The sequence below is a fragment of the Saccostrea cucullata genome, unplaced genomic scaffold (genome assembly GCF_032062105.1).
Source record: "Saccostrea cucullata isolate Sc308-1 unplaced genomic scaffold, CSIRO_AGI_Scuc_v1 ctg449, whole genome shotgun sequence".
Taxonomy (NCBI): Eukaryota; Metazoa; Mollusca; class Bivalvia; order Ostreida; family Ostreidae; genus Saccostrea; species Saccostrea cuccullata.
The window spans coordinates 104,405-176,493 of record NW_026921590.1 but is presented as its reverse complement, the minus strand read 5'-3'; the positions used below and the strand labels follow the sequence as shown (position 1 = coordinate 176,493).

The following is a 72,089-nucleotide window of genomic DNA, read 5'->3' as shown; positions in this document are numbered from 1 at the left end:
TCACATTGATTAAATTTCTCTCTAACAATGATATCCTAAGCATGAATTCCTTCACACAAACATGACAAACCTCATCTCGTTCCTCCAGGAAGTGACCGAGTAGGTCAATCTTTTCCACGTCCTCGGCGATCCTACTGACAGACTCCTCAACCTGCTCCTCCTCAGACGTGATGGTCCCAAATATACTGTCCTCAGACAGAACCCCGCTGTAACTGTCCTCAATGTCCTCAGAGTGGTGGTCCTCAGAAACGCCTGCTCTAGCCTGATCATTAGAATTGTCAATATGACAATTATCGTACATTTCTCCATTTTGTTCACAACTACAACATTGTGAACCACTATCATGATAATCTGATTGAATCATGCCTGTATCATGATCATGGTGATTGTCTCCAAATTCTTGGTCTTGTTTTCTTTTTTCACAATGGTTGCTATGGTAATTGCAGCAGCCATGATGAAAATGACTATAACCCGTATTTTCCTTAAATCTGGCAGGGGATATTCTGCTCCATGATTGTGACTCATTGTTTACTTCAGTCAATCCTCCAGAACAAACTGTTTGTGATTCATTGTCATGGCAACATGCACCACTGTCCTCATGGCAACATGCACCATCCTCGTGGTAGTCTTGGCAACATAAAGGTAGATGTTTGTTGTCAAGACCAGGATTTTCCTCCAAAACAAAACTTCCACTATCACTGCTGTCATAGTCACAGTGGTCAGTTTCCTGATCCTTGCTACTCTTTGTGGCACCTATCAGTATAATTACAGAAAATGTTTATATAAGATGTAGAGGTTTTAAAACATACGAAAATGTTTCTTTTTCAACATGTGTTCGAAGGTAAAGTTGTGTAGTACATGTACATCATTTTACATTTTTACATCACAGTGACTCAGTGTGTATCTCAGTATGGTGAACAAGGAATCTAATCTTACCCCATGTCTGATAAAAGAATTTGAATATGAAAAAAAAAAAATCTTATCTCAAAACATTAGATTTAAAACTAAAAAAAATTCCTCTGTCTTCACAATGACTAGGCATATTACTGGTATATGATGTCATACCTATTTCTTTTGGCTCTGATTGACATCTCAGTCTGCTAAACAAGCTAGATTTCAGTTTATCAGACAGAAATGGAATGGCATAATGCAGCCCTGAAATAAAATCACATGTCTGGCTGGTACCCTGTTCCTGAATGGTACCCGCCTCTGAACTCTGCGGTTCGTTAGATTCTGCTGACCTAAGATTAGGTCTCTGTGTTTTTGAATCTCTGCGGTTCTTTGGCTGTATGGCTGAAGATTTTATTTTGTTTTCATTTAAATTGTTACTATATTTAGCACTACACAAGTCATGAAGTAAGGAAGATAACTCTGGATACTCTGTTTGGGTTGTCTCCCCTTCATCTTCATCTTCCCCGTTTTCTTTGTCATATTCGCATGCTTCTGATGATGAACATGGAACTGTAAGAGTTCTGCCAGACTTTACATTGGAATTAAAGCTACATTTTGATTGGTTAGATCCACTCCTTGGTTTTCGCTTAAGTTCTGCTTTTATGTGTTTTCCATCAAACTGACATTCACATGAATCAGAATCAGATACGAGTTTTTTAGCATCTTTTTTCTTCACTTTTTGAGCATTTTCAAAAATTCTGTGAGGACTTTGTTCGTGTTTTGAATGGTTTTCTTCTTTATTTTCATCCATATCTGTCAACAGTAAGGATAAATTTATCCATTCATGAAACAAATCATTAAAATAAAATACAAATCCTGAGTCACATTTAGCAAAAAAGTAGGCCTGGCCCTATCAAAAAATACGAAAGCATACCAATCTTTCAGTGATATAGCATTCTTTCGACAAAAACCCTCCCTTTACCAAAACATTAATGTTTTAACATTCAAAATACTTGTTAGGCCCCCCTACTTACGGTTTTATGTTCCACACTGACCACAGTTCTTCTTCGTCTTCTTGTTGACGATCCTACAGAATGTCGAACCCGACTTATATCTACATTGTAACTCTCTCCTGTTATATAGAGCTCTGTACAGATCTGTAGAGTTATGGCTTTATATATATTTGTCTTTGAAGATATATATATATATATATATATATATAAAACCATGAAGCTACAGATCTGCAGTTACTTCCGTTACTGTTAGTTGTAATTTTAATGAATTATAGAGATAACGAGTTAATTATCTCATTATAACGAAATAATAAGTTGCCCGTTTAGCAGACCATAGGAATTAAAAGGGTGGTTTTTAATGCCATTGAATTTTAGTTAGTTACAATATGGTTTAATTAAATATGATTAATCCTAAAGTATTTTGCTGTCCAATTTACACATTTATACGCGAACGTCTCCAAGGACCCAATATTACAAAAAATAAAATAAAAATAGAAAATGCATTGCCACATAAGTGCTTGCTTCAAAGTTTGGCAATTTATAAATAACAATTTTCTCCGATGAAAGACAATACATTTGTATTTTTTGATATGTTTTGGATGATTTATTAGCTTTTAGCTTTCATAATCAATGTAACATCGTTTTGAAAGTGGGGAGGGGGGGGGGGGGGGGGCCAGAGATTTTTTTACTTGCTTGAAAAAGTTGACAAGCCAAAAAAAAAAAAAAAAAAAAAAAGGAAAAAAAAGGAAAATTGCCCAAACTCAAAAATCCTATTTCGGGGAGGGGGGGGGGGGTGTTAGAGGCCTACTTTTCCAATGCCAATTTAAGTTCTTTCAGCAGCAATTTTATGGTATTCAGCACTACATTTCCCTCATATCAATTTCCTGTAGTAGATGGGGGGGGGGGGGGCAACCAGCCTTTCACTGAACATTTCTATAATAGTTAAAGTAATGTTGGGAAAAAATGGGGGCAGGTCCCCCTGCCCCCCCCCCCCCCCCCTGTTGCTAGGTGCCTGATAAGTAGAAGGACGGTCAGAAAGCTAGAGGCAAAACTATATACCCCCGAATATGATTATGGGGGCATTAAAATATCCCTCACTACTCAATGGTGAAGTAATTGCCTATTGTAAGATTTAAAAGTCCATTGAAACAATGCACTGTTTTGGTATCCAATGTTTTTTTTCGATTTCTACAAACTCTTTATTATGTTACATAGGTTTAGGAGTCTGCTTTGTGCGACACCGGTAACCTTGTCATGGGCATCGGAAGCAAATTCAAAGGGCGGAGGGGGCTAATCGAACGTGTGTGTGTGTGTGTGAGGGTGTGTGTGTGTGTGTGTGGAGGAGGGGGGGGGGGCTAAGGCAACAAAAAAGTTAAATTCCACTTTTCAATGCCTATATAATGCCTATTTTTGCTATAACCCTCCCCCTTGTTCCGACGCCTATGCTTGTAACAATTATCCATATCCACATTTTGGAAAGCTTTTTGATTAGATGACCGTATTGCTTAATCAAATGTTCGAAACTTTCCCCCGAAGCATGATCAGGGCCTGTTATGGGGTGAACAGTTGCTCAGATTACGAGAATGGCCTAACGGTCAATCATTTAACACTGTCCATTCAAAAACGTGGAAATCTATGGCTAGTAGAGTAGAACTATGCAACAAATAAAGGTTACATGTAGGTTTTTATGAAATGAGACATACCAGGTAAAACAATGAAGGAGTCATATCATATAAATAATTTTATGAATAACATTTAAAATGCAACAACGATGCTTGAACAGGAATAGAATTAATTTCAGTAAACTCAATGCATACACTGGAAAGGGATAGTGAATGTTAAACCTACATGTATATTAACATACTTGGTGAAGTAAATATTTTTATAGACCTCGTACCTGTATATGGATAATTTAGAGCACAAGCGGCACATTTACTTTTCTTAAGGGTCAAACAAATAGTATTCAATTAAATATAAAAACTATTATAAATTGATCGACGCAGTGATATAATCGAGTAGTCGGAGAAATTATTTTCTTGTTATGAAGTTATCGCCCTTGTAATCTTAAATTACATTTATTTTTTGTATAAATTAAGAATTATGCTAAATACATTTTAAAGTAAAAAGATCAAGAATAAACAATTTATAATTTCTTTTAATATAACGATAAGAATTTTCTCTTTGTAGTGGATAAGAACTATTTACATTGTAAGAGAGGGGAGAGAGCAAGTGGGAGATGGAGTGAGAGACTGGGGAAAGAGGGAGTGTGGGTGGGGAGAGTGAGATTGACATTAGATTTGACTCTGAAGTTCGCATTTCCACAAAAAATCGAGGACATATAATCTTTCATCGCTCACCTGAGAAGCTTTGACCATTCTTTTCTTTACCAGATTTCCCCCTTGTTATATATAATGCATCCCTCATGTTTGTGACGTCATTACGTACATATGGCGTCGTTACTTATGAAAATATTCAGTGCTTTGAAGTCAGCACATACTCCCCTGTTTAAGAACTTAATTAAGGTAGGTCGCGGGTTTGCTTTTGTCATCAATTTTGGTACACAATTTCGACGATTCGAGCGCCTATTTTGTGCACATTTGATTATGACGTCAGTTACGTCACAAAGACAACGTTGCGTTGTTTCCCGCTTAATTCTCTGCGAATGACTTCAAGTCTTTACGTATCAAGTAGATTAAAACAAAGTGCATGCTATTGTACGTAAACCTCATACATGTTTTATAATTAAATTTCAGTCTGAACTCTGATGTGATTATATGTAATGCCCTAGGAAAAATACAATACCGAATGAAAGGAATAATTTATAATGTATTACTAAACTGCTAAAAGTCAATCAGAATAAGTCAGCGTGAAAGTTATGGTATGCAGAAAGAAAGTTTTCATAAATAAAATTGTTTAACCGGAAAACTTGAGGGGTTGTATTTACGCACGTTATTTGCAACTCGGGGGAACATGCGTATTGCATCATGACTTCCAATCAAAGCCGGGGCGAAAATATGCGTATAATTTTCAGGATGGAATCAATCCTCAACACTAAAAACGCATTAAATTTAATACATGATGTATTTCCCTCTTTTTTTCATTTTCTTATCATCATTATTATTAAGTATTGTTTTGTTATTATGTATTTAAATCTCATGTAGTCGCCTTGTTCTACTAGCTAATAAATTGTGAAATGCATTCAAAATCCAAATTTATACAAACACCTGGCCCCGGGATCATGAAACAAACTTAGACTTACGTCAAAATTCCAATCTTCTGTAAAATATTTATTATTTATTGAATAATTCTCTAATTTTGCAAATAACAACTCTTTTGTTAGACAATATTGGGAAACAGTTTGATTTTGGCTTGTTTGACTTCCACAACATTTATTTTTAGTACAACAGAAAAATGTCTTATGCTTAAGATGCTTCATGATCCCTGGGCCTGAACTGTAAGACCTATATAACACTGTAAACAATTTACAAATATCTTTTTTTCTATAATTAAAAGTTTTAAAACAAAAGCTCTAGTCTTAGTGTAAAAGCTCAATGCAAGTATATGTATTTCACATTTTGTGTATGGAAATTTGATTAAGAGAATTCGAAATTAACAAATGTTTAAGAGGTAGGCCCATATACTAGCTTGCGTCTAATGTAGAAAGAAAAATGCAAGTAACATCCCCCCCCCCTCCGGCCAATTTCCCCAGTATCTGGAAGTGTTTTCTTTACCGTTTTTTTTTAATAAAGCGATCAAATTTATGTGTTATGCCTGAAATCCTTTTCACCATGAATTTCCCAAAAATACAGGGACTAATATTTTATCACTCGCGGTGTTGTCGCTGCATGTTCATTCTCATGCACGAGGAATGTTTATATCGTTCATTCTGACTCTGTGATCAGAATATGAATTTCACTAGTGAAAATAAGTTGCTGGTCATCCTAATATATTTTCGCGATAAGTTAAATGATAAATAAAATTAAATTTCGCGTCTATGACCTTTTTTAGATCTTGCATATTCTAAATGTCAAAATATTTATATTCGTAAGGTAAACGTTACTTCTTTCAACAAATGACGTTGTAGACATAAATAACGCCATTAATGCAACATTTCAGCAATATAAAAGGAAACTTTGAAATTATTTAGCGAAAAATCTAGCGAGAAGACATATTGATTTTTTTATATCATAGTTTTGATTTTACCTCATCTTGACATTTTGAAATTCCTGACTAATTCGTCTACGTCTTTAAAAAGTTATCCAACCTTTTTAAAAGAAACTATTTTCACAAAATTGGCTTAAAAACGTCATTTTCCATATATTTCAACAGTAAAGCGTAAAAAATGTACTAATAATAATACCGCGTTTATAGTTATATAGCATTAAAACTATGTAGGCAAATTTTATAAAAATTGCAGATAATACGCTGTAAATTCTGAGGAACATTATATCAAATTTTCAGGATATGTTTTCTCGTAAGAATTTTTATGCAGTAAACCCGCGACCTACCTTAAATATATCTCCATCAAAGTTTGATTGGGGGGGGGGGGGGGGGCAAATATTGGTTATTACCGAATAAAGTTCTTTTTCAAAGTGTCAAAGTTTTCGATAAAGTTTTTCAAAGTGTCAAAGTTTTCGCCAAATGTTATCAAAGAGTCAAAAATTTTTAATAAACTTTTTTAAATTGTTAAAGTTTTCAATGAAGTTTTTCAAAGTGCCAAATTTTTTGATAAAGCTTTTCAAAGAGTCAAAGTCTTCGATAAAGTTTTTAAAAGTGTCAAAGTTTTCCCCAAAGTTTTTCAAAGTGTCAAAGTTTTCACAACACGACACGAACGGATAAAAGTCACTGAGATCATGTGTATTCAGGATCAATATCTACCTATTATTTCTGTGCGCTCCATGCCCATTGGAATGACCACTGGAAAAATATAATTGATGGTTTTTATGCTCATTAAGTCTTTACAACTTACGGATCTGTTAAACAACACACACACTTCATGCTCACGTCATAGAGATATGGCATTAACTATTTCCCCGCAAGCACTTTATGCACAGTACAATTTTTTGCTAAAATTTAGCGTAAATAATATTATGATGTAATATTGAATAAGGAAATAACTTTTCCTATTTTTTTTTGATATTTTAGCAATTATAAAATAGATTGATTGATTGTATATTGTTTAACGTCCCTCTCGAGAATTTTTCACTCATATGGAGACGTCACCGTGTGTCGGTGAAGGGCTTCAAAATTTGACCTTTACTCGGCACTCAATTGAGCAGTGAGGGATCTTTATCGTGCCAACGCCTGCCGCTGACACGGGGTTTCGGTTTTTAAGGTCTCATCCGAAGGACCCGCAACTTTCACTTCAAAGTGCCGAGCGCATGGCGAAGGAACAGTTGCTACCCATTTTAACGACTAGGTCAGTCGCGGCCGAGATAAGAACTCACGACCTCCCGATCACGGAGCGAGCGCTCTACCGACTGAGCTACCGTGAACGGTAATTATAAAATAGAAGAAAATTGGATTCAAATTAAAGATAAAATGAACTTTTTCAAGTGAGTGAAAATGCGTGATTGCGGGGAAACGGTAAATGCGTGATTTTGCGTTAGAAATAGGAAATGGTAAATGCGTTAAAATGAGTGACTACAGGGAAGGGGGTTAAGTCAAATCTTGTCACCAATAAGCATTAGAGCTAACTACACAATATTATTGAAAGTAACACGACATATACCATAAATTATGTTTTTCAATATCATACTTTATTTATATCATTAGACAACAAGATATAAATAAAATAACCTGATGACACAGTATTTATCACAATATCATTGACATTCTCAAACAAAACCAAAACTAGTGCTAATTGTAACGGGGACCGTTACAGATGTTCCCCAAACGCTCCCCAACTCCCTTGTGGTGCCATATTCCCTGTAAGAATCATTAAATAAGACAGACTCTATGCATTTGAGACTTTAACAACGTTTAATTACCCAGAAGTGTACCAAGTTCATTCAAATGTTATCATTGCACGCATGCACATGTGAATGCATGTGCGTAATGACCATATCATCTTGTCTTCACAATCTATATATTTTAATATACTTAATATTAAAGTATTTAATCCAAAAGTATTAAAAATACGCTCATTCAAGTGTATTTCTGATTTTACTTATTTCACGTGCACGCACGTGCATACATGAGGATGGTGGCCATACCTTCTTCTAGAAGTCCATAACATCTATGTTCTATATCCCACCCCGTTTGGTTGAAAACCAAGGGAGTTATAGCTGTTTAAAGTTTCAGCCAATCAGATTGCAGCGCACGTACAGGCACGTGTATGCATGTGCATGGTGACATACCTTATTGTAGACGTCTATTACATCTATCTATGTTCCAAATCCCATCCCGTTTGGTTGAAAAGCAAGGGAGTTATAGCTATTTAAAGTTTAAGCCAATCAGATTGCAGCGCACGTGCATGCACGTGTTTTCATGATAATTGCTGTATATCATGTTGTAAGATATCCTAATGCGTGGCTATCTTCAAAATTTCAAAGGATTTTGTCAAAAAATAAGAAAGATATTGAGACTTTAGTTTCAGCCAATCAGAGCGAAGCGCACGTGCATGCGCGTGAGATCTTGCTATTTTGACAATGTCATATTGTCTATGCTACTAATATATCCTTATATTATGAGTTTCAAAGCATTTCATCAAAAATGTAAAAAGTTACGCGTATATCAATTAAATCGGTCATTTCACGTGTTGCACGTGCACGCTCTTGCAAGCACGTGCGCGCAAAATGACGATTGTTCCGCAAATCTACATAACATGCCTACTGACCCTAAAAAGGTTTTACCTTAGTCGGATGTGTAGTTTACAAGATCACTCGCGTACAAAATTTTCCCAGGAAGAAAAATAATAATAAGAACTAGATACGATCTCGTTGCGAGCAACGAGTGGGTCTTCCGTCCAATTCTTGATGAGAGGAGATAAGATTTTGATTGCGATTTTCATTCTAAAATAATGATTTACCACAATCTGTAAAAAGACATTGAACATTAAAGACTTAAAAAATCGACTTTTTGCTCCTAACAGCCCCTAATTTTAGGAATCGGCCCTTTTTATTCATATGATCTTAAAGCTCTTAAGATTTTGAACATTTTTTTTTCAACAACTATTCAGAAATTCCTTTTCGTTTTTGAGCTATTAGCAAAAGAAATATTTAGGGGCCAACCCTTCAACTCCTTAATGGGGACGTTCAGCAAAAAATGAAAGGTTGCATATTGTTCAGAATATTAATTTGAACATCTTTTGTTCAATATTGTTTCAAAATATTTCTCCCTTTCGAGATATAAAGCATCAAAGATTTTGCATTCTGGCCCCTTGTGGCCCCTAATTATGTATCATACGACATAAAAACCATAATATATAGTTGTAGATGATTGAGATAAACATCTTTGCTTCAGTAATGTATTACAAAATATTAACTGATAAAGAGTTATCGATTGAAGACTTTTGGCCCCTCTTGGCCCCTAATTCGAGTGCCCAGTCCCTTTTTCTTGATATCATCTTAAAGATCTTAAGATTTTTAACATTTTGTGTTCAACAACTGTTCAGAAATTCTTTTTCGTTTTTGAGCTAATAGCAAAAGAAATATTTAGGGGCCAACCCTTCAACTCCTTAATGGGGACGTCGAGCAAGAAATAAAAGGTTGCATATTGTTCAGAACATTATTTTGAACATCTTTTGTTCAATATTGCTTTTCAAAATATTTCTCCCTTTCGAGATATAAAGCATCAAAGATTTTGCATTCTGGCCTCTTGTGGCCCCTAATTATGTACCATACGACATAAAAATCATAATATGTAGTTGTAGATGGTTGAGATAAACATCTTTGCTTCAGTAATGTATTACAAAATATTAACTAATAAAGAGTTATCGATTGAAGACTTTTGGCCCCTCTTAGCCCCTAATTCGAGTGCCCAGCCCCTTTTTCGGGATCTCTTCTTAAAGATCTTAAGATTTTTAACATTTTGTGTTCAACAACAGTTCAGATATTCTTTTTTGTTTTTGAGCTATTAGCAAAAGAAATATTTAGGGGCCAACCCTTTAACTCCCTAACGGGGACGTTTAGCGAAAAATAAAAGGTTGCATATTGTTTAGAACATTATTTTGAACATCTTTTATTCAATATTGCTTATCAAAATATTTCTCCCTTTCGAGTTATAAAGCATCAAAGATTTAGCATTCTGGCCCCTTTTGGCCCCTAATTATGTACCATACGACACGAAAATCATAATATATAATTGTAGATTGTTAAGCTTTACATTTTTTGTTCAGTAATATATAACAAAATATTGATTGTTAAAGAGTTATCGATTAAAAACTGCTTGGCCCCTTTTTGCCCTTAATGTGATGAGTCAGCGCTTTTTTCTTGGTATGATTTGAAAGATCTCGATGTTCTGCACAAATGATGTTCAGTATGTTTTAACAAGATATTTATACTTTAAAAGATATGATGCGAAATATCTCAAAAAATCGGTCATAATTCGTGTCCTAAATTTTGACCCCTACCGAGCTTCCATACTAGGCACTTCAAGAAGATTTGAAAATATAGGTACAAAACTACAACATGTCGACTATATTTGCTGAAAATTTCATTACTCTAACTTTTGCCGTTTTCGAGTTTTTGTCCGGATGGTCACTAAAAAGTCAATTAAAGGGCGATAATTCACGACCGGAAGTGAATTTCAAAAAATTAAAAAAAACCTATTAACTTCAGATCATGATACATCATCCATAAAAATTTCATATAAATCCGTCTAAGCATCTTTGAGAAATCGTCTGCACAAAATATCGACAGAAAAAATAATAATAACTAGAGCAAAGCTCGTTGCAAAGCAACGAGTAGGTCTTCCGTCCTGTTTGACCGGAAGTCGATTTTATTTATAACAAAAATGCGAAATAACGCCCAAAAATAGATTGAATCCTCTTAAAGTATGTTAGTTAATGCAAAAATAAGCCATTTTTTGCTACTTCCGGTCTGACCGGAAGTGACCACGATGGACAGAAAATTAATTTTTATGCCTCTAGAGACATTTGTTACCCCAAAACTTGTCATAAACGGTAAAAATACGTATTTTCAGACTACTTCCGGTTTGGCCGGAAGTGACGTCGCCAGACGAATTTTCACGACGCCAATAGATTGAACTTGATCTTTTAAACAACTTTGCTTCTTTGACGTATTACAAATTCTTTATAAATTTTGAGATATAAAGAAAAAAGTTTCGGCCCCTCTAGGCCCCTTATTTTAGGGGCCAGTCCTTTTTTTGAGATATCATTTGAAAGATCTTAAAATACTGCACTTCTTTTGCTCTATATGTCTTAACAAAATATTTCTAGGTAAAAAGATATCTTCGAAAAAGTGTTACAAATTTTGAAATTTGTGATACGTCAATTTTCGGGCCATAGCGAGCGCCGACGTGCGGCCCTTCTGATTAAAATGAAATACGTTATACATATCTACAGACTTTGGTCTATCATACCTGAAAGTTTCATGTTTCTATCTTGAGACATTATTGAGAAAGTCTGCGGACAAACTGACCCTTCAAAAATCATAAAATCGACAATATCTCCAAACCGGAAGTGACTTCATCAAATCGGAAAAAAAATGCATAAGGTTCAAGTGATGTAACATAAGTCCTGAAAGTTTCATGGAAATCCATCGAGCCGTTTTTGAGAAATCGCGTGCACAAAATCGGTAAGAAAAAAAAGAATAATAAAAGTGGAAAAGAAACCTAAGAATAACAAGAAGGTCTTCCGCTGAAGACGAAAGACCTTAATAAAAGTGAAAAAGAATCAATAGAATAATAGAAGGGTCTTCCGTTGGAGACGAAAGACCCTAATAATAATAATAAGAAACACAGTAAAAACAATATGTTCCCCAACTTCGTTTGGGGAACATAATTAGCGCTAAGCCTAACAATTACGATAGGTTTCAATCCAGGAAATTATACGTATTCAGAGTTGTGGATTGGTGGAAATAAAATGGACAGGAAACCAATGACATATACGACGATTTTCGATTGGTACAAAGAAGTAATATCTCTAATAGATTCTTTAGCGAATATCAGAGTTTTCAGACTCGTATCTCAGATATTTCAAAATCCAAAAGCTGTTGATAGTTGATCTTGCTTCAGCCATATCAGATAAAACAGCAGTATTTGTACATCATCTAAAATTTGTTGTGCCTTTATTTGGAAAATAAAATCCCGCTAGTATTCTATTTAATAAGATTGACCCTATTTAAAAGATGAAACACTCTATCGCCTTTGTTCTGAGACTGTTCAATTCGATTCAAGTCATTCTACTTATTTACTGAAGGAGATAAAATAGTATGATTATCTGTGATCATTATAGACTACGAACAATATTCTTACCTGTAATTGCCATATTCTTTTGTCTGTGAATGACCACAGTAGTTGAACAAGATGTAAGGGTTAATAATAACACGCATACTTTGTACAACCAGTACGAAATAAGTCCAAGAATTGATTCTTCTTTACCTTCAAACATAAAACAACTTTTTGTGGATGGGGGTGACTCGGGGGCTTTGGTTTTTATTGTTATATGTAACAATCCTGCCTCGTTAAAGTGCATAGGAATGGTTATTGCATTTACATCTTACGTATCAGGATTTTTTATCCGACTACAAGTTTTCAAAATATTTGCGACTATCGTCTCCATCAATAAGACGAATTCCTTTTCACACATATCGAAGCGGTTTGATGAGTAAGACACATTTTCATTTGTTTACTTTATATATTTCCCGGGCGACAATTGATGGTTACATCAATGTTTTCTTGTTATTGTTATATGTAACAATCCTGCCTCGTTAAAGTGCATAGGAATGGTTATTGCATTTACATCTTACGGATCAGGAATCGTAACGCCGATCAAATCCATTTTTGAAGCCTTTCAACTTCCACAACACTCTTTTACCCAGTTTGAAGCTCAAGTTGAGGACGAGAAAACACTTACTTCTATTCTTGCTGCAATTGAAACTGGAGTTTCAAACGTGAATCAAAAGTTTGAACAAGCAAATTCAAGGAATTTTGGTCCCCTTTCTTTCGGTGTCATTGTGGGTGAGATGTCATTTTTTATGATGTATTGTGTGTAATACGAACACCCTATCATATGTCATTTATTTAGAAATCATATCTGAACCCAAGGTCAAGGTTAAAGGGTTAAAGTTCTTGGTATCCAATGTAAAATCTTCTCATAAGGATTACATATTTGAAGTATGAAAGTCCTAGCCCTTACCATTTAAAAGTTATAGTCAAGGTTTAATTTTTTTATTAGTACAAAAAATGTCCAAGGTCAAGGTCAAAAGGTCAAGGTTGTTGGTATCAAATGAAAGGTCTTGCCACAAATAATACATATATGAAATATGAAAGTCTCAGTATCTACTGTTCCAAAGTTGTGGCCAAGGTAAAAGTTTTTGAAAAGTAGTTCAAACTCCAAAGTCAAAGTCAAAGGATCAAAGTTTTTGGTATTTAATGAAAGGTCTTCTCACAAGGATTACATATTTGAAGTATGAAAGCCCTAGCCCCTACCATTCAAAAGTTTTGGTCAAGGTTAAAGTTTTTATAAGTACATAAATCTCCAAGGTCAGGTCAAGGTCAGAAGGTCAAAATTGTTGGTATCCAATGAAGTTCTTGCCACAAAGAATACATGTGTGAAACATGAAAGTCCTACTATCCACTGTTCAAAAGTTGTAAGCAAGGTAATAGTTTTTAAAAAGTAGGTCAAACTCCAAGGTCAAGGTCAAAGGATCAAAGTTCTTGGTATCTAATGAAAGGTCTTCTCCAAAGGATTACATATATGAAGTATGAAATCCTTAGCCCCTTACCATTCAAAAGGTTTAGTCAAAGTTAAAGTTTTTTCATAAGTACATAAATCTCCAAGGTCAAGGTCAAAAGGTCAAAGTTGTTGGTATCCAATGAAAGGTCTTGCTACAAACGAGACATACATGAAAAATAAAAGTCCTAGTACCTACCATTTAAAAGTTATGGCCAAAGTAAAAGTTTGGAATTTTTGGGTAAAAGTGGGTCAAACTCCAAGGTCAAGGTCAAAAGGTCAAATTTGGTGGTATCCAAAGAAAGGTTTTCTCACAAGGAATACACATGTGAAATATGAAAGTCATAGCTCCACTAAATCAAAAGTTATGGGCAAGGTTAAAGTTTTTGTGACGGACAGACTGACAGACAGACGAATGTTATTTAATGTCCCCTCGCTTTCGCGAAAGCGGGGGACAAAAAGTGGACTCTGATATAGCATCAATAAAAACAAGTCTTGAAGGTCAGGTTGAAAAAATCTCTGAAAGACTTACCAGCGTTGAGCAAAGATTTAGTACTGCTGATAATTAAGTGATGTTATGAAAATAGGTTAATAATCAGTACGTTCATATTAATTATAAAATTGTTAACATAAACACTATTTTCCAGGCCATCTAATTCTGAATACTAGTATTTTATAAAGAGTTCCGTAATGTTTATTTTTTTTTAAATTTAATGTTCTTTATTTTTATCTATCGTACTTAATAGGACTCCTATAGTTTGAGGTTAAAGTGATTTGTATATTCTTTAATAAGTCTTCTGAACTGTCTTCAAAGAACAGGGCCAGCAATTCATTCTTTCACACAAGTATTTGAAAATAGATAGCTGCATAGGAAGCAGAGGTAGATTTATATTGAAGGTAGGGCATCTTAAATGGAAATTTCAAACATATGTAATATGCATGTATGTTATTAACGTATACTTTATGAAGATAATTAGGGAATAAAGATAAAATTGTATGTTCTGTTAACAACTTTAGTATCCTCTGTTAATATGAAATGCAGGGAGACGTTGAGGTATTGTTGGATGAGAACACTTACATTAAATTTTTGAATATATCTATGTGCAGTAAGGATGCCGTTTCCAAATGTAAGATCATCAGTAGAATGAAGATATTTTCTGTAATTATTATATTTACTGAAGTAAAGAACATGAATTTCGCATTTTATGGTAACAGGTTTTGCAATAAGTGAAGAAATGTATGATGATTATGACCTGAACCGGAAAAATAATAAAAAAAAGATATATGAAACGAAAACCTTTTGCGCATGTCTTGTCTTTTTTAATCAAGTAGGCAATGCTCACTATGTCATCAACATAAAAAAAACTATTAAGATATGTTTTTCTTATTCTTAAATTTCATTCAATTTCATTCAATTAAAAATTAAAGTGTAGATAACATAATTAGTTGAATGTTGGAAATAATTGACACATTGAATCAGTATATAAAGCTTGTTGTTAATGTTTTGTTAATGTAAAGCCTTTGTTTTTGACAAAAGGCAATAATAAAATATTTTCAAGTAAATTTAAACTTGGTGAATGCTTAGTCAAATAAGATTACTTGAGAAATGTATAATGTACTATAAATGTATTGTACATGCATAGTCTCTAAAAAGTGTCATAAAAGTATTATTTCAGATGCCATGGTAAAGACACACTCCATGATTATGCTCAAATTTCAATAATGAGTTTCATTTTGGTATTGCTAAGTTAAATATCAGCATGCTGTGAATTTAATTGTTTTAACCACTTTTAGGCATTTTTGGGGAATAGGGTGGGGTCGAGGGTGAAAGCCATAATTCAATCCTTTGAAAAATGGTGAAAATCATGTATTGCTAAGCTCCTGTTTATCAGTATAGTGGTACAGTAGATGATCTTACTTAATACTGAGGTCACATGGTCAAAGATCAAGATTTATATTTTTCTAGATATGTAGATATTAATAATTCAAAATCTAGAAAACCCCTTGCTTGACAGACATCAACGTCAATAAGCTTGTTTTTCTGGAAAAGTTGATGTCCCCTGTATATGTTTAGGTCAGAGGATCAAAAGGCCTTTGTTATGACGCTGTTATAAGGTTAAAAGTAAAACACATTGGACATTAGACATATGAGGAAAAGATCAGCAGCTCTGTATCTTGAGAACCATTTTCTTGACTGACACCTTGGCATAGGCAAACTCAATGTAAATGAACATTTCTTTTTGTTATGAACAAATGAGGACTTTCTAATTTTTTTCATTCATTGGAGATTTTAAAAAATTGAATATCATCCAATATATAAGTAGAAACAACAACAAATAATACTTGGCTATGTTACGGACTGATATGGAAAATGTGACCTTAGCACTGTTTTAATATATATTACTTCGTTTCAAAATTGTAACATAGCTACTGAATACCCGTAGAAAATGTTAAATTGTTATCCGGGACTAGGCCATTCACAGTACTTATTATATCACATGTATCAGCTGTTTGTCACGTGCCATGTATAAAAATAGAACTGTTAAGCCGAATGAAGGAAATGATGATAGTGCAAGGGCATACGCGTCTTTTTCAAGAAAAAAAAATTGATACACCTTTAAAGATGTTAATTTCCTCTACTCGAAAAGTGCTGGGAGCTAGTCTGTGTCGTTTGGGAAGTACTGAAAACTTTGCAAAATATGCGTATAATAGCTAAAAAGCCCACTTCGCTTAAATTCTGGTATGAATAAAAATAATGCAGACCAGGATAAGCTCCCAACATGTTTCAAAATATACACTATTTAAGCAATAAATATTCGATATTTCAGCTCAAACAAAATAGTCTATGCCCTTGCACTTTTGATGTAAATCACGAATACGCTTATCGCTCTAGCGATATTCTCTACATTCCTCGTCCCTGTGCAGCTTCAATCTACTAAATAAATTTATATTCTATACAAATTGTATTTAATAAATTATTTTGTTTTAGTTTTAATGATTATTATTTTAATAATTGCTATGATATCATATTTATTCAAGCAATTTTGTAATTATTAAACCAGTGAATCTTGTACTCTTGATCACCTGTACTGCGTCATTTTAATGCTGATGACGTCATACTTGAGAAGAAGCTTTCTTCTATTACCCAATTGTATTGCTATCAAATATTGCAATATTACAAGTTTTTATAAATGATTGATAAAATAAATAAATCTAAGATGTTATTTAGGCATCACAATATCGTTAATTAATTTTGTGGATTGTTAGATTATCCATGACGTCACAATTAAACTTCTATATAGTGTACAACGAATTTGAACTCTGACCTTCCTTAACATAGCTGAGTATTCATGATTTAAAGGCTCCCTAATATTTTTATATTCAGTTCCCAAATTAAAATGACCTTGAAATGTTGTATGCTTGAGAAAAATCTAATTGTTCAAGTATAGACCATAGTTTCAAAATTAGGATAAGATTTTTAAAAATTCAGATCTTCGAAAATTATATTCAGGAACATCTGCTATGCCAGTATACAGAAAATGATCTTTATAATATAGGAATAGATTATACAACTAAAGCACTGTTGACCTTGATTTTTGAATTTATCTAACATAACAACACTAATAATTTACTTTGATTTTTTGTGTATTCCTGCAAGTGATGACTTTAATTTTTCTATCGTCAACTTCCCTTACTTATGCAGCAATATACTTTCATCACCTGCATACGGAGTGTGTATATCAAACTTGATTCGATATGCAAGAGCATGCTCTATGTATGAACAATATCTAAAAGGAGGTAATGTTTTGACAAGCAAGTTGATGAAACAGAAAAATCAGCAGTCTAGTTTAAAGTCATCATTTCGTAAGTTCTGGTCGATACAATGACCCTGTCAGCAAATCCAATTTATCATTAAAAACAAGTAATGACTGACGTTTTTATTTCCCGATAATGACAAGAAGCACACGGCGGGTGTGACCGGTCGGCAAAGGATGCTCACTCCTCCATGGCACCTGATCCCACCTCTGATGTTTCGGATTTCCGTGTTTGCTCTGCTCTTATTTTATATTGTTTCATGGGATTTGAGATTGAATACTGTTCGTTATCTCCACATCCTTCATTGAATACTGTTCGTTATCTCCATATCCTTCTTCCAGACAAATGTATACGTATGTACGTTTAAATGTACTCGTAAGAGGTAAGGGAATTGAATTCATATACGGGTAGTTAAATAAAGTTGCTTTTCTTGCTTCTATGCTATGTTTTTGGATTTGTGAAAAATTTCAAAGTTTATAGTTATCAGAAACATATCATATATATGTGTATCCAGTATGTGTACAGAATGTGTATGTGTACAGAATGGCTCTGTTTTCTTCCTCTTTAGCCTCCAATAATTTCTAGAGAAACATTTTTACAAGCACTGGTTAGGCAAACTTCTAAAATGAAAAGAACGTGTCCGCCAACAGGATACCCTTCACGGTGGTGCAAATATCTGTTAATTTCAACAATACCCCTTCTAATGTTATTGTGATTTAAATTGAAGGCACGTGGTATAGGTTGACCCATTCAAAGGTAATAGGGTAGAAACGGTTTTGTACATAAAATTGGCAGTAAACAGAAAATTCCTATAGTCTGTATGTCCTGTAAAAATGTGTTTCCAGACCTTTCTAAAGACATTTATGATTTTAAACAGTAAAGGGATGGATAAAGGGGGGGGGTTAAAATAACAATATATATCTTATCATACTTTACGTCGAAAATTATTGCTCATCATCTACACTGACAAACTTTTGTTTGTTCTATATGGCTATTGTTATAAATGCACACAGAGGATCTTACAACGAGCAACTGACCAATCGTTGAATGAAAAGCAACGTTTACGCCAAATACATGTTTACATTTTACTTCGAACATGTGGTTCAGGCCAATCTAGGATCATATCAAATGGAGTAAAAAATAAAATAAAATGTTCTTGTGAACAAAATACAAAGATTAGAAACTATGAAACTATGAAAAATTGGTTGTTAACTAGAAAAAAATATGCTTAATAAAATGTTGTCCTTGTCAAGTTCAGAACACTAGCGCTTCAAGGGTAAAAAAAAACGAGCAGCATCTCTTATGCATTTAAATAAATAGAACTTTGTTTACATAACTATACTCGTGATCACACGTTTTGACTAGGGAATCCACTTGACAATTGTATTTACCGATAGAACAATAATTGAACAAAGAAATTAATACAGACGCAAATCATTTTGCAGTATGACTTAGAGAAACCCTGACCTCCACCGTTTATTTAACAAATGAGTTGTTTGTCATTGTGAGCATGTAAATTTTATATACAATGCTTTTCATTTACCATGCGATTTTCCTGTATTCCTGTTGTATTCGTAATAACCCATAATGCAATGCTCGTTCAGCTGATTGGTCAGTTAAAATCATACTTGTGCCTCATTTGCTAATCTGACGCCAAAAATATAGTCCCGCTTCTCATGTAAAAATATTTGTCCAAAATGAAATTTAAATTCATGACTGCAGAAAATTCTTATATAGATAATAATTACTTAAGTTTTAATGAATGTAAGAGAGATCAAATGAAGTGCATTTCTACAGATATTATAGCGTGGTACAAACTGAAACGCAACATAACTATTCTGTTTATACATGTCTCCACGTGCTAGTCACTTCCTAGCCACATTTCCATGAATAATTTGTCCTATCTTGCTGTACTCTCGCTATCTCTCGCCAGAGTCAATGCCAGAGCTACTCTGAACTCAATGGGTTTTATAATTTGAAGAACACCGAAAAATAAAAGGTTCCGAACACATAGGTAGGGATGAATTATGTAATGATGGAATGTAGCTACAAGCAGAGGACACATCTCCACAACAAACATTCCTTTCCTGGTGCAAAAAAAAAATAAAATAAAAATCTGGACTATCTCCAAATAGACTTGAAGTAGTACCCAAAGCAAGAACCCGTAAAAAGAAAAGTTTTGTTACTTTTCATACTAAATTGAAATAATCCATACTAGACCACATGTTCTAAGATTTAAAAAAATGTCGTGTTTATAATTATGAAATATTATAGGGTTATTGGACTTATACTGATGAATATTGGCACAAGATGACATGCGAGCTTGCATTATTATATAGCTATAATATTTTCTCATAATTTATAATAATTATTCCCACCAAAAACATTTTTAGCATCGGTATTCAAATGAACGCCTGTCCTGTATATGTTCTATATCGCATCATATCGATGACCCTACTTATATTTGTTTTCAGGTCTCGTGAAACTCTAAATGATAGAAATGCTTTAAAACCCATTGACAAAATGGAAATATATTACATTAAGGTGAATAAAAGGAAAGATTTGGCATTAAAATCGTATTGTTCTTTGCTGGTTTCACAGTAATGCAATGAGGAAGTTGTGAATCACAGTTTGATGTGCGTGCGCAGAGGTCGTAGCCATAAAGACGAACAGATATGGAACGGGAAGGTAAGAAACAGTCTAATGGAATTCCTCCATTTTTAATCTTGGTAAAATGCAATTCTTATATAATTCAACCTTTTCATTTTTAGTATGGGAGTTTAAAGGTCAAAAAAGTAGGAACAATTCAAGACTAAATACGGCACAAGATCGTAAGTCAAGTTTCATACATAGTTTTCTTAATGTCTGATTTACTTATACAAGAAATTTACCTTGGATTATAAAAGGAAACATTTTACCGATAAAATATTCAGTGCACAAAAAGATCGAACAGATTGTCTATATTAAAGCTACTTTATTCTCCCTTTCTTTCAAAGAAAGAATGTACGGTTATAAATGATAAAAATGAAATTGGTAAGGTTGGTGAAAGGGTGGAATTGAAATTGGGTCCTTGTTGCTAATAACCTAAACGACGTTTTATCTTTTTATCAACAATTGCTATAACCTATACACAAGGATTTGTTAAAGTGTAAAAAGTAAGTCGCCGGATGTTAAAAAATCAGCGCTTCTACTAAACCAAACGATAATGTGTTTGAATTGTCAACAATTTAACATTCGCCTCCAAATAGGATTTCGTCTGAAAGTTCAAATGTCGAATTTTAAATACCTAGTTTCCTGGGGTTCTAAAATTACTCAAGTCTACATCAAGATATCAATTTGAAGAAAAGCGAACTATGGTGGGATATTTATGTCATCCACATAACTTTTTGCTAATATAGCATTGTTGCAACCACTATTGAAATAACGACCACTATTGAATTACGTTCACTATTGAAATAATTATATCAATAGTGGTTGAGAGTGCATTTCAAATACAGACATAGTAAGTAACCACTATTGAAATTCGACCACTATTGAAATAATTATTTCAGTGTGTTAGAGCGCATTTCTATATAACAACCATAGGTTTCAACCTCTATTGAAATACGAGCACCACTGGAATAATTATTTAATAGTGGGTGAGAGTGCATTTGTATATATAATAACAATTGGTTTTAACCACTATTGAAATACTAGCACCACTGAAATAATTGTGGGTGAGAGTGCATTTCAATATGGTAACCATAGATTTCAACGACTATTGAAATACTACAACTGTACCAGTATTGAAAGAAAAGTTTCACCGCGTCAGCAACTTTTTTGAAATAATTATTTCAAAATATTTAATTAATTCATTGTTGAAAGCACTATTGAAATCAATAATTTTATCCATATTGAAATCTTTAAAAGTGAACATTATTTCAATAGTGTTTGCAACCTATGTTTGTTATTGAAATGAATCACACCCACTATTAAAATGATAATGTCAATAGTAGTCGTATTTCAATAGTGGTTATAACCTATGTTTGGTATTGAAATGTACTCTCAACCACTAATGAAATAATAAGTTCAAAAGGGGTCGTATTACAATTGTGGTTATTACCTATGTTTGTTATTGAAATGCACTCTCAACCACTATTGATATAATTATTTCAATAGTGGTTGTATTCAATAGTGGTAACTAACTATGTTTGCTATTGAAATGCACTCTCAACCACTATTGATATAATTACTTCAAAAGTGGTCGCTATTTCAATAGTGGTTGCAACATAGCATATCATGTCAAATCAAGATAGCCACCTCTTCAAGTCATGATAACTTTCCTTTTTTCGACAAACGCCGACTATTATTTTGTCCAGTCAAGATAAGCTGCCGTATTATTGCGATAGCTATTTTATTCATGGTGCAGGATAATGTCAAGATACATGTAGCCATCGCAACAGATGTGTTATCTTATCTTTACTGGACAAGATAATAAAGTCGATGTTTGATGACAAACCAAAATGTTAGCAAGACTTGACGAGAAAGTTATCTTGACTTAGATAGTGAGTGGTACACGCAATCATGCATTAATTAGCGCTACATAAGAATGCACTTTATATAGTATGTATCGTATAAATGATCTTTAAAGGTATTCACGAATTAGCGCAATGTTATCCGCGCCAAAGCTGCTAAGATATGAAGCCCGCTTTCTAAAGTACACATACAGTATTTATATTGACTTGGAATGATATGCTATGTTCACAAAAAATATGTGGATGGCATAAATATGCCAACATATATATTATTAATCAAATAATATTTGAGATAGAATATGAATGTTCAGGGTTCTCCATGAGACGTTTTACTGGCTTGCTCCCGACACAGAAAAATTTTCTCCGACACAGTAACGATTCAAAATTTATGTTTGCAACACAGTAAAAATACTGCCAAAAAAGTAAGATCTGTGATAATTAGAAAAACCAAGCATATAAATTTTCTCTAAATGAAACTTTAATAAAACAATGTTACCGTCTTTCAATTCTGAAAGGTAGAGCACTTAATTACTAGGGCATCATCTTGCATAATCAACTGTCTCCTAAACCCTCGCCGGACTTTATATAATTACACATGAAGGAACAAAGACAACTGTTTTGTTTTCACACTTCCATAAAACAGTTTATTGGTAGTTGCATTAAAATATGTTGTACAGTATTATTTTTTCAAAAGATAATTAATTATATCTTTTCTATGGAGCCACGGCTCTAGAAATATGTCGGCAGTGTAAGTCATAAACAACATCGTACCGAAGTCATTCAATTGATGTAAGTAAATTGCCTTAATTTTTCAACACGTTAATCAAAGAACTCTTTAAGTATTTTACTTTTCTGAAATTTTTTTCTGTTTTGTGTGTGTAATTCGGTAATTCGATCAAGAAAACTAACAAATAATCAGGACAAATTTGCTTTCAAAATGTTAAGTAGGTGGACTGTATCGACCAGAATTTCCTCTGCTTTTCAGAACATGTTTATCTTAAATTTTATCAATATGTACGACCACACAATTAGTGTTACTAATAAGCGATTTTTTTAAATGGGTGCATGTTTTCTTTTGTATTTATAATGAATATTGAATCAGTTGCTAATTTGATCGTGAAAATACCGTATAATTTAATGCTTCGCGTAAACTCTGCAACACAGTAAAATTTTAAATGATGGAGAACTCTGATGTTATTTATAGTTTCAGCAAAGGTAAACCAAATTTACGAACATGAAGAGAGACGAATTCTATTGGTCGGAATTCCTGGTTCTGGAAAAAGTGCATTTGGAAATAATTTGCTAGGAGACAAAGCGGTGTTTGAATCTAAATGCTCAGTAAGTGCTGTAACACGTGAGGTAGTGTGTGGAAAAGGAATATGGAGAGGGAAGCAGCTCGTAATATTTGATACTCCAGGAATCCATCTAAAGACGCAAGGTTCGGAGGTCGATCTTGAAAATAAATTGACTGAAATTATGGCAAATTTTCTCTGGATTCTTAGCCCTGGATTTCATGTTTTAGCCTTGGTAATAAGTCTCGGAAGAATATCGGACGACACATTTTTCCTGCTAGAAGAATTGAAAGAAGTATTTAGAGAGGATTTAACAAAGTACGTTCTTGTTGTATAAATTACGAGAACAGATGAGTGGGGAAAAGCCAAACTTTCCCTTCTCTTGTCGCTGAATCCGATAAATACATTAAAGATCTAGTAGAAAAATGTGACTATGTTGGAATAAATAATAAAGCTGAGGAGAGGATTTGGAAAAAAGAGATATCAATATTTTTTGAGAAGGTGGAGCAAAAAATTGCCAAAAACAATGGCGGATATTATACAGATGAGAGTTTCAAAGAATCATATAGGTATTTTCGGAAGCGTTCAGCTAAGATGGGCCTAGCAGAGATAGATGCAAGGGTAGAGAGACTCCTTCCGAGAGACGTTGAAGAAATATCAAGATCAAAAAGTTCGCAAAGTTTCCTTAGTTTGCTGAAGTCAAAATGTTCCATTTTATAAACTGATTGAGAACAGCAGGAAATGAAATTATTTTTCTGCTCTGAAAATTGAAATTTGAATTTAGATATTTACAGGTAACATGAATATATCTTATCTTAAGATTCGAGGATCTTAAGAGAATCGAATGTTCACAGTTTTAGAAAATACTGTTTAACTTAAATCTCGTTGTCTTCGATGCAATATATACTATTTGACAAAATCAAATTGCACTGAAATGTGAATGAACACTATCTATAGTAATTCAACTATTGTTTTCCCCTTCTTCCAGTTAAGACAAGTTAGGAATGTTATTTCCTCAGACGATTGTGAGGTAAATAAAATATCCTAAGATTAAATCAAGGAACAATTGGGAAAATTAAATTCACGTTTGATATATTACTCAAGTAGAGATAAGGCGGACGTTTATACGTACTTAACACAAAAATTACAAATGGCCAGCCTTCAACGGGATATTATTGTGGAAAGATCAATGTATCTTTTGACTTTTGCGAGAAGTAGTAACTTTTACAGTGGGTGATTTACTTTGATATCTACACTTGTATTATGCATAAATATCTAAATTTGATTTGTAAATGTGGCTATAGTCTTTATATAGGAGTCAAGAAATTTAAACACGATTTCGCGGTTTTTATTGATATGCACTTAACACAAAATATGATGGGAGGAAAATGTTGCTTCGGATTAAAAAAATTATGACTTTAAACTTCTCAAGATTCTTTGAAAAAATCATTCGCATGTTTTAAACAACTTCAGGCTTCAGACCTGTAATTGTAAATATGTAGACGCATGTTAGCGTGTAATCTACCAGACTTTTCTCCGTCAGTTAAGGAACACTGTAGGTGTATAGTTACCTTTTGTAAACAATTTGTCACAATTTGTAAACTTAAAAAAAATATTTATAACTTGTTTTTACTTCTACTATCACCTTGAGCTTCCATAAGCTAAAATTTATGTAGTCATAAGAATGAGTATGTGTTTGATAGGGTTTGGGTTCTTATTGACCATATACATATTTTTTGACACATTCTAATTTTTGGTTACACAATGTGACCATTGATAACGATAATAGTTTTTTTCAATCATTTTGCCACATATTTCATACCATTTGCACATTAACCTTAAAAAGAAAATTAATATGAGCTGTGTTTAAAAAAAAATCATATTTCCTTTTCGAATTCTATTGCGAATGAATGCGAATAATGATAATATCAATACTTAGTGTATTTCGTTCATCACAGTTAAATTTGATATGATCGAGAACCCTAGCAATCGTCGAAATTAATCCATTTGATTTTTGTTTAAAAATTCGATATTTTAATGAATGTCATTGTCTTTGTATTGTCATTGCCAGTTGTAACCTTAATCTGACTGTTTATCAAAATATATATATGTATATATATCTTGTACACAACATTTAATTGGTTTGAGTTATGACGATCGTATTTCACATATTTATTTTTCCAGAAGAGAAGAACTCTATTTGAGTTTCAACATTCTTTTTTTACATCTTTACACTTTTGCAAAACTTGTCCAGACTTTAAGCTTAAGATTTGTTATTATTTTTTAGTTAGATGGTTCTAGGGTTTTAATACTTTTAGTGCGCATTTAATGTGTCAAGACTTTTCAAGGGTTAAAAAGTTTATGACCTTTTGATCTTGACTAAGACTTACAAAAAACTGTAACCTTGGCAAATCTTATGAACAAAAAAGGGCTTTCCAATTTTCTGGGTATACACTTTACAATTTTTACTTTTTATCTTGACTTGAAGTTCGGCCTTTTTCTCAAAATCAACAAAAACAAAACACCTTTACCTTAGGAATGAATTGATATTAAAATATTTTGTTATATACGTCATGTTTGTGCAAAGTTATTTAAAATAGTAAGCATGTAAACTGTCCAGGATCCATGAAATTATATAAAATAATATTTAATATATTTGACGTTCTTGCATATAAAGTGAAAAGGGTAAAGGTTCTTGAAATCAAATGAAAGGTATTGGCACAAGAATCAAATATGTAAAAAAGCACTAGCCCTTACCCTTCAAAAGTTATGTCAAGGTTTGCTTTTTTAAAATTAGGTAATGCTCCAAGGTCAAGGTCAAAAGGTCAACGTTCCTGTCATTCAATGAAGCGTCTTTTTACAAGGACGTCTTTTTACATCATTATAACTAAGTATGAAAGTACAGGCTTTTACCCTTCAAAAGTTATGGCCAAGTTGTGGCCAAGATTAGAAATTTTTAAAAGTAGGTCAAACTACAAGGTCAAGGTCAAATGGCCAAAGTTCTTGAATTCAAATGAAATGACTTGTTACAAGAATTAAATATATAATGTATGAGTGCACTAGCCCTTACCCTTTTAAAGTTAAGTCAATCTTTAGGTTTGCTTTTTAAAAGTACGTCAAACTCCAAAGTCAACGGGTCAAAGTTCTTGGTATCTTATGAAGGGTGTTATCACAAGGATTACATATGTGAAGTTTTAAAGCACAAGCTCTTACCGTTAAAAAGTTATTACCTATGTTTACGTTTTTTGGAAATTTCCAAGATCAACGTCAAAAGGTCAAAGTTGTACGTATCCGATGAAAGGTCTTCCCACAGAAAATACATAAATGAGATATAAATGTCCTGGTTTGTAAAAGTTTGGAATTTTTGTTTAAATGTTGGTCAAACTCCAATGTCAAGGTCAAATGTCAAAGAGTAATATATGATAAGTGTCTCAATTGGCCCCTTAAAATGAATGACGGGGAGACGGGGAGCAAGGTAGTGATGAACGATATAGTGATGATCGAAATTGGGATCTTTCTAATGTATATTTAAAAAAGTAAATAGTTTTCAGGAGTTACCTTCCAGACATTGCAACATTCAGACATATTTTCTTTATACGGACTTTGAGATGTAATAACTCATATATTTGGTGAATTTTTAAATCACTATGTTTGCTTATTCATTTTTTGTTCATTGTACTTATTTTTATGTTTATACACTTATAAATCAGTTTCACAGGAAGGACCATCAACTTTCATTACAAAGTGCCAAGAGCTTGGCGAAGGAACATTTGCTGTCTAGTTTTATTTACTTCGTTCAGTTGCGGCCGAGATTCAAACTCAGGATCGTCCGAGCACGGAGCGAGTACTCTACCAGCTGTGTCACCGTGACGGTTTCCCTTTAAATGAAATAAATTGTTATGCGAATGGGTCTCTCAACCCGCTAAAAATGAGCCGATCGAGAAAAAACAAATATTCTAGATGCCCGTGCAATAGAGTTAGATATACCTGCAGTTATGCATCACCTACCTGTACATTACCATGCTAGGTTAGTTTCTATTATTTTAATGCAGTGCTGTCATTGCTTAGATGGCACCACCGCGTCAATAGTTTAGCTAATTTGGATGACTAGTCCAAGAAAAAAGATAAATAATTGTTTTAGCTTTATAGCTTTTTGGGGGTTGCAAGAGAAATTAAGATAAAAAAATAATTATAAATAATAATAATTTCCTGGATTTATGGAAAGCACATCTTCTGTCAGGACAAATTTAATTAAACACTATGAAATATTCTCCATCGAAAATAACGTTAATGTGTTCTCAGAAAATGCCTGGCTGAAAAGGGCAAAAATGTTGATAGTTAAAAAAATTGCATATGTGTGTTTTACTGTTTGACTTAATTGAAACCAAAAATATGATAAGGACGGCTTTATAATCGTTTTCGGAAAGATAGTTGATTTACCTGGGGGTTTTAAACGCAAAACCTACCGCTATGTAAATTCTATGGCGACTTGTACGCGCAAAATTTACAAGTATTTGAGATTGTCATTGTGTTAACCGTTGTTAAGGTTGTTGCTAATGCTTAGGTTACTATAATGGATTGTTAAATGCATCTTAACCAATCAGATTCTAGTTTTTAACAGGAGAATATATAAAACTTATATCATCTTATCTGACCAAGGAGTTTTAAGTACGTTATTCTTCCTGTGTACACTTGCATAGCTTGTCGGCAGAATGGATCCGGAGAGAGAAAAACATGGGGAAGGTATGTTATAATTTTTGTTTTATTCAAACAAATAATGTTGATTTATTCTGAAATGATTGATACTTAAATCATATTTTAACTATGTTTATCCCTTTAACTATGTTTATCCCTTTTAACTATGTTTATCCCTTTCAGTTTGGGTGTGTAAATATTGTAACAATACAAACCCTTCTTTGTTTTTCAACTGCGTGAAGTGCAAAGCGAAAGGTAAGTTTGAAATCCAAGCACCTACATGTAAGGGATTTACACATAACATTTTCCATTAAAAATTTTGTGGAAAGATCAATGGAAATAATTGTTATTTATACATAATTAGTGATAAGGATAATTTCCTCTTCGTCACAATAATTGTTTTATATTGTCCTAATTAATTTTAAAGATGTTATTTAGATCATATATTAAAATCCATTACTGTAAGTAAAGGCAGACTCTGGTTATAAAAAGCTTGCATATATGAAAGAAAGAAAATACCTTTCAAGATAAGGTGTTGTTTGGAACGTACGACAAGAAACATAATTCACCTTTTCAAATCAATATTTCTCTGCGATTTCAAATTGAATCCTTTCAATCTTAGATACCGTGGTATGATGTTTAAATGGACTTTCCATTAAATATATAGGAGAAAAATAATCTTATGACTTACATTGGCTAGATAGTGCACATTTTTTTTATTTTTAAACACAAGATTTTTGGGCACTTCAAATAAAACTATTTATGGGAGTTTTTTTCCTCTAAATCACCTAAAATTCAAACAAAACGGTTCATAATAATAGTATAATTATAGTATGTATTTTTTGCACATTACTAAATATAATTTGGGACATTAACATTTATTTCATTAAGGACAGAAAATACAGACAAACCTTTATAAAAGAAATTAAATTAAAAACTTTCAGCAATTGCACGTTTATATGAATAAATTGAAAAAAAAAGTTTTACTGCATAGTTTAATTTTTTTTAATTCAAAGTTGCACTTTGATATTATTTGAAGTGGAAAAATGAATAAATTAATAAGAATAGCTGTAGATGAACTAGAATTGTGAACATCATAGAAGGCTTACAATGTCCTTATATTTTAGAAGTTTATCATTTGCATCATTGGCAAAAATACCGTTCACGGTAGCTCAGTCAGTAGAGCGCTCGCTTCGTGATCGCGAGGTCGTGAGTTCGTATCTCGGCCGCGACTGACCTAGTCGTTAAAGTGGGTAACAACTGTTCCTTCGCCATGCGCTGGGCACTTTGAAGTGAAAGTTGCGGGTCCTTCGGATGAGACCTTAAAAACCGAGGACCCGTGTCAGCGACAGGCGTTGGCACGATAAAGATCCCTCACTGCTCAATGGCCCTGAGTGCCGAGTAAAGGTCAACATTTGAAGCCCTTTACCGGCATATGGTGACGTTTCCATATGAGTGAAAAATTCTCGAGAGGGACGTTAAACAATATATACAATACAATTGGCAAAATTATATACTAATACTGGCATTAATTTTTTGTTTGTATAATCTGTCATTAGGTAAGAAAAAAAAATGTAAAAATGTACTCTTTACAAGGCTAACTTGGTTCATGCATTCCGTTTTCACGCAGCCTTGCTTCAGGTACATCACAATACTTTTGTCCTCATAATTGAATAAAATAGCATCATAGTCAGAATAAAGTCAAACTGCGATAATCTGTTTCGCATATTCTTTCTTCCAGTGGGTTTTCTTGACAGTGTGTGTTTTGATTAAATCAACTTTTGTATCCATATTTTATTTTGAGATAAGTGAGTATTATGAAGATATTTATATCACGGTACATTTGAAAGCATAGAGAAGAAATACACAACTCCCCTTCATTTTCAGAAACTTTGTATTGTATTGCCATTTTTACCCCCTTTTCAAAATTTCAATCATTTTTTTGTATGATATATATATATATATATATATATATATATATATATATATATATATATATATATATATATATATATATATATATATATATATATATATATATATATATATATATTCAAACAATATTTCTCGGTCTGATTTTTAATCATTCAACTAGATTTGGCCTTGTAAATAAATTTGTTTTTGTGTAAGTGCAATAGAGAGAATCACTTGTGTACAAATTTCTTTACAAATTATCAATGATATCTTATTAAGATTTCTTACTCAAACTCGAATTTGTACGAGGGTTGTCCAAAAAGTTCGTGGACAATAACGTTTTTGTCAAAATAAATGGTTCTGTGTGCATCAATTATATAATTATCAAAATATTTCTTAGGAAAAACGGAGTCAGAATGGTTTAATTTTTATTGATTGAACTTAATATTTGTGTAAAAATGTGGGTTTTTAAACATTAATGCAGATTGCGCTTATGGACCTGTCTGACGTTAAGTTAATTTCATTATAACGTCAAACATTTGGACTTTGACTTAACACATGTTCATAGACATACACTAATTTTTTGCAAAGTACAATGCGCTTCAAAGTCCTAGCAATAAACATTATGTACAGATTATAATTTATTTATTTCTAAATTTCAAAACAATGCACAAAAAATTTCGAGCGTCATCTAAATAACAGGGATGGGGTCAATTACATAGGAAAGTAATTAATTAAATTACAATTACTTTCCAAGAACCCTCAATTAAATTACCATTACCATTACATGGATTTTGAAATGTAATTAATTAAATTACAATTACTTTGCAAATGTAATTAATTAAATTACAAATTACATTCATACACGTATAAAATTAAAGCTAATAGTCATGTATATTCCTTTACATTTATAACAGATTATTTTACATCATTTTTTTACAATAATATTATTTAAAGCTTCATACATTTTTCAAATACTGTGTCCCATTACCTAATATATCTTCGATTAATTTGAAGATTTTCCTGCCATGCTGAAGATTCTTTCCACTGGGGTATTTGTGAGAAAATTCAAACATGTAGATACTGACTAGAAAAAGTTTACAGATGATTTTACCATTATTCATGTGTTTAAATTTTGGAATTATTTTGCAAACTTTCCGATAAACCAGTGATAGATTAATGCTAAATGTACTTTTGATGCTTTAATTTGCCTTTATATTTCCTTAGTTCAGCATCATAGGTTACCCTAAAAAAGTGGGTATTTGACTTATTCTGTGCCATACTACAATTAAAAGTCAAAGAGTATTCATGACTATAAAAACACCAACAGACAAAGTCAAAGGTGTGAAAAATGTTTATTTAGGAATAAGTAACTATATGACCTCAAGACACTAATTAGCATCTGTTAATAACTTTCAACACAAGCTGAAGATATGGCCAACGAAAGGATTAGAAGCCATGATTGGACTTCTTACTTTTATATGGATTAATTAATTAAAAAATCGAAATATAAATTTCATTTGTAAACTTTATAAAGATTAATTAGAATTAATTTTTTTTAATGAAAAGGGACATTGCATTCAAACAACATAGACATAAAAAGGGAAGGTTTTTTTTAAAAGAAATTTTACTTTTAAAATTTTTGGTCCTAAATATGAGTTGTTTACCTTTCATAAATAATGTTTATGAAATTGAGGGAAAGGAGACTACCTTTTTTTTTTATTTAAAACCAGTGTAATTGAATGTAATTGAAAAGTAATTGTGAATTACATGCTTTTTTGGAAAGTAATTAATTAAATTACCATTACTTGTAATTGAAAATTTGGTCAATTACACATTACTTTCAATTACTTCGAAATTTGTAATTAATTACAGTCAATTACCATTACACATTACCATTACCCCATCCCTGCTAAATAAACAGTTTGTATACACAAACTGAACATCCGAGTACGACGCTGCGCTAGTTTTATAACAACGTCAAGAATAGACATCTCCATTTTCTGTAAATTTGATGCGTTTTTAAATTCTTCTAGAGTCATCGAATTTGGACAAACTGTTAAAAAATCGTATAATTATACCAATCTGAAATTGAAACACTAAATATATTTCAATAATTTTGAGTTGTTTAACAAATATTTTGTCATTTACGTCGTTTCAACCGTATAAAAACTGATCATTTTAATCGGACGCTGACCCTTGCGGCTGACGTTGCTTTTTTTGTCGAGTTTTGACACATATTTGTTAGGATTTTTGTTCAGCATTTGTACTGTCTGTATAGTAAACGATACTTAAGATATCATAAAATGATTATAGCCTCTTTATTTGTGTTACATAAAATGTTTATTAATTTTTGACGTGTTTTATATAGAAAAAAAAAATCATTTTAATCTAAACACGTTATATTAGAATTTACCGGTATGCCATTTAAACCTCGGTCCGTGCGCACTATCCGCGACCTTTAAAGACCCCGATTTGTACAAAAATATTAAGTTCCATCAATAAAAATTATATCATTCTGATTTGTTTTTTCATAAGAAATGCTTTGTATATAACAGATTTATACAGAACCATTTATTTTCACAAAAACGTCATTGTCCACGAACATTTTTGACAACCCTCGTAGTTATGGATGGCATTAATTGATCCAAAATGTACAGGAAAACAATTTAGTAATAACAATAGCAATGTTTAAAGCGGTACTATGTTTCTTTGAATGTTCTGGTATCATATTTTATTATGATATTCATGCACGTCTTGAACATTCAAGCGAGTCATGCGTCATTCTTCAGTGTCATGAATTGCTTACAAAATCCGAAAAATGATGAAGTCTTTAGACATTTTCAGGCAGTATGGATTAAAGATAAGGTTAATTTTATACTAAATTCGAAATATTTGACAAAGGTGTACTGTCGCACAAATGACTGTATTAGAATAAAAAGCTGTGCAAAGTCATGCGCACTCGAGTTAAACTCGGCCTAGTTAAGAATTTGCACGAGCCTCCACGGTTAAAGAAAAAATCTCTTGGAATGCCTACTTTTGTCGAGTTTTATTGATAACATACAATGTGCTGACATTTACTTTATCGCTCCTTTATAACCTTTCACTTGCATGTGTCAGTACTTATCATGGCTGTCAAGGATAAAGACTACTAGTATGTGATGTGCAATTTTATGGAACGCCGTAACTGCCTTATGTGGAGAACTTTCATTATATGATGGTATTTTATCTTTATATGATGGTATTTTATCTTTATATGATGGTACTTTGTCATTATATGATGCTATTTTATCTTTATATGATGGTATTTTGTCATTATATGATGCTACTTTGTCATTATATACTGGTATTTTGTCCTTATATGCTGGTATTTTATCATTATATGATGGTATTTTATCATTATATGATGGTATTTTGTCATTATATGCTACTACTTTTCTTCTTTATACTACTTTTCTTCTTTATACTACTTTTCTTCTTTATACTACTTTTCTTCTTTATACTACTTTTCTTCTTTATACTACTTTTCATTATATGCTACTACTTTTTCGTCATTATTTGTAGTCTCGATCATCCAGACGCCTGTCTCTATAGCACTAATTCGCAATCGCATCATCTCGGGTCTTTCCGTTAGAGGTTGGAAAAACAACCTCAAATGTATTAACATCACCGGATGTTAAAATTTTATACATCTTCCTGTTTATTAAAATATAGGATAGACTAATTTAGAAGCCCCTTCTATAGCTAGTATATTCTAAGTAATATCATTACATTGAAGTTAAACTCCATATTCCACAGATAAAAGGTCTCCATGCATTTATTTCAAAGATCGTAAAAAAGGAGGGTTGTCATGGGGTCTACCATATACATTAGAGGTCCTTTTTTTCGCTAGCCGGAAAGGCCCGAGAAGTTGCGATTGCACTAATTCGCTGTACCGCGATTCTCAGTGTAAGCGTCTAGGGAGGGGAGCAAGTCAAAGCGCCCCCTAATAAAAATAATTTTATAGAAAAAATACTGCCCCCAAATATTGGTAAAAACGTCCCCTGATTTTAGTAAAAAACAAGAACAGAAAGTATTTTTGACGAACGCCTTGATTTAATTCATGTGTGAAATAATATGCTCTCCCACTCTCGTCGCGGGTTGGAATCCCACCGCAGGACATGGAGACCGACCCTTGAGTTCCCAAGCCGCAGTAGGCGCTGGCACAAAAAAGATCCCTACCTGCTCAATGACCCTGAGTGCCGAGTATAGGACAAAATTTTTCTCCACTTGAAAGCATTGGCGTCTCCATATGAGTAAAAAAAATTCTCAAGAGGAACATGAAACGGTATACAATCAATCTCTTCAGGAAAATGATAGGGCCGTTTGTTATCAGAATGCCCCTTATTAGCAGACATAATTTCAGAAAAACAGGAAAATTTTTCTATGGTCTTTTAAATTTAGATATCGACAACATACATCTACGTATTATCAATAAGCAACAGTTACTTTCATTCATATGTCGACTCGACATACCATGATCATGAAATTGTTCAAATTGTTCAATAACAAAGACGAAAAAACCTCTGAAACAAAAAAGCATTCAAACCATCTATCTGATCTGAACTGTGTATTGGGGGGGGGGGGTTAAAGTATCTAGGTTTAGATAAATCCGAGTTTTCCGTCTAGATTTTAAGAGCATAGACCATATTTAAACAGATAAAGGGCATTGAATGCACAATAGACCTCCTCCCCTAAAAAGAAAAATAAACTGACACCAATGGTTGTAAAAAGAAACAAAACATCTTGTGATCTCGTGTTTCTATTTTAAGGGGGGGGGGTTAATAAAAACCTGATTTTTCTTCTAAAATGCTAAAAATATCGCTCATGAAAAGGAACAATTACAAAATTATTAAATAACAATCACTTATTTAATGTCATTTGTTGTCCAAAGTGATTTTTCTTGTGCATGTTTTGTAACACAAACATGGAAATATGGGAACAAAGTAATCGACGTTATCCGATAAATCACAGCGTAATGAGGGAGAATTTGTATTTTTTATCTGAAAAGTTTCACTAATATTTAGTCTATGAACAAAAACATGTTATACAGTCATATATATCATTTGAAAAAGGGGAAATTGTCTCTCAGGATCAATAAACAAGTCAAAATGTCAAAATTTTGACTTAGGGGTGGTTTTCGCTTGATGGTCATCATATAATGAAAAGTAGTATAAAGAGGAAAAGTAGTATAAAGAAGAAAAGTAGTATAAAGAAGAAAAGTAGTAGCATATAATGACAATATACCATCATATAATGATAAAATACCATCATATAATGACAAAATACCATCATATAATGATAAAATACCATCATATAATGACAAAATACCATCATATAAAGATAAAATACCATCATATAATGACAAAATACCATCATATAATGATAAGATACCATCATATAAAGATAAAATACCATCATATAATGACAAAATACCATCATATAATGACAAAATACCATCATATAAAGATAAAATACCATCATATAATGACAAAATACCATTATATAATGATAAAATACCATCATATAATGACAAAATACCATCATATAAAGATAAAATACCATAATATAATGACAAAATACCATCATATAATGACAAAATACCATCATATAATGACAAAATACCTTTATATAATGATAAAATACCATCATATAATGACAAAATACCATCATATAAAGATAAAATACCATCATATAATGAAAGTTCTCCACATGAGGCAGTTACAGCGTTCCATACAATTTCATTTTTACCTGGTTTTCGTCAAGGAAGTGGTATGCTTTTGATAGTAAATAAAAGTCTGACTAATAATATTAATAAAGTTAGTTGAAGGAAAAGCAATTCATTTTGCCTGCATTCGCCCGTATACGTATCTAAAGCATTCAGGTATGAAACTATGTAACAGTACGCGGAGTCTATGGAATTGTGGACATTTCTTGAAGGAAATAAAATCGGATAGTTTCGTGCTCAAGCAATGTTCTTATCATTTAATTTCTATAAAAATATATAATTGATTCTGATTGGAGAAATAATATTTTGACAACTGCAGCAAACAGACAAACAGACAAAAAAAAAAAAAAAAAAAAAAAAAAAAAATCTGGACTTCGTCATGCACTTAGCAGTGGGAACAACAAGTACTTGAAACGAAAAATTGAAGACTTTTACTCTAATAGACATTTTCCAGAATTTTGAAACTTGTCTGGTACTTTCCTGGTTAATTTTCTGTATTGTTTTTTTCTTATTATCCTCATTTGCTAAACAAATCAGATCTTTTTCATGACAATAATCTCCATGGAGTTATAGGAAAAAAAGAGAGAAATCAGCATTCATAAATAAAATGTTAGACTTTAAGATAATTGGTGTGAACAAAAGAATTGGGAAGAATTAATTGTTCTAATGCTATCAAAGCGGAATGATCTAAAAACAAAATACACTGCATGAATGAGAACGAAATTCGTTGATCATTAAAAAGCCAACAACGCAAGAAAAACAATAAAAATATTTAATATCAAATTTTGATTTTTATACTGATGAAAAAATATTAATATAAGTATATTTTTATGAATATTTTTTTTTTCCTTTCCGTTTCCATAGTACCATATACACATGTATAATGGTTTGTTTACGGCTATACTAGTATATTACATGCATTAAACAGACCTTCTACATTTGTACATTTGGAAATAATATAATTTCACTTGTAACACGTCATTTGATTGGATAAAAGATTTTATTCCTTTGTATAACATAACTTGCCTACGTCACAATGAGGTAAGTCAAAAAACGTATTACTCGGCTTGAAGTTACTTTTAAAATTCAATCAATGTGAAGCCTTATTCTGAGGGGGGGGGGGGGGGAATTGTCTCATTTTCTGCACTGAAATTAAATTAAAAGAAATGAAGCTTATTTCAACTTATATTATACGATATAACAAAACTCGAGGCAGTTGACGCTTTTTCATAAAACGCTTCGCGGTTTATAAAGCGTAAACTGTTCCAAGTTATGTTATATCGTATAATTTAAGTTGAAATAAGCTTCATTCCTTAGACAATAATTGAAACAATAATTGAACCTTGCTGGGATTGATACTCACAATGACTGTGTGGCACTATGGACATGTCGGAAAAAATGCATTTTATCGTTGGACTCTAAACTTGTTGAGTAATATTAACTTTAGGGCATTGTGTCATATTAACAATTTCACGTTACAACTTATTCATGGTATCATTGATTTTTAACATACAAATTTTGAAAAACAAAACTCATGGCGGTATTAAAAATCGGTATTGAACAGCAAATTGCTTTAATTTATTACTATTCACTGTATGTTAACCTTAAAAGATGAATGCGTTAATGATTGATAAGAAAACGAAAAAATACAACAAATGTATAACCAAAAATATCTTTAAAATATGACCTTTTCAAAGAATTTTACGCAACATACATGTATCTATAGATAGAACTAAGCTGTGGACACTATTTTTTCTTGAGGAAAATAGCGCAATATTTCCAGATTGGTAATATTTCATGCTGTTTTTAAATAATTTATTACATTCATATACTCATATCATATTTTAGATAATTCTATATTATTTTAAAAATTTAAATTTAAAGGTCACAAGAAAGCCCAACCCATAATTTGATTTCTTCTTTCAGCAAAGATTAAACTGTGTTAAATGCACATTTGTATTAATGTTTTAGAAATGACAGATAGTCGTGTGATAAAAGAAATTATTTTCTAGATCATTACTACATTTGTATGATTCATAGAGAAAAAATAAAACAACAAGAGTGGTGGCTAATGGGCTCTTTCGGAAATTGATCTTAATGAAAATTATTCACAAAGGATTATTCAATTCTGCATATTTATTTATGTATCTGATTAAAAGCATTTTATATTTCCATGAATAACGATTAAATTGTATACGAAATTTGATTTTGGAATTTGATTGTACTTAAATGTTTCATTTTCTATAGAATCTTCCAGTCAAAAGATGACAAGTGACACATTCATGTATTGTAAGTCATTCGGTTTACTTTAGGAATGACTCTAATTCTTGGCCAAATTATTCGATTATAACCTGGTTTGGGTCAGTTTACGCTTTATAATCCGCGAAGTCAGATGACCGCCGGATTGTTTTGTATGATCTTCCTTGTTGTAATTGAATGTTTAACATCTTCTTCTTATAATTGAACCTATTTGTATCATCAATTTTTCATTTATTCTGCTAGTTTTTTTTTTCTGTAGATATTGATATCTTATGTATACTTTTCATGTTAGCCAATGGATGTATCCTGCATGTTCCAGTGTATGTTTAAAATAAGTGCATTTATTCTGTTTAATTTAGTGTTTGCTCAAAATAAATTCATTTATGCTCTATAATTCAGTGTTTGCTTAAAAGTGGATTTATTCTGTATATATTTTTATTTCAAAGTAATGGAAATAATTTAAATTTTGTAGAGGATATTGAAAAAATTAAGGAAGCACAACGTAAAAGAAACATTTGTAGACGTATTTTGCTGGTAAGTCTACCAGGAAGTGGCAAAAGTTCCCTCGGAAATAATTTGTTAGGACGCGAAATTTTTGAAGCAGCGTGCGCGGCGAATGCCGTAACGAATCCGTCATGTATGGGGCAGGGAAGTTTGAGGAAAAAGATATCGTTGTGTTTGACACCCCTGGAATCGATCAGATGGCCGCTGGTACCGATTCGACATATACGAAGTTGATAGAAATACTTTCATTATGTCTTTGGTCTATGTGCCCAGGGTTTCATGCTGTAGTCCTTGTAATAAGCGTTGGAAGATTTACAGTTGAAACCTTATCTCTTTTGAGAAATATCAGGAAGATATTCGGAGAAGACTGTATGAAATTTCTTTTTCTTGTTTTTACAAGAACTGAAGACTTAAAAGAGGAGCAAAGTTTGGAATCCTTCGTTGATACCGCCGACGAAAGTGCAAGAAAGCTAGCAAATGAATGTGGCTACATCGGATTTAACAATAAGGCTGATGAAAATGAAATGAAACGACAAAAAATAGCTTTTTTTGGTAAGGTCGATGAAAAAACTCGAGAAAATAATAGTGAATTTTTCACAAACTCGTATTTTCAAGAGATTTACAAAGTTTTAAAGGAAGAGGCAAAGAAAAGAGGTATAACTGAAACAGAAATGAGAAAACAGGACCCTCCAAAAATAATTAGAGATATAACGAAAAAACAGGGTGGATTTTGGGAAAAATATTGTGTGATTCTATAATCTTATGAGGAAAAACGCAAATATAAACAAGTCCACTTTACAGTTTGGACACATCGAACAACGTAGATTTTTGTGACTGTTCACTTTAAAGACAAAACTGTTAACATTTTTACCATTGCATATCCTATATATTTAGCTTCAGTATATATGTGACATTAATATAAAATTGCAAAAGTTAAATTGTTTGAACTATAATATATATGACATTAAAATAAAATTGCGAAAGTTAAAATTGTTTGAACTTTAAACAATTATATAATTAGCCAAATTCCACCTTTACTTTAATTTTTCTTTTCCAAATTGTTTCTTACATACACTGTATGTTCTTTGAATTTGTAAATTTTTCATTAAAAATAAATCACTGTGGAAAAAAAAGCCCTGAGCAATTATATATTTATAGAGCGAGTTTGAATACCTTGCGTCATTATATAATACTGAATCGTAGGACCTAATCCTTTTTCAGTATGTATAATAAGGGGCAAAATCATTCATTGTTTTAAATACATTGAACCACATTTGGATTTATTAATCTTTAATTTACTTTTCTGTATAGAAACAATAAATTCTATAGATACTATATTTTTTAAATTGTAAATAATGTTACAAGCCTGATATTACTTGTAAGTTTAGTTTAGGTGACTTGTATTTTCAACTAGGATTGAAGGTAGATTTCTTCTGATTGTATAGACGATCGGAATTGTTTATATGCAGATTTGTAACAATTATTCTTGTGTACATTAGGCCAATGTTGGTCCAACATCGGGCCAACATTGGGCCGATCAGCAAAATGAAATTGGGCCAACATAATTCGGCAACATTGGCAATATGTTCTTGATGACGTTGGGCCAACATTGACCGTTGGCACGATGCTGGGCCATTATATATGTAAAAATAACACTTTATATTGGGCCAACGTTGGTCGACATATTGGCCCAACATTGGCCGATGAGCAAACTTAAATTGCTCTGCTATGCAAAGGAAGTTTGAATTCATAGTGCACTGTGTTGGAAGTTTAATTGTGACAACATGAGATATTAAACAAGTAACAAAAATCAAATTAACTAAAAGATGGTGCGTAAATAACAACTAAAATTAATTTATTTTATCAATTATTTATAAATTCTAATAAGATTACAATACTTAATAACAATAGTGAAAGAAGAAGGTATATATTTAAGAAATAAAAAACGATTATTTATTGAACATGGCGTTATGAATAGCAATTGCTCTGCTGGCATATTCCATGATGCGCGCTAGTGCATCATGGAAAATATGCCAGCAGAGCTATTGCTATTTATAACGCCATGTTCAATAAATAATCGTTGTTTATTACTTATATTTGCAGGTTTTTTATGTTGTCAAGAATATCAGAGGAAATCCTGGCTTACATAAGGATGTGGCTTGTTTGTCTTCAGTAAAGAAAAACACACGACTATAAAATTAGTTTACTTGATCATTGCACCTTTCCTCTGATAAATCACAAAAAATATATAAAGTATTTGCCTCTTAAACACATTTATCTGGATACAAGCTGCAGCATCGTCACATTCACATTTTTGTTTCGATGAAGTTGTGACGTCATCGATCAACGTTATTGAAACCCTCGGACAAAAAAAAAAAATCAAAAATTTAACCTTATGATAAAAAAAGAATGCTTTAAAAATGATTATAACTCAAGAATGCTTTTTAAGATTTTCTATTTATTTTTAAGAGCTGAAATCGTTCTTGAAATGGACATACTATTTTGCTTTTTCTGAATGTGTATCACCCAAGTGTGAAGAGTTATCGTTCTTTGTTCTGATAAGCAAAAATATGATAAGAAAAAATAAAAATATGGCAGTTCTCTTCAATTTTTTTAAAAGTTTTACTATAAAATTAAATACAGTTACCAAAATTAAATTTTGAAAGATATAAATTAGCAATTTTAAATTGTTCTGAAGTTCTATTTTTCCAAAAATAATTAATAAACATTTATTTTCATTCCTTTTATGAAACATTTCATATATATACTTCTCAACACGTCACATAAGTGTAGTAGAGCTTGCACTACACACAAGTGAATGAGCAATTGCTCTCATAGCAGAAACAGCTGCGTCTGTAGTCCTATGAATGCAGTTGATGGCAACACGTTCATAGTGGAAGAGAGCAGTGGATATGCAAATATTTAAATATGACTTCACCAAGCTTGACACTGAGGATATCACTTTTCCAGAGGTGTAGTATAATTCAAAAAATGCTGAAGTAGATGTGATATCATCGATATCTTTTTTAATGCAAATCATTGAAAAAAAAGAAAAAAAGTTAATATAATCAGATAATGAATTCATCTGGCAGCATTGGAACTTCACAGGGTTAATGAATTTAAAAATATCGTTAGAACGATAAGCGTATACTGCAGTATATGATTCACATCAAAAGTACTTTCGCTCGTCTGGCATAGTGGTTAGAGCATCTGCTATATATTTGCGAAGTAGGGAGTCAATCATTGCATCGCAAGGTTGATATAATCCCACTGTGGGAAGTGCACGTGGTCCTTCGGATGGGACCGTTTAAACAGAAGTCCTGTGTCACAATAGGGGCTGACATTGAAAAGATCCCTCCCTACTCTATGACCCTGAGTGCCAAATATAGAACATCTTTTGCAGTTCTTCACCGGCAAGTGGTGGCGTCTCCATATGAGGGAAATATTCTCAACAGAGGCGTTAAAAATATACAATCAATCAAATAAAAGTGCAAGGGATGAAGAATGTTTTAGCCGGAAATTGGATTATTAATTGCTTATTTCTATAATGATTATTTCGAACAGTGCTGAGAGCTGATTCTGGGCTACGTATCATTATTATATGTATACTGAAAGGAAAAAGAAACGTAGGGTAAACGCTTGAGATGAATTAAATTTATTTTTCCTATAATATGTTTTAGCATTCCTATATAACTTTTAAGATCATCTTTCAAAAAGATAATACCAAAATCCCATTTGATTTTGTCCAATAATTCATTAGTTAAGGAAGCTCATATGACGATACCCCCCCAAAAGTGAAAACCAAAAACTCTCATTATCTTCAATGTCTCCCTCGTGCTTCTGTCTGTTTTCCTCATTTGCATGTAGTTTCATCAGAGAGTTTATCTTTCAAACCCTAGCTATATTGGGCATGAGTAACCGCGTAGAAAAATAGATCAAATGAAACGCGCATGCACCAGTGAGAGGAATACAACAGTAAGTTGACAGGCTCAGAAAACCAAATTGCGGAATTATTCTATTGCAATTTCTGTGTGAATGTAATGATTATAATAGTCTACTGCATAAATCGCAGTTTTTATGGTAGTAGGGTGGCGATTTAGGAGATGGCAGGACGAATAATTCGCTCGTAATATGGCTCTGTTTCGCGTTAATGTCATCGTTACGGTTGATTGAAAACCATTACAGGCCCTCTCTGACAACGGGTAACAAGTTTTATGGGAGAAAATTAACAAGAAACTGCTTAGTTACCCATTGTTGCCTATTTCATTAAATAGGCAATTCGAAAACAAGACCCCATTGAACTTCCGTTAACCGTACCAAGATTGGAAGATATTCATGTTTTTTTTATAAATATTGAAAAACGATAGGTATACCTCAGGTGCATCAAATAATGCAACAAGATTTCAAACTAGTCGTCATCAAATTGCACTGGTTTTTGGCTTTTTATCGCTTTCCCTATGTGACGTCAGACATTTTAAGGTTGAGTAATTCTGAACACTGATTTTGTTCCATAGTAACTAATAGTTTTTAACAGAATTTATTTTTTTTTGCTAGCTATTGTATGGATTTTGGCAAAAATTGTCAGTCCTTCCCAAACACTATAAACTAAGTCCAAGAATTCTTTAGGTAGAGAAATTAAACATCTTTCAATATGTATCTTTTTTTTCATTTCCTACAATCAGCTTAACAATTATATTTTTATTCCAGTCAAGAGACCAGCAGATGGATGCAATATAAATGGATACTGAATAGCTCATCAGCTTATCCCAAGGCCTATTCAAAATGGATATTGACTTTACTTTTATTCATGCATTCAGTTACTTTTTTGTGTTTATTTTTAAAAAAAGGGATATGGAGATAACGAACAGTATTCAATCTCAAAGTCAATTAAATAATGTACAAAATCAGAGCAGGGCAAATACGGACCTCCGAAACATCAGAGGTGGGATCAGGTGTCAAGGAGCAGCGAGCATCCCCTATCGACCGTTCATACCCGCCGTGTGCTCCTTGTTATGATCAGGAAATAACGCAACAAATCCGCCGTCAATTCTGTGTATAAATAAAGGACTAACAATTGGTGTGAAAAAAGTCAGTCAGCATTTAACTCAATAATTAATTGTATTTGCTGACAAAGTCATTGTATCGACCATAGAACTTACAAAATGATGACTTTAATCGTTTCATCAACTTCTTTGTTAACAATCTATAACTCGTTTTAGAGTCATACGTAGAGCATGCTCTTGTGTATCGAATCAGATGAGAAATATATACTCCGTATGTAGGTCAAAAAGTAAAAAAGTAAAATGTAATACTAGGCTATGTTAAGGAACGATATGGAAAATGTGATATTTGCATCTTTTGTATATTTATTACTTCTTTAAAAAAAAATAACAAAGCAAAATACATGTAGAAAATGAAATATAGCTATTTATTATTATAGTAATTACCAGTTATATCGCATGTATCACCTGTTTGTCACGTGACTTGAATAAAAATAGAATTGTTAGGGTGAATGTAAAAAATGAGGATAGTGATACGTTTTCTTTTTCAGGAAAAAAAATCGATACATATTTATATACAGTTAAAGTATATCATTGAGAGAGTTAACAATATTGCAGTTCCCCAAGACCAGGACTATTTTCCGAGGCACAGCGCGCCGAGGGAAATAGTCCTGGTCGAGGGGAACTGGAATCTTGCTAAGCCCCTCAATGATATACTTTTAACTGTTTCCTTATACCGATACAAATTCTAAATTGTAAAGATTACATTTAAAAAAAAAATTCCATTAACAGATTGACTAATCATTACTCTAATGACTGAATAGAATCACAATTTATATTTATATCACAATTTATATTTATTGAATTTTAATAACAATTTATTAACAACAATATTTTGAGAAAATCAACAACTTTAAAAGTCCTTGAAGTAACACAATAAATCAAAGTTCTGAACAAGATAAGAGTTCACTGTTACATGTACATATCATTTTGGAAAATTAAATGTTATTTGACAATTTGCAAATTTAAACAAATTGTTTGTGGATGACATGTTAGCAGATGACGGTTCCAAAGGCTCCAGATCCACTTCCTACATTTTCAAGGCTAAAATCGTTGTTCAATATTTAATTGATTAGGTCAGAATCTAGGAAATCTGTGGACACATTTTCAGAAGGAACTGCATTTTCTGAATTTGACAAAGTTTTAGAAGTTGCAGAAATGTTTTTACATAAGATTTCGGACATTTCCCTTGTTTTTGCCTCACTAAGTTTGGAACTGTAGGATTTGATTGAAGATTCGCAACGATGTCCACTTAGCCCCATTATGTGCCGTGCCTCCACTCCCTCGTGATCTAGGGTTGTTATGCTTGTAGCACGGATACAATGATTGGTATATATTTTACTTAAGATAGCTTCTTTACTTAAATTTGCCATGAACGAATAAAGTATGTTTTTACCAACGGCTGTATTCTCATACCACGATTCTTTCTCTTCATATTTTCTCTTCATTGGGCGCTGCCAGAAATTTGGGTTTTCAGGGTGAAGCTTTCCAATATACTTTTTGAAGGAGAGTACTGGACAACGAGGATCACCTGTAAAATAAAAATAAAAATAAAGAAACATAAACAAACACTTAATCCTTAATTCAAAATGTGATTTCACAAAATGTTTCAATACTACGATTTGAATTTTATCAAAATTTTATGGACCCCCCCCCCTTTATAAAAACATAAACATAACAAATTGTTTTACTCACCAGGTTTGTCGTACATCCTGCCCTGTTTACTTGACATATCCTGCAAATCGTCGCCTCTGTGATTTTTTGTTTGACGTTCCTTGACAGTTACATATTCCCTTCCAGTTGAATCCACCGAAACTGTAAAGTCAGTTTTTTGAAGTTCACGGAGATTTTCTCTCCCACGATTGCAGAAGTAATAGATAAATTCAAACATTGTTTTTTTTCTGCAGATTTTCTGGATTTTCAATGTTGAAAACAGTCTCGTATTCATATCCTCTTGTGTGAGAGGTTCCTTCGATTTCGGTTCACCAACACCAGACTTTGTTAGATTTTGAGTCTATCATCGTTTATAATATCTTCTTTTCTCACCTTCAAATAATGTTTTTGTAAACCGTATCGCAGACTGATCATAGACTTCTTCGCGTATCTTTCTCCATCAACTTTTTTCATCTCGGCATAGAATTTTCGCAGGAAACAATTCAATTCACTCGCAGGTTGTTTCTCAATTTCCGATAAATCCGGGTCTTTTTCACGTGCATAGTTTTCTAGGAAAGACAGCGATGCCTTTATAAGTTTCTTAGTGTTATGACTATCTTTGGAATCGAGCAGATTATCCAGTTCATTCTCGTCTAATGTATCAAACCGCTTCGCCATGTTCAAGTCCTCTTGTCGTCTGTAAACATTAGAAAATCACGTGACGCGCTGGCTAAAAGTTTATGGAGAACAAAATCTAATTTTCCTCTTTCCAAAAAGTGCTGGGAATTAGTCTTTGCTGTTTGGGAAGCACTGAAAATTTTGCTGAAAATGCTTATAATAGCTTCAGATTTTCACTTTGATTAAATTCTGTTAATAAATTAATGCTATGCAGACCAGGATCAGCTCCCAGCACTTTTCAAAACACACACTATAAAAGAAATAAATATTTCATATTTCAGCATAAACAAAATAGTCTCTGCCCTTGCACTTTTGATGGATATGGAAATAACGAACAGTATTTAATCTCATCGTCCTTTAAAAAAATATACAAAATAAGAGCAGAGTAAACACGGACCTCCGAAACATCAGAGGTGGGATCAGGTGCCATGGAGGAGTGAGCATCCCCTGCCGACCGGTCACACCCGCCGTGTGCTCGTTGTCATAATCAGGAAATAATGGAAAAAATCCGTGGTCAATTCAGTGTATAAATAATGGACTAACAATTGGTATGAAAAACGTCAGTCAGCATTTCATTCAATGATAAATTGTATTTGCTGACAAGGTCATTGTATCGACTATAGAAATTACGAAATGATGACTTTAAACGAGACTGTTGATATTCTTGTGACATTAACTTGCTTGTCAATGATTTACCTCGTTTAAGAAATTGTTCATACGTAGAGCATGCTCTTGCATACCGAATCAACTGTGATATAAATACTCCGTTTGCAGGTGATGAAGGTATATTTCTGCATAAGTAAGGGAAGTTGACGATAGAAAAGATAAAGTCATCACGTTTATCATATAGCTTGGTTGTTAGATTACCATTAGTGTCTTTTTCAAGTAAAATATCCAAGTATGAAGCAGAAGTGTCGGACTCTGTGGTATCTTTTATCTCAAGCTCACCAGGATATATCGTGTCGACGTAGGAATGGAAATTATCATTATTAATTGACAATACGATATATCTAAATGTCGAGTTGAAAGCCACAGCAAGTGTTTTCTTCTTTTCACGTAAAAGATTTTGCATAAATTCTGCTTCATATGAATATAAAAATAAGTCTGCTAATAACGGAGCGCAATTTGTGCCCATGGGAATTCCAATAGATTGTTGGAATACCTGGTCTCCAAAAACCACATAGATATTGTTAATCAGAAACTCAAGCATCGTCTTGATGTCAAGTTCAGAGTGCTTATGTGTGCGATCAAAATCTGTTGTAACAAAATAAGTTTTCAAATGACCAATGGCGAGGTAAGTAAATTTACGAGTTCCACTTTTGTTGAAGAAGCAGCTGTCAATGATATCAAAAAGCCTGGATTTTAATTTGTCGTGGGGAATTGTTGTGTATAAAGTTGAAAAGTCGTAAGTTTTTAAGCTGTTGATTTTTGTAAAGTCTTGTGATTTCAAATTGTCCAAAGGTTCTTTAGAATTTTTAAGTATCCACGTCTGATTTACACCTCTTCTTGAATATATAGTTGTACAATACTCTTGAAGTTTTTTCTTCACTACTTTCAATATTTTAGTGAGAAGTAATGAAAGAGGCTTGGTTGAACATTTACTGGAACCTGCAATGTATCTTTGTTTGTAAGGAGTCTTATGAAGTTTCGGAATCCAATATATATACACGTAAGGTAGCTCAAACTCATTTTGGCTCTGTTGAATATTAAAAGTATTCAAAACTAACAGGTGATTTTGAAGAATTTCTTCCTTAGAAAGAGTAGTATATGTATAAGTAGGATTACCACTTGTAGAATTAAATCCAAGTTCTTCTAAAATGCAATTTATATAATGAGCCTTACAAACGAACACAATGTTGTTACCTGCTTTGTCGGCAGGAACCAGTACGTACTGATCGTGTAATCTATCTAATTCTTTTTTCACTTCACTTACTTATTGAACACGGAAGGATATATGGTTTTCATTTTGCCCCTAAATCTCTTAATACGTGACTTTAATCTTGGATCTGATACATTTAATCCATTCTGACAAGGTGTCAATGTCTTCTTTTTCATATCTGGCCCATCGTGTGGCATAATTTTCAACAGAATCCATAATATTTATAAAATTTCGACGCCAGTTGAAGGATCGGGGTTCCCTATATTTAGGACCTTTTAAAATAAGTGATGTAAGGTTCTCATTACGAACTATTTTTACGTAACCTGTAATAACGTGTCCAGCAGGACTATTGTTATACATGTAGGGCGAAGATGAACATGAACACGAAGGGGAAATATTTTTCAGTTAGTCGATATCCAGGCCATGTAAAGCGTTTCTGTAATTGAAAAGTTTGGAAGGAATGGTCGAAGTGTATTTGTAGGGAATACAAGGGGTAGCCTTTAACTTGAAATATGGTGGAATACAAGACTGGACCCTTTTGTGATTAAGAATATCACTTATATTAACCGCATAAATTCCTTTATTGGCATATTGAAGTTTAAGGAAAAGACGGATTGTTTTAGCTGCATTTTCTTGCGTGAAACGTGCGGGTTTAAAATACCTATGATACGCAATATCCATAATCACAGAACCGAGCCTTTATTCAGGTGTCGAAGAATCTAAAATTGGATGTTCCTTGGCCTTTTCAAGAAGACTTTTTAAAAGTTTCAAAGGGAGAGAGTAAAGTTTTGTTCGAATATGATGTAGACCTAACTGTTGATTTACATAAGGTTGAAATGAATCAAAAGAGACGTCGTGTATTGTAGGTTTATTGTACGAACGATGTCCATGACTACGCTTACGTCTCTGTGTATTGTTAAAAAGTCCCATAACATTTATATTATTACACTGCGGGCTTGAAAGATTTCCAACACTATCGACATTGTCATTACATCCATAGGGAAAGGCTGTCCCTAGTTTCCTAGTTGCCATTTTTCCCAAATCATTATTAAGTTTAAAAGATTTTGTTTGTATCAATTTACTTTTACAGTACGGCATAAAATGTTTACACATAATCATACTTTTACATGCATGTATTGGCAAACATGGGGCTAAACAACATCATGCACGACAATATTTCATTCAAATGTTCTACCAATACCAATGCACCCATATTATACAATTTATGTATGTTTATATCTGTGACTCTTATTACTTTCTTGTTTACACTTCTCCTACTCATCTCAGGTGATATTGAAGTGAATCCAGGACCTACCTTATCACCAAGTGTCTCATGTTCAATATCCACATGTAGTTCATCAACAAATACTCAAAACAACACATCATTCGACCCAAATAAATTTACTTTTGCCCATTTAAATGTACAAAGTCTAATTCCCAAGATCCAAACACTTGAAGCAGAATTTTACCATCATACCATCCTTTCGTTCACTGAAACATGGCTTCACGAAAACAATATTAACTCAGACATCGAATTACACAACTTCCAATCTCCATTCTGTCGTTGTCGAAACTCGAAAACGGGCGGGGGCGTGGCAGTATATGCCTAGGACAATATTTTCGCAAAACGCCGAACTAACCTCGAACCAACCACGGTTGAGTGCGTTTTAATGGAACTTTTTATGGGTGGCCAATCTTACCTGTATGGAACCATTTATCGACCCCCAAACTCTCCTGTATCTATATGGAGTGATATTGAGAACTCCATAGACTTAGCTTATAACACTAAAATAAGTAAAATAATTATCACAGGCGATTTTAACGCAAACTTACTGACCAACAATTATCAATCTGATTATCTCGTCAATATAATGGCTATGTACAACATGACCCAACTAATTGAAGAACCTACTCATTTTACCGAAGAATCTTCTACACTTTTGGATGTTATTATGATCAGTGATAATAATATTCTGGAAAAAGCTTACGTTGGCGATTGTTTTCTGGACCAGAACGAACGTCATCATTGTCCTGTCTATGCGTTGATAAGTAAATATAATCAAATATCTCACACATTTAAACGCGAAATTTGGTTATTCAATCATGGCGATTATGATTCATATAGAGATAACCTGAATTCGGTTGAGTGGGAAGAAATACTTTCCGATTCTGACATCGACATCAATGTTAAAAGATTTAACGAAACAATTATAGAGCATGCTAGAAATAACATTTCCAATAAGATAGTGACAATTAGAAAATCCGATCCTCCTTGGATAAATAATGCAATTCGAAAACTTATACGGAGACGGAAACGATTACATTCAATCGCAAAACGAACAGATCACCCTGACAAATGGTCTGAATTTAGAAAAGTAAGAAACCAATGTATATGCACTGTTCGTAATGCTCGCGAGGACTATTACAAAAAGCTATCAAATAATATATTCGAGTGTAATAACTCAAGAAAGTTTTGGAATATGGTAAACAAAATATCCAACACTCAGACCCGAAACGACTTACCTCCCTTAGAGGTTAATGGTAGTGTTATTGACAATAATTTCGATAGAGCAACCGCATTTAACAATTTCTTTACGAACCAGTCAAAGATCGACGATTCATCAGCGAGTCTTCCGCATACTAGTATATGTAATAACAATTTCGATTCTGATTATTCTGAAATAATACTGACTGTTGATGAAGTTACTAACGTTCTTCTTTCATTAGATACGTCTAAGGCGACTGGGCCAGATCTCATAAACCCGCAACTTCTAAAGGAAGCTGCAACAATCTTTAGTTTTCCATTATGCAAATTATCAACAAATCACTCCAAAGTTCAGTGTTTCCTACGCAATGGAAACAAGCAAACGTTACACCTGTTCACAAAAAAGGCAAAAGAAATGATATCAATAATTATAGACCTATATCATTATTGTGCATTACTGGGAAGGTTATGGAAAGATGTGTTCATAATCATATTTATAGTTACTTTGTAGAAAAGAAATTTTTTTGTAATAATCAGTCAGGATTTATCTCCGGTGACTCAACAGTTAATCAATTATTAGATATATCTAACGATATTGGTCGAGCATTAGACTCGGGGAAGGAGGTACGTGCTGTCTTTTGTGATTTAAGTAAAGCGTTTGATAGGGTTTGGCATAAGGGTTTGCTTTATAAACTTCGACAAGCTGGGGTAGGTGGGAAACTTTACCATTGGTTCGAAAATTATCTCCAAGGTCGTAAACAACGAGTTGTTATAAATTCATCTTCATCGGGTTGATGCAATATTGAGGCTGGCGTACCCCAGGGCTCAATATTGGGTCCACTGTTATTCCTTGTATATATAAATGATATTGTGCTCGACATCAGATCCATTATTAAATTATTTGCGGACGACACCACCTTATACATTATTGTTGAAAACCCGGCTATCGCAAGTACAATTATAAATAGCGATCTCGATAAAATCCATAAATGGTCTAATCAATGGTTAGTTACCTTTAATCCTCAAAAACCGAAAGCTTAACAATAACTTCCAAACGTATCCGAACTTCACACCCAGACTTGTAATTGAATGGACAAAAGATAAGTGAAGTGTCACATCATAAACACTTAGGATTACATTTCTCAGACAACAGTCAATGGTCATATCATGTTAATGTTGTCATGGCGAAAGTGTCGTCAAGGTTACTCATTCTAAGACGACTCAAATTTTTATTGGACAGAAAATCCTTAGAAAAACTATACTTCTCATTTGTAAGACCAGTTCTTGAGTATGCAGATGTAGTTTGGGACAATATCCCAAATGATTTAGCTGATAAACTTGAAAAAAATAACATTGAGGCTGCTCGCATAGTCACAGGCGCGACTAAACTAGTAAGTTTAAGTGATCTTTTTCGAGAAGTTTGGTGGGACACATTGCACTATCGAAGACAAAAACATAAAATAATCAAATTTCACACCATGGTCCATGGAATTGCGCCTGATTACTTATCTTCTTTAATCCCTAAAAGAATCAACGAAACACACCATTATACTACAAGACGATCCCATTGCATTACTCGACAGAAGTTTAATACAAACCACTATGCACAATCTTTTCTACCATCAACTACAAAGCTTTGGAACGAACTTCAGATTAATGTCCAAGAAAATCCTTCAGTATCTAATTTAAAACGCGTGCTTAACATTAACTGTTATAAAACCCCAAAATATTTTTTATTTGGTAAGCGCACAGAACAAATTTTACATAGACTTGATTGTAATACACTTAATTCCCATTTATTTGCAAAACATATACTAGATAATCCTAATTGTGCTTGTGGAAAAATCGAAACAACAACACACTTTTTATTAGAATGTCCTTTATACACTGACTCAAGGAAAAAAATCATTGACCCATTAAGACCAGTCACTTTACACATTCTTTTATTTGGAGATTCCACTAAGAATTATTCCTTCAATACCAACATTTTTAAACATGTGCATCAATTTTTTTCTGCCTCTAAAAGATTTGTTACTTGAATACTAATTGTGGCCGTATGTTATTATTGTTTGATCTTGTACTGCATTGTATGACCGTGTTTATTCCTCATTTACTATTAGTGTTTATTGCAGCCCGGAGGACCGGGCTGCTCTATACATATAAGTTTAAGTGTTGGTGTATGGGGATTGGGGTGGGAGTAGTTATTCAGAATTTATTTTTTTCTAAACATTGAAAAGATTGTTCATCAGAATGTTCTTTCCCTTTATAAATTACGAAATACATAATATATTTACTTCCAAAAAGTGAATCTGTAAAAATATATATGTTTTTCATATTTAATACATGAAGTTGCTTATCATTTACTATCGAAAAAACGACTGGTCCCTTTTTTTAGAATATCGAATTTTACGTGTCGCATAAAAACGTACTCTGCACAGTTCGTGTTTTATATTCTAAAATTAAAAAATAATACATTCTTGAATATAAATGATGTACGTGTTCAACTTCAATTTATATTTTATGCAGTCATCATTTACTTGAGGAATTGATCAAGTTAAAAAAAATATCGTTTTTGTTTGATTTTTATCCGACTATAAGTTTTCAAAGTATTCGCTACTATCGTCTCCATCAATTAGACGCATATCTTTTCACACATATCGAAGCGGTTTTATGATCAAGACTCTTTCATTGTTTACTTTATATATTTCCCGGGCGACAATTGATGGTTACATCAAAGTTTTCTTGTTCATGTTATGATATCTCTCTCTACAATATTTTTTTTTCTTCTCATCTTTGTTTTTATCTTTATTTTTTTCTCGATTATTTTTTTCTATTATACATGTCATTCAACAAGGACAAATGTTTATTTATAGTTGAAAGTTAATTTAAGGAAACGGATTAATATAAGTTGTTACAACTTGTTTCCGAATCCTGTTTGTATTATCTACTATGTAAATATGATGTCTAAATTGGAATGAAATAAAGTTTAAACTAGTTTCCTAATCCAAAATTCTCCACGTTGTCTACGGAAAGGTGTACTCAACGACGGACTATTTGTGTGGTGATAAATCTTTTCCAAAATTCTAACTTTCATTGATAAAATAGAATGATCAGGTGAATTAAAATGTTTATATAAAAGCTGCTGACCACCATGATTTATTTGAAATCGATGACCTGATATTCTTTTGTTAAGCGATCCCTTGATTTAACCGACATCAATAAGTCCACACAGATTACATTCTATTCCATAGACAACATTAGAAGATTTGCATTGATATAATCATCTGTTTACCTTAATTTGATATTATCATCTGTTACACCTATTGTTGTGACAACTTTTTATGTATGAAGATAACATCTTTAAAATAACAATAAGTATTACATGATTGGAAACAATAAGTTTTGATCCTGAAAGCTAAATACGACTCGTTGAAAGGCACACGCCATGTTTGATATAACTATCTACGATATCAACACCAAGCTATACTATTAAGGTTTGCATTCGTTACACCTGCCTACTTTATTGAAACGAGTATCAACGTGAAAGTTTGACCCCTATTCGTACTCGTTATCTTGCATTACTTTTACTGACATTTTTTCCAATTAGGTGTATTCGTCTTTGTTTTATATAACACTGACCCATGCAACTATTGTAAGCTTCATTGGTATCTTATTTTCCCACTTTAGAAGAGGTATCGTTAGTTTTGTCGCTATTGAGTGCTCTGTAGGATACATTCGTCAACACCGGTGACGCTTAATTATACTGAACAGTGCCTAAGTTAGCTGCTTTATAGAGGGATTCCCAGCAAGAGTTCGATCGAAACTGGTGGGCACCTTCCTTTTACAAATCGTGTTCAGCTTTAATGGCAAGTAAAAAATTAGTATCATTGACTAATATTGTCTTCCAAAATCTGAAAAAAAAACATTCTTCTTTTTACATATAATTTACAAAATGGCTTAAACATGTTTAATTCGAGCATATATAAAATCAATTTATTTTTACATGTACAGAATATCATAATAAGAATGGTTATTCAGAAGTAAGATCTTCCATTGCTCGCAACAAACGAGTTTTTAAAATAATTTTTTATTTAATCATCTCCTGCTCCAACGATTTAAAACCTTATATAATATATAACAAACGAAAAACCTCAAGGAAGTAATTATAAATATAATTCATTTTTTATTCTTAAAACGTTAAACAATACATGTACATAAAAAAATAGTATCTGACAAATTGTGATTTTGAACTTTTTGTCTCAAAAGTAATCACAGCTACATTTTACGATGGTGTCACAAATAATCCACTTTGTCTTTTTTCATTGCTACGAATTCGTGAATCAGACAGTTTTTTTCTAAAAAAAAAAAGTGAAATCTAATTTGATATCCCAGAAAGTAGCTCAGGTGATATTGCTTAATCTGTTTCCATTAGGGATGTCAACGAATATTCGAATATTCGAATATTCATTCGATGAGTTGATATTCGAATATAAATTTGAGATTCGAATATTCGTTTTTCAGTATACAAGCATTAAAAAGAGAGAAAACCTGGCAAGTTTAATTAGAAATTGAATCAAGTTTGTACAAAATGTAAAAAATAAAACACTCCTCTTGGATTACCTTAAAGGTATGAAGAGTGTATCTATTAGCCTAAGAGTAAATTATTTATGTGTTCATTTAATTAGTGGTATAATAGTTTCAAGAACTAACAATCAGCTTGTATTGTTGTAAATACCCAGTTTTACAGTAAACTCACAGACTTCTTGTTTATGTAAATATCATTAAAAATTATTATCAGGAAAATATAATTAGCAAAAAGTAATTGCTTTTAATATTTCACCGTTAGATAATTGTTCTGCTTGGTATAAATTTGTAGGAGTTATCAGTGTAGACTTTAGTAAGATGTTCAAATAATCTGGAATATATTAAAGAATCTTTTGAATTTTCAAAAATCAATCATTACATTTTGGATGTATACTATTAAATAATTTCAAAAAATATAAATAATTGAAGTGCATTTTCCGAACTCTACACGAGATTTTATTCTAAAATAATGGCATAAAACCTATACTGCTTCACAGGAGAGTGAAGATTTATATTTAATAATGGAAAATGTATTTATTTTATCGAATATTCGAATATATTCGAATACTCCTATCGAATATTCGAATATCAATTATTGACAATTTTGACATCCCTAGTTTCCATAGATAATTAATTCAATTCATATTTCGATATCTGAAATTACAAATCGAGACCTCAATGAAAACGAATAATATAAATCGAAGGGACTAATTATTAAACTGTGACGGCAAAATATTTAATTTAATTCACGAATTACAAACCGAGAGAACGAACTGATTGTGTCATACAAGGTCTCAAATTAGATTTACTTTTTTTTTTGAGAAATCTACATGTCCCTCAGTGCTTTCTTCAAGAGGAAAGTACAAAAATCATGCATCGTATGTTTTATATTATTTACTTTGAATGTTTAAAAAAGCTAAAAAAAAAATGTGAATCTCTCTTTTTAAAATTCACTTTTTTTAAACAAAAAAGCAAAAAAAAGAAAGAAAAATGAAATTTCATGTACAAGTTTACAATAAATTACAAGTTCTTGTATTGGATGCATGAACAGATTCAGAACATTTTGATAGGTCAATAGCAAACTCTTTAATTTCAGAAAGAGTTTCTTCCCTATATTCAGTATTTTTATTATCTATCATGACACAGCGTTTATCCACTGCCCTGTATATCTTATTAAATAGTTCGTTCTCAAGTTCATTTTCAAGGAGCAATTTTATGTCAAAACTATCATTTCTTTCAACTAAAGCTAAAATGCTTTTTGAATGATAACGTTTCCAATTTTTGTCAAAAATATCTAATGCCTTAAAATCTTCGGTGGAAAATCTACCGGCAGAAAGTATAAAAAGAATCATATTAAAGTCTTTGAAATCTCTATTGGCTAACACTTCTTTCAGTGTATTTTTCGATAGACCTGGTGTGTCAATGAGATAAAAATCATTACTCTCAATACATTCAATTTTTTCTGTAACAGGCTTCGTTGATAACGAGGGTGCCGATTTTACTTTATTTTCCCTGGCTAAGGAATTAAGTGTAGCACTCTTTCCAGCTCCACATGGCCCGATGAGTAACAATTTGTATTCTAAAAAGTAACACATTGTCAAGAAGTTATTACGGCTGCGTTTGTAGACAGCTGATATATATTTAAATTTCTTTTGCAAACATTATTTTAAAAGCAGCACTAAGAAACGATTTATTTTTTTAAGAAATGGTAATTGTGTTGCAGCCATTAATTTGTTTGTCAAATGTTGCTTGTATCTAAAGGAATGTTTCGTTACAAGGATTATTTGAAGTATGAAAGGCCTAAACCTAGCCATCGAAAAGATATGGTCATGGTTAGTTGTTTTTAAGAAGGTCAAATTCCAAATTCCAAGGTAAAAGGGTCAAAGTTTCGTGTATCTTAAATAAACCATATCACAAGGATATGGAAAATTGCAGTATGAAAGTCCTAGCCTTATCCGTTCAAAAGTTTTGGTCAAGTGTAAAAGTTTTTTTAAAAGTAAGTCAATCTGAAAGGTCAAGATCAAAGTGTCAAAGTTGTTTATATCTAAATGAAGATATTGTCACACGGATTAAACATTGGAAATATGAAAGCCCCTTGGTTATAGCCAAAGTTAAAGTTGGGTAAACTTTTGCGAACATGGGTTAAGGTCAAATGGTCAAATTGATCGTACTCAAATGAACATTCTTGTTACAAGAAATGCATGAAATATGAAAAACAGTATGGATCAATCAAAAGTTATGAGCAAGGTTCAAGTTTTTGTCTTAAACATATTAACAGACACACAGATAAACTGAAAGATTACCAAAAATACTGATGGACAGGACAAAATTGTATAACCCCGAATCTTCTTTTAGGAGGCATAAAATAGATAAAATAAAAGTCATGTCAAGAATAGCCGAAAAAATATCATAATAAAACTTACTTTGTTTTCGTTCAAATCTATGCTTGATATTCATAGAATCATTCCGCCGATGTCTTTCTACAAAATTAGAAATACATGTTTCTTTTGAAAACTACACATTTTGCTCATTCAACAAACACGGAGGGCTTTTCGAAGAGTAAAATCTCAAGCACCTTAGGGAGTGATTAATCTAACACGACAAACAAGATGTGTTTGTGAAACATTGATGCCCAAGTATGACAACTTATAGATAAGGATAACCTTTTCCAAACAAAATCAAATATGTTTACCCAAGGTTAGGTCTTCTAATAAGAAATGCATATGAAGTATTTAAACCCTATCCCTAGCCGCTCAAAGGCTAATTTGTTTTTCAAAATAACTCAAAACCCAAAGCCAAGGTTTAAGTTTTTTTTTTTAAAAAAAGGTAAAATTCACAAATTAAAGACAAATGATCAAAGTTGCTGGCATTTAAAGGGAAGTCTTATCACAAGGATTACCGTACATGTTTGAAGAATAAAAGTTCTAACATCATCTGCGCAAATATTTTGGCCAAGGTTGAAGTTGAGTACAATTTTGCAAAACTGGGTCAGAATCCTAAGTTAAAGTCAATACGTCAAATTTGATTGTACTAAAACAAATGTCTTGTTACAATTAATACACATTTGAAAAATAAATGCCATAGACTCAACCAATCAAAAGTTATGTGACAATGATAAAGATGTTGAGGACAAACAGTGAGACAGACAGACGAACAAGGCAAAAAGTATATAACCCCTAATTTTTGGTTAAAGGGGACAAAACACCAGACCAGATGTTGTATTTACCAGCGTATACATGTAATATCGAGGATTGAATTTTCTCTAATGCATGTAAAACTCCAAAGGTAAAGTCAAAAGTGTTAGTACCCAAAGGAAGTGTTGCTTTTTAACATGGAATACACCTGCAAAATTAAAAGCCTAGTTCCAGCTGTTCAAAAGTTATTACCAAGGTCAAATTTTTTTAAAGTGGATTAAACTCTTATGTCAATTAAAGGTCAAGAGGCCAAAAAATATTTATACCAACTGAAAGGTTTTGTCACAATAAATACACATGTGATGGATAAAAGCCTAAGCTTCAACTGTTCAAAAGTTATGGCCAACGTTAATGTGTGGTATTTTTTGTAAAATTTGGTCACAAAGCAAGGTCAATGTCAAGATGTCAAATTTGAGGTCTTTTCACAAAAAATACACCTGTAAAATATTAAAGCCATACCCCCACCAACTCAATAGGTTTGAGCTAGATAACAGACTGAAAAAGACACAAACAGACAGACAGGAAAAAATCAATAAACCCCCGGGATCCTTCGATCCAGGGACATAAAAATAAAAATGTTCCTAGAGCAGGCTCTACAGTGACCCCTATTCATCTTATATTTTCTCTAAATGGTAGATCTATAACCTTAACCGATCATTAATTTGATAGTCTAATCACATGATTGGGACTTTAAAATTGTTGGTATCATTAAAAATAGAATGAAATTTGGAAATCTGAAGGAAGTCGGAAGACTTTAAGAATTAGCAGTACCACTATAAGGTCTTCCGACATAAACGAAAACCTTTAATAAAAAGCAGGAAACAGTAGGGATTTTCATCAGAATTCGAAATATTCCTCACAATACTACAAAGTTAATTACCAGGAAATCTGAAATATGAAACAAATGAAATATGAAGATTAATACTAGAAATCAGCACACAAAGTTCTTTTACTCAAAACCAACGTAGAAAAGAACAAACAGGGCCTTTTGAAAACAGCAAAGTTGGAATTAATTGCCGAGGAGTGGGAAGCATCCTCTTTCCGCCAGTCACATTCGCCGTGTTCTCCTTCGAAGCTAGGTTAAGGACTGCCAAATACTAAAGCCATGAAGGGACACGTCGAATTTCAAATAAGCAAAAATTAATTCGAGATCACGAAATACACAATCAGTAGCCATCACTACTGGACGAAAAAAGTGCTGAGAATCCCAAATTTTACTGATAATGTTTGATAATTACTGATACGGTGCTGTTCTTGCTGATAAATACTGATATTTACTGTTATTATTACTGTTGTTGCTGATAATTTTAGTTGTTGCTGATAAATACTGATAATTACTGTCGTCTTTTACTGTGGAGTCTGATAAATACTGATAATTACTGTTGAGGTACTGTCGCTGCTGAGATTTACTGATAATTACTGTAGAGGTGCTGTCGATGCTGAGATTTACTGATAATTACTGTGGTCATTGTTTTTAACATGGGAATGGATTAAAATAGCCTGAGAAATGATTATTTGTTTGTTAAAAAAAGTATTTAACAAATTCATTACAGTAAATTACAAAATAAATAATTCTAAATTAAAAAATCACGTTTTATTAATTTGTTTTCAGTTTTTAGATCATAATGTTAACATAATGTTTTTGTTTTTTTTCTTTAAATTTCTCCTTACACGTAGATGACATTACGTGAGGAAAATTATTCTGTTGTATTTGCAGTGGTTTTTCTTCCAAAGTACTTTTTTAAAAAAGTTTAATTTTTATTCATAAAGGTTAAAAAAAAATCTCATCTCATATTTTTTCTTACATGTATTTGTACTGTCATCAAAAGCTTTTAGTGGGTATCTTTAATACTTCAATACAGTCAATGGTTGTAAATTCAATTTATTTTACCGTGTGGAGAACTGAAAATGTATGAGCACATTTAGTTGAAAACACCCCCCTTTTCCATTTACTTTTAAATTAAGCTCTCATTTTAACAAGACAGTATTAAATATTTGTCATAAAATCTAGTCTTGAAGCGAACACTTTGTTATTTTAAAGAAGAATGTGAAAGGGTTAAATAATTAAATTGAAGCATCTTTAATTAATTTTTTTTATATATTATGCAGACAGCGCGCTCTAGTTCTCCGATGTCCTCCCTGCGAATTTTATATCATTGTGTCGCTTTCTAGCTTTCTCTGTCCCTCTTTTTTTCATAAATTATTTGTAAAGGCTTAAGTTTTGTGCACTACATGACATAAATCTTATGCAGTGTGAGTTTCAGTCGATGAAATACACGTCTTTCTTCAGGCTAATTCTTTTTTCATTGTACATACAGTTTTAAGTCTATAGGCATATGGCTTCTAATATTATGCGCCACTCCTTAAACATGTTATATGCGGTCAGTCAGTTAAAAAACAAAATAAAGTAAATCAAAACTTGAATTAACTTTTTCCACTAATGCAATTTTGCTTGTTGTGCTGGAACATCACATGTCAACCAGGTGTAAAAGTTCTACTTTCGTTTTAGAATCGGGTCAATTATTAGTACATTCTGCCATATGGATATCGTTACGGCTTGTGCGTTTTTGTAAAATTAGAATTTTGTGCAGAGATTATAATTTTTTTTAATTCCATTTTTGTCCGAGACCTTTGTATAAACGAACAGTACAGACTGGGTGCTTATTTATATGATTTTACTTGATTGTAGCACAAAAAGGAAGGGGGGGGGGTGAAATACTGTTTACATTTAAGTGATAGCCGATAGGGCAAGGTCTGTTCTTTAGTTGTGTGTTTTATAAGTCATGCAAGTTATGATATTATACTTATCGAATTTTTTAAATGCATGAATAAGAATATTTAAGAGAATCAATTGCAATGAACAATACAAAATTCAGAACTGAAGTATCATGAGTGCGATAAACAACGTCATGTATCTGACATTCAAAATCCATACATTTAAGGGTTTTTTTTCTCGGATGAAGCAAAGTGGAGTTTCCCTGCATCTGAATTGTGAACAATTAATGCTAAATTATTTCAGAAAAGTGCTTTCACTAAACAATCTTTCTCTTTATATTTATATGATTGTATATTTTGCACACTCTTTTTTAATTAAAAAGTGAAGTCAATTTCTCTTTCTCGTCTACGTATTTACCGGTCCTAAACCATCGTTAACAGAGATTCAGAATTGAAAATACATGTGACCACCTCCCCTGGGATATTCTTTTATCTGATAAACGAAATATAATCTCCGGCCTAAATTCCCTTACTTGCATTTATTAAAGTAGCAACCTACAATTTTTTTGTTTAGTTTCTTATTCACGCATGCCTATTAGAGATACTGTTATGTATAAAATCACCTACATTTTATGTTTTTGTGGTCTCTGTATACTATTGTAGAATGGTAAAAAGATTCAAATAAATGATTGATTGATTGAAGAAATATGCGTAAAACTAAAAAATGAAATTAAATACTGAAGAAAGATAGATCTTTGTGAATTGAAATAATAATTAAAATAAGTCTGTACAACGTACAAGATATACATGTATATATCTTCTTTTTTATTTTAGTACCACAGTGTTCTATTCTACATATTTTTTCTATCAAATTTATTCGTCATCACATTCAATATTACGGATTTTTTTTTTCGTGCGTCCATAAACTTTAAGATTGTTCCTAAGTAGCGAGTACATGTACAGTGTAGGTAATTTTTAATTTAAACAATATTTTATTCACAGATGTTGTCGTGAATAGGATTGGGCAGCAGGCGCAGCCTATTTTAGCCCTCTCCCTACATTTAGGTCAAGGTACAAAACAAATAGTGATATTAAAAGAATGTACAAAAGAAGAAAAAAAAAAACACAAACAAATTTGAACAAAGAAACAGAGAAAAAAACAGAAAAAGTCATATGTAGAAAATTAAACAAAAGAGAAAAATAGAATGAACAAAATAACAAAAAGGGAAAATTACAGGGGGAGACAAAATACAAAGTAGTACCGGTTTGGGAGTACTTCTAACAATTATATCTATATATAGATATGACGGTGTTTATATAAAACGTTTTGTTGCTGCTATAAATGTATGTACAGCTTCAAATATTTGTATATTAATGTCAAGTCCATGGTTAGAACTACCATTTAAAAATAAATCACATTCGGGAATATTATCACAGCTTATAATATTATGTGTTGATTGAAAGAGTACATCTCTTGGAATTGTATATTTAGGACAAACAATAAAGTAATGATAGGCATTTTCAATACAATCAGTACAATGTTCACACATTGGAGTTTCAGCTAAATGTTGATTATATAAATCTGCTTTCAGATTACTAACATTATTCCTTATCTGGCAATGTATTATATTATACTTTCTTTTTCCAAAATTAAAAAGTTCAATACTTTTCCTACAGAAATGAGATTTTAAAAGACTTTTGAATGAACATATTCCTGGAGCATTTTTAATATAACAATATGGTCGTAGACCCTTGGTTCGAGTCTCTGGCATTCCTGAAACAATGAACGAAAATACATCAGACAAAATCATGGGTGCCGTTACAGCCGCTGGTATTCCTTTCCAGCGGGAGGATATTATTGTTTCTCATCGTGTTGGGAAACGTGATGCAAACCGAACACGCCCTAGACAGATAATCGCTAGACTAAGGTCTGTGGATCTCAAATTCCATCTCGTTAAAAATTCAAGAAAGTTTGCAGAAATTGAGAAGACTGCTGGTATTACCATCAACGAGGATCTGACGAAATATCGTGACAAGATCATGTTCTTGGGCAGACAACTTTGTCGAAACAGAAGAATAAAATCAGTGTCTTCCTCTAATGGAAAAATCAAAATATATGATCGGGACAATGAATCCCACTTCATTCGAGAAGAGGCAGATCTAGTACCCTTTGGACATGTAATGGCAATTGAGTAAAATGTTACAAAAAGCAAACAAACAAAATAGTAAACTCAAATGCGTTTAAATATAAATCGTATAATATAAACCTTCCTACCACACCAGTTTGTTTTTCTTTTTAGAACTCAATCAAGATGAACTGCATCAGTTTATGTCTTATGTTTTGTGCAGTTCAACTAACTTGTGCATTTCACGATTTAGAGGTCAAATCAACCTCAAATTTCTGTGATGTTACATTAACTTGTATAACCTATTGTGTGTACAACACAGTGTTTGTATATATTTTCTACACACAATATTCTTGTTTTCTGTTTCTTTGGTTTGTTATTATTTTCAATGTATGTTTCTTTGTTCACTTTTTTGTTGTATTATTTTTTTGTGTTACATTTTATAATTCTTACAATTTCAATTGTCATGCTTTGCGTATTCTGCTGAATCTCTCAAACTCTGTACTTTTTGTCCCATTCTTCTGTATGTCACTATTATTTAAAAACACCATTGCAGCACCTTTTTTGTTTCCTACTGTACACTTTCACCAAATTTTAGACAATGGGTGACTCTGTTGAACAATACCGTGCTGCAATCGGTCTTTTTTATTTATCCTGTAGAGGTGTATGCAAGTCTTACTCATTCCATATCTCGGTTTGTGAATTCCTATTGAGCGTTCTTTACAGTACGATCAAAACATTATTAAGATGTACGACACGGTATAAGAAAAACTTAGTGTATATTAACTTTTACTTGCAGTTGTTTACGTTTATTTTATTAGCCTGTGGTGATATTGAGGTCAATCCAGGACCCACTATCGAAAGTGTCCTTGACATTTTGCACCTAAATATTCGCAGTATAAGAAACAAACTAGGTTATTTGAACTCATTCGTCCATGACTTCGATATATTGTGTTTTACTGAGACCCATCTTGACCATACCATATCGAATGATAATCTATTATTAGATGGCTTTAGTAATATAATACGAAAAGATAGAAATTGTTTTGGGGGAGGTATTATGATATATTTATCAAATCAATTACATGTAACAAGACGCCAAGACTATGAACCAGCTAATTTAGAGTGTATTTGGTTAGAAATCGAAAATCGTACCTGTAAATACTATCTCTGCTGTATTTATCGACCTCCAAACGCTGACGCCAGTTTCTGGACTAAACTTTCATGGAGTTTAGATAAAGTAGGAGAATCCTCGAGTAAAATCATAATTGTTGGTGATATAAATGTAGATTTGTTAAATACTCCTCCTACACACATAATACGTGAAATAGTTTCAAATTCCAATCTTGTCAACAACATCCACGTACCGACGAGAATTACTAACAATACACGCACGCTTCTTGACCCAGTTTTCACTTCAGTTGATATTCAGGTACATGATTCGGGTGTCCTTGAAATTGACCCAGCTTTTAGTGATCACAAAGCAACTTATATTGCACTAGCCTCGAATATAAATTACAATCGCGCTTACAAAAGAAAGGTATGGGATTATAAAAATGGTGACTTTGACAAATTAAATTCCTTAATACAAAATTGTGATTGGGATAAATACATCAATCATGCCGACAATATAGACGCGGCTACCGACAATTTTTCAAATAAATTTCTCTCTTGTGTTAGACAATCTTTCTGTGAAAAAACAATTACTATTCGTCCACGAGATAAACCTTGGATGGACTCCATTCTGCGTAAAACTCTAAGACTTAGAAATAGATTACGAAACAAAGCGTTACGAACGAAGAAAGATTCGGATTGGGCTGAATTTAAAAAAGTTCGGAACACGTTCAATAACATGAAAAAATATGCTATAGCTAATTACTATGATAATATAGAAATGCACCTAGTAGACGCAAACAAAAACAATAACAAATTATATTGGAAACTAATGAAGGACGCATTTAATGTTAAATCATCCAATGATATCCCTCCATTACAAATTACTACAGATAATGGGAAAAATAGCTTAGCCTTTTCTGATCATGATAAAATTGAAGCACTCAACAGTTATTTTTCATCCATCTCCTGTATTGATGATAAAAACCATAGTTTACCACAAATCTACTCTTCATGTAGTGATAATCTAAGTAATATTATAATTGATGAACAAGAGGTAGTTGACATTATTTCAGTACTTCCTGTTAATAAAGCCACTGGTCTCGATTGCATCAGTCACAAAATGCTTAAAAATACTGTTTCTACTGTTTCAAAACCATTGACTATGTTATTCAATAAATCACTGTCAGAGAATGCTTTCCCGTCCACGTGGAAAGTAGCTCATGTATTACCTCTCTTTAAAAAGGATGATCCGTCTTTAGTGTCTAACTATAGGCCTGTGTCGTTGTTAAGCTGCGTTAGCAAAATTATGGAGAGAATCATTTTCAAACACGTGTATAATTATTTTCATTTTAACAATCTATTTTATCGATATCAAGCAGGTTTTTTACCTGGTCACTCTACAGTGTTCCAACTTCTAGAAACTTATCATAGTATTGTACAAAGTATAGATGAAGGCAAATCGTGTTGTATGGTTTTTTGCGATCTATCAAAAGCATTCGACAGAGTATGGCACAAGGGTCTTCTTTTCAAATTACAAACGTATGGAATATCTGGTGATCTTTTACTGTGGTTTACAAGTTACTTAAGAAATAGATCACAAAAAGTTATGTATAAAGATCTGCTATCATCCAACCTCAATATATATGCAGGTGTGCCTCAAGGCTCAGTTCTAGGTCCTCTTTTATTTTTGATATATATTAATGATGTTGCTGAAAATATGCTTACAATGTGTAGATTATTTGCTGATGACAATTCACTGCAACATGCATCATGTAATGTACTAGATATAGAATACAGGTTAAACCATGATCTAGATGTTTTAGATAAATGGTCGAGCAAATGGCTTTTTAAGATTTAATCCAGCAAAAACAAAGGTTGTATTTTTTTCTTTGAAACATAAACCTGTTTTACCTAACTTGTATTTTCAAGGCAATGCACTGGAGTTTGTATCGGCGCATCGCCATTTGGGTATATTGTTGTCACAAAATCTGAGCTGGTCTGAATATATAGATAGTATTGTTAATAATGCTTATAGGAAATTGGGGTTATTAAAAAAATTGAAATTTTCAATCGGTAGGAAAAACCTTTCTCTATTGTATACAACATTTGTAAGACCTACACTTGAATATGCTTCAATTGTCTGGGATGGTTGCTCTTTATCTGATGTAGAAAAACTAGAAAAAGTACAATTAATGGCTGCTAGAATAGTTACTGGTCTTCCGATATTAGCTTCAAGAGAATCACTCTATTTTGAAACAGGATGGGTACCTTTGAAAAATCGTCGTTACCAATCTAAAATGATTACAATGTTCAAAATTAATTATTGTGATGTACCGGAATATATACAAGATATAGTACCAAAGAAACGAGAACACACATCAAGATACAATACACGAAATAAAGATCAATTAACTATCCCAAGAGGCAGGTTAGAAATATTTAACAAATCGTTTGTACCTGATGCTGTTAAAAAATGGAATTTATTGAATACAGATACAAGGGAAGCCATCTCAGTCAATTCTTTTCGTAAGATTATAAGTGATAATAATCCTAAAGCACCATCATATTTTTTGTTTGGTAAACGTATTACTAACATTATTCATACTAAATTAAGGCACAACTGTGTATTGAACCAAGACTTATTTAAACGTAATATTATTGATAATCCTAATTGCTCTTGTGGCAAACAGGAAGATGCTTATCATTTTTTCTTTGTTTGTAAAAAATATCTTAATGCTCGAAGTAATCTTTTTGACTATCTTTTTCGACTTGATGTAGACATCATAAATGTACACCTACTGCTTTGGGGCAACGAAAATCTTTCAATTGAAGTAAACATTGGCATTTTTGCCGCTGTTCACAAATTTATAAATGAATCTTGTAGATTTAACTAGATATATTATTGACTCTTATTTGTACAAGTTTTTTTCTCTACCTTTTGCATGACTATGTGTTTATGTTAAGGAGAAGAACTAGTAAGTTGTTAGAACTTGTTTCTTATCCTTTTGCTTGTCAATAAAATATGTTCAAAACAATATAACAGTGTAGGTAGTTTGTTTATTGATAACACCGGTAGCCGCAGACGAAGAACAATAGGTAATTAATGCCCATTGTTACGCTGACCACTACAATTTGCATGGAATAAACAAGTTGTACCCCGATCTACCCCGGGGCTGAAGACATGTACACAATACAGCCAAATCACAGGTCGATCACCGATTTCTGATCAATTGAAATCAATTTAAAGGTGTTTTCCTTTCAACTTTTTACCATGCAAAATTAAAATCGATAAATTTGATCATATACTAATGGTAACATATAAAATTAAGTCTCATTTCAGTTCTTATTTCACATTCCATAAAAACAAATTAAAAAAATCAATGAGATTTCAAAAATGATTTAATAAAAAATGTTTTCTTGTATTGAAATTTTAAGAGACAAACTACTCACATGTACCTTTGCTCTAGGGATTCTTAACCTCTAATTTTTTTATCAGCTCGCCCCATTTGCCGGTTGCACAAGCATACAGTGTGTACTTGTACATATGTACATGTGGAGGAGTTTAATTTTTGGACGATCTACAAAGTCTATAACATTAAAAAAAATGAATAAATAAATAAATTATTAATTAAAATCAGTGCTCACAGATTGAACATATTCAACCCTGTTTTCATCTCTTAGTTACTTTTTAAAAGGGATAAAATTTCTAATTTTCGAGCAAATTTTCAAATATTTCGACAAAATGAGACCAGAAAACAACATTTAACAATTAAGATAGAAATTGTTTTCGAGAAAAAAAAGGCCTTCAAAAAGAATATGTTGTCCAAACCTGAACAGTTGACCTAGTGAAAACGGTACGAAACCAACTTTTCTAACCTGCAGGAAACTTTTTTATCCTGATTTTTTTCCATCCATAAAGAACTTTTTTCTTATTATTGATAAAAAAAAGATCACCGATCTCCCTACATAAATTTCTTGGAGTCGGGAAAGGCGGCGATGGATCTTTTTTAAGATAGCATAATTTTCTTTTTATTTACAGTTTAATTATCAATAAGATCTGATGCAAAAGTAAAAGTCCATTTTTTTGCTGCAGTTAATTTTTTTTATTAATTCTATTTCTATACATTCATTTTATTAATAATTCATTTGATTATTGTCAAAATTTTCACAAACTTAATGTAGAAATCGAGATCAGCATACATACAAAAAAGTCATGTAATTTTGTCACAAGCAGAACATTTAAAGAAATATTAAAATTTTGTCATGATATTTCAAGTGAAAGAAAGTAATATTTAAGGTTTTTTTTATATAGTTTTCTTTTTTATTTTAAACCAATTACTAGGTTAAAAACAATGACCACAGTAATTATCAGTACATCTCAGCATGGACAGCACCTCAACAGTAATTATCAGTAATTCTCAGCAGCGACAGTACAACAACAGTATTTATCAGTATTTATCAGACTCAACAGTAAAAGGCAACAGTAATTATCAGTATTTATCAGAAACAACTAAAATTATCAGCAACAACAGTAATTATAACAGTAAATATCAGTATTTATCAGCAAGAACAGCACAATATCAGTAATTATCAAACATTATCAGTAAAATTTGGGATTCTCAGCACTTTTTTCGTCCAGTAGTGCATGGATTATTAATTCAATCCCTAAAATTGCAATTCGAGATCTCGAATAACGCAATCCGTTCCCACTGATTATTAAATAGAGATCTCGAATAATGTAATTCATACCCTCGATTTATAATTCAAGATTTCGAATTACATAATTCGTTTTCACAGAGTAGTAATTCGAGTTCCCAATTTGTTTTTTGATATCTCGAATTAACTATAATAAACTCATGCTAATTAAAAAAAATATCAACATTATATTGAATTTCTCAGAATATTTCAAGGCAATTTTCCTATGGGCATCCTTAACTTAACTGCTTTCTCATAACAGGCAAGCGGAAAGTAATCCGTAGAGAATTATTTTAAATGGAACTATTTCATTTATTTTGCAATAGCTTTCATCGTTTCAGGAAATGTTTGGGCTTAAAGCATGCTCTTGTAATCCAAGCAAATGGAAGTAATCTTTTTTCTATCAAATAATTCGAATTTGACACATATATATCTGAGTATGTGGTCTCTTTTTGAGTTCAAGGACATCTATCGTTTCAACGTACCTGTCCAACAATAAAACCCATGGTGATCGAGTCCTGAGCATTAATCATGTAGACAGAATATTCCGTGTTCAAATTTGGCATAAAAGAAAAGGTGTACCTATAGTTGATATCAATCAAAATACACCCCAATTAAGGTTACATTTTTAAACTCAATTTCCTTGAGGCCGTATAGAAATTAGAAATTGCTGACTCTAAACAAATATGTCTGAAATGTCTGCAAAAGAAACCTACTGGTATTTACCAATTTAACTTGATGGCCTGATAGCCTGATAACAATTTAACTAAATGTATACAATTTTGAAAGATCATTTCCTTTTGGAGGTTTTTAGCAAAAGCAAATTGTATGGAATGAAATATTGGAAAGGCTTCAGATTTTTTATTCAAAATATAAAACTCGAATAAGCACCAGTCTGATGAGCTCCGAATGTTCCAAATCAGATTTGAGACCTACAGAATACACCCCCCCCCCCCGATTGCTTGTATGAACCTCAATATTATACTGCCTTTACCATATCTATAATTTTTTTGATAACTTTTTCAGAGATTACAGTTTACCTTTTGGATTCTTTTCATCCTTTTGTTCCTGATTGAGGTCCCCTATTACTTCATAATTCTCTATTTCGTCTGTAAGTATAACATTGATATATAAAAAGGGGTTGATTTTTTTAAATTAGTCTACATAAAAACTTGGCACAAAAGAGTGAGGAAAGAGGAAATTAACAATCATGGAGATAATTATTAATTGACTTTGAGAATTCAATGAAGCGGTAAAATAAAACAACGAATAAGAAATTCGAAGAAATACTTTTAAAACATTTAGGTTATAGGCCTAAAACTCTCGATTATATGAGAGGAAACAGCTATTTAAGGGCTTAAGTCTGAAAAGAATCAGGTAAAAACTTCTGATCAAGTAACTGTACATTCCAATGAAAGAAGAAATAACGTGCTACTGAAGAAAATAAGCATAACCATTCTGAGTTCTTGTAAAGTAGGGACTGAATCTTTCGAAGGTGGCGTTAAAAAGAAAAAAAGATATGTCACCAAACGCGTTAATGGTGCATTCATTGTAATTTGGAATAAACATTAGATTATTTATTAGAACAGTAAGAAAGTTTTAGTTCACTTTACTTTGACACGAAATATACATTTTATTACATTGTAAAACGTTAAGGATTGATTACTGTTAATATTTATTTGTGTATTTGTTACGGGATCTTAATTAATATAACATTTTAAATGCAGCCATCCAATAAGTCATTTTTTAACAAAGGATAGATTTTGTTTGAGTTATCAGACTATTGGTGGTTATTGAAGTGTCCTGGATCTTTTAGGAAATAATAAGTTATAAAAGTACAGGATGAAGTAAAATTACTTTAAGAAGACGGAATCAGATTTAGATTTCTTTGTATGCGAATGATTCCACCATGTACATGTATATCGCTTCTGACTGAATATTATGAAAATGGAGCTAAACTTGTATATTTGATTAAAATTTGAATTTGTGACTTTTTCAATGCCATTTATTGAGTACCTTTAATAAAAAGGAATTTTCCAATAGTCAGAATTTACCATGATTTGACTACATTCACCATGCGTCGGACAAATAATAATTAAAATCGAAAATGTCATATTCTTATTTCGGTGACCTATAAAACAAATGAAATGATTTTAAATCAGTGGCATGGAAATATTTCATCTGTTTCATTAAAAAATCCAACTCTTTAGTTTGAACTTTTTTACTATATCGATTAACTAATGTAGAGAGATTTTAGTTTCATCACATTGCATAAAAAATAGTCAGCAAAAAAGACAGTGTTAGTCAGGTTCCATACAAAAGGGCAGTGCGTCGAAAATTTGTGTCCGATGCATGGTGAATTAAATATACTAATTAAACTTAGTACGAAGAAATGTTTTTAAAAATAATGAAGTGGATTTTATGAAAACATTCTTTAAATTTTATTGACAAATTAACTAAAGACATACTGATCCATTTGCAGTAAAATGATAGAAAGACAACTAGGAAAAAAAGCATGGCAGTAGAGATCGTCATCGTTAAAAGTCTATATCTTTGGCTTTTAGACAAAAGAATGCAAAACATAGAATGTTAAATTTGAGGCATGATTATTACTAAAATTTTATCTACGCAAGTGAGTTAAGGCTACATAATTATGGAGGTTTCTATGCAAAATATCGAATTAAATTCCATAATTGCTCTACCTACCGCACAGAAAATGCTAAGGCTTATTTTCTAATACATGCTGAGTACCCACAACATGCGATAGCCAGTACACATTATGACATTCTATTATGACGTCATCAACCTCTACTACACAAGTTTATAAGAAACATCAACTAAATCGCTTCGGCGCAAGGGCATACCTCACTTTGTTAAACAGAAACAAGGTATAAAAAGACGCAGGATATTCAAAGCATTTAAGATATTGCTGCACAAATATCGACACTGCAATTGTTTAGCTACTATTCGTGCAGTTTTAAGTTTAAATAAGGTAAGAATTCACAGTCCAGTGTAAGTTTCCTAAAATTTTTATCGACTGAGAAAGTGCATATGATTTGTGCAGCAATTTTATTAATTTTTAGAACATGCTCGTTATTATTATACATTTCTTATCTTGAATTAGATAGAATATGCCCTTGCGCCGACGTGATTTTGTAGATGTGATTTATAACCTTGAAATGGAGAGAACATGCAATGACTTCATGATATGACGTAATAATGTGCACTTGCATTAATAAACTGTAGTTTCTAAGTATGTATAAGAAAATCAATTTGAACTTTCTCATTATAAATTACGAAAGCCCAGAAGGCTCATTCGAGGTTTGAAATTCGATATTAGAGATTCGAAATATAAGATTCGAAATTCGAGATTCGAAATCCG

The 72,089-nt window shown here is 32.4% G+C and overlaps 3 protein-coding genes and 1 long non-coding RNA gene across 5 annotated transcripts in view; 2 read left to right on the top strand and 2 right to left on the bottom strand.

Moving 5' to 3' along the window:
• Positions 1–1,702, bottom strand: part of LOC134260403 (E3 ubiquitin-protein ligase Praja-2-like) — a 5,501-nt gene extending 3,799 nt beyond the window's left edge. The window contains exons 1-2 of the mRNA XM_062742962.1: positions 1,066–1,702; positions 71–753 (exon numbers count right to left, since the gene is read on the bottom strand). Of these exons, the coding sequence (XP_062598946.1) occupies positions 71–753; positions 1,066–1,702 (1,320 nt within the window). The remainder of the gene's footprint in view (positions 1–70; positions 754–1,065) is intronic.
• A 26,354-nt stretch (positions 1,703–28,056) lies between these two features.
• On the top strand, positions 28,057–43,293 carry LOC134260398 (uncharacterized). Of its 2 annotated transcripts, none has more exons than XR_009990539.1 (4): positions 28,057–28,126; positions 28,262–28,333; positions 38,007–38,048; positions 43,230–43,293. It is a non-coding gene; the product is annotated as an uncharacterized LOC134260398 (long non-coding RNA). The 2 variants fall into 2 exon arrangements; XR_009990540.1 differs by lacking the exon at positions 43,230–43,293 and adding an exon at positions 38,491–39,242.
• A 1,097-nt stretch (positions 43,294–44,390) lies between these two features.
• On the bottom strand, positions 44,391–45,520 carry LOC134260397 (uncharacterized). Its single transcript, XM_062742958.1, has 2 exons — positions 45,278–45,520; positions 44,391–45,113 (listed from the first exon to the last, which is right to left on the bottom strand). The coding sequence occupies exons 1-2, from the start codon at positions 45,471–45,473 to the stop codon at positions 44,647–44,649; spliced, it is 663 nt and encodes a 220-aa protein (XP_062598942.1). The 5' UTR covers positions 45,474–45,520; the 3' UTR covers positions 44,391–44,646.
• Positions 45,521–62,552: 17,032 nt separating this feature from the next.
• LOC134260402 (uncharacterized) lies at positions 62,553–62,966 on the top strand. The gene has a single exon (XM_062742961.1). The coding sequence runs from the start codon at positions 62,553–62,555 to the stop codon at positions 62,964–62,966; it is 414 nt and encodes a 137-aa protein (XP_062598945.1).
• Positions 62,967–72,089: the final 9,123 nt, after the last annotated feature.

Coding starts and splice junctions, on each gene's coding strand:
- LOC134260397 (XM_062742958.1), bottom strand. CDS start 45,473: ATGTTTGAATTTATCTATTACTTCTGCAATCGTGGGAGAGAAAATCTC. Junction 45,114..45,277: donor CAGGATGTACGACAAACCTG/GTGAGTAAAACA, acceptor TTTATTTTACAG/GTGATCCTCGTTGTCCAGTA.
- LOC134260402 (XM_062742961.1), top strand. CDS start 62,553: ATGAACGAAAATACATCAGACAAAATCATGGGTGCCGTTACAGCCGCT.